Source organism: Tenrec ecaudatus, chromosome 1 (genome assembly GCF_050624435.1).
Source record: "Tenrec ecaudatus isolate mTenEca1 chromosome 1, mTenEca1.hap1, whole genome shotgun sequence".
In the NCBI taxonomy this organism is placed as follows: domain Eukaryota; kingdom Metazoa; phylum Chordata; class Mammalia; order Afrosoricida; family Tenrecidae; genus Tenrec; species Tenrec ecaudatus.
This window is the reverse complement of record NC_134530.1, coordinates 23,783,512-23,851,474: the sequence shown is the minus strand read 5'-3', so window position 1 is coordinate 23,851,474 and position 67,963 is coordinate 23,783,512. Positions and strand designations below refer to the sequence as shown.

The 67,963-nt window shown below is 54.8% G+C and overlaps 1 protein-coding gene and 1 long non-coding RNA gene across 4 annotated transcripts; one reads left to right on the top strand and one right to left on the bottom strand.

The window, feature by feature from the left end:
* Positions 1-16,358: 16,358 nt before the first annotated feature.
* On the bottom strand, positions 16,359-47,977 carry PGPEP1 (pyroglutamyl-peptidase I). Of its 3 annotated transcripts, none has more exons than XM_075549024.1 (5): positions 47,864-47,977; positions 45,937-45,989; positions 26,132-26,248; positions 23,263-23,495; positions 16,359-20,643 (listed from the first exon to the last, which is right to left on the bottom strand). In XM_075549024.1, the coding sequence occupies exons 1-5, from the start codon at positions 47,895-47,897 to the stop codon at positions 20,451-20,453; spliced, it is 630 nt and encodes a 209-aa protein (XP_075405139.1). In that variant the 5' UTR covers positions 47,898-47,977; the 3' UTR covers positions 16,359-20,450. The 3 variants fall into 3 exon arrangements, with proteins under 3 accessions (XP_075405139.1, XP_075405141.1, XP_075405140.1); XM_075549026.1 differs by having other exon boundaries at positions 16,359-20,603; XM_075549025.1 differs by lacking the exons at positions 45,937-45,989; positions 47,864-47,977 and adding an exon at positions 36,176-36,292.
* On the top strand, positions 17,433-25,104 carry LOC142447456 (uncharacterized). Its single transcript, XR_012784162.1, has 3 exons — positions 17,433-22,631; positions 24,430-24,542; positions 24,768-25,104. It is a non-coding gene; the product is annotated as an uncharacterized LOC142447456 (long non-coding RNA).
* Positions 47,978-67,963: the final 19,986 nt, after the last annotated feature.

Below are 67,963 nucleotides of genomic sequence, written 5' to 3'. Positions count from 1 at the left end.
CCCGCCTCCCACCCCCCACTTGGCTGGGCCGGTTGTGGCTCTGACTTGGCCTATATATTCTCTGGGGCTTGTTGGCTGTGGTCTTTGTGGGGGGCAGGCCTGCATGCAGAATGCACATTCGAGGAGCCCCTGTTGGGCTGGGGTGTACTGTGGGGCAGCGGTGCAAGTCCTGGAGAAGCTCTGAACCTCAGTATCCTCTTCTGGGAAGTGAGAACGTGATGGTCGTTTGGTCTCAAGAGTTCAGTGACCTAACCCTGGCCCACGGGGACACCCCTGCGTCAGAGCAGAGCTGTGGTCTCGGGGGGTCTCTTGGCTATAACCTTGTCAGAGCAGAGTGCCAGGTCTCTCTTCTGCAGTGCAGCTGAGTGGCTTTGAGGTTAGGGACTCAGTGCCCGAGTGCAAATCACGTGGCAGCCCCGAACCTCACTGCCATCGAGTCGATGCCGATTCATAGCAACCCCTGTGGGTTTCTGAGACTGTGACTCTTTTGGGGGAGTAGAAAGCCCCTTCTCTCTCCTGAGGAGCAAGTGCTGGTTTCAAACTCCTGACCTTGCAGTTAGCAGCCCAACGGGCAACCACTACACCACCAGGGAATGAGCCAGTGGAAACTGGCTACCTATCAAGTCTGTTCCAACCCAGAGCGACCTTATGCCCTGGGGGTGCAGCGGGGAATGACACCGTCACCTGTTCAAAACCACCAGCTGCTCCGAGGAGAACAAGAAGGCGTCTACTGTCTTACAGGGTCGCTGTGAGTTAGAACCAAGTTTAAGCTGAGTTGGTCACCAATAACGGAGGCCTGTGGTCAAGTGACTGGGCATTGGGCTGCTATAGGAAAGGGTTGTACACAGTAGGTGCTTTCATCTGGGCACCTAGACCTCCCATCACTGTCTAGTTTCATGGCTCTTGGGACAGCCTGGGATGGCTGCTTTGGGCTTCCTGGCCCCAGTGGAGGAGGTCCGGTGAATGAAAAATGTTGGAGTGACTCAGCTAGACAAGGGGAGCCTACCATGACTTAGGGCTGGCCCGGTGTGTGTGGGGGAGGGGTGTGTCTGAGGGGGTACTCCAGCCTCCCTCTAACATCGATAGCAAAAACTAGATGCCACCGCTAATTGGATAGCAGGCTTGGAACACCACCACATGCCGGGTGTGGGGAACTGGGTGGACTGTCTGTTACCATGGCAACCTTGCGGCTATTCACACAGGCCCATCAGATTCTGGGCCACATGCCTGGGATCCTTCAGAACTTGGGGGGGGGGAAGCCTGTGAGGACTGGTCCCCAGACCATCACTCACTCACCACCCCAGCCCCCGACTCCTGTCTCCCGTGGCCATGGGGGCTTTTTTATGTCAGTGTCTCTTGTCCCCCATCTCCCAGGAAGGTGCCTCCATGTATGGAAGCCGTTTGGTCCTGAGCCATCCCGTGGCCTGTCGCACATTCCCAATGGTGGGTGCCCACCAACACCTTCCAGCCTCCCACGAGAGACACCGCGCCCCACTGCCTGTCACTCTCCTCTTCTTCTACAACTCCTGTCCGTGAGGACCAGAGGTCCTGCAGTCCGTTCCAGCTCCTGGGGACCCTCTGTGCACTGCTCGGCCCTGCGAGCCCCGCAATCACTGCTATGTGGAGTCCATTGTGGGGGCTACTGTTGTCAGCCACATCTGACCTCCTCTGGAGACAGAAAGGAGAGGGAGAATCCAAGTCCCCCCCACCCAAAGCCAATGGCCCTAAGGCTGGGCTCAGACATGCTTCCACCACCCTCCACCCTTCTCCTTATCTGACACCAACCATCCCTCCCATGGCACCCCGGACTCACAGAAAACATGGGGTAAGCGGGGCTTTATTGGGGGAGCCAACAAGGTCACCAAATATTAAGGACACAGTTCTTTTGTCTGCAAGGCCTCACTCAGCCACCCTGGCAGGCCTGTCTCTCTCTGGTCCTCCACCTCTTGGTAACATGGCCTCGTGGTCTCTGCCTTGTTCCCTGGACCTGGGAACCCGCCGCTCTGCCCCTTAGCTCGGCTCCTCTGCTCTGTCGTGTGGTCTTTTGGCTGCTGCCACCGCCAGTGCCTCTGCTGGCTCCACCCTCAGGCTGGGGTCTCACACACACTCCCTCCGCTAGTGGCTCTTCTTTCTCCATCATGGGATCCCTCTTCCTGACTCTGGGAAGGCTTACGCTGGTGCCCAATGCAGCGGTATAACTGACGAAGCCTGGGGTACAGTCCTCTGGACTTTATTTACCTGTCTTCACGCGCTCAGTGGGAGAGAGGGCTTTCTACTCCCAGTCTCAGAAACTCAAAGGGGCCGTTCTGCCCTGTCCTAGAGGGTCGCTCTGAGTCGGCATCGACGCAATGGCAGTGAGAGTCAGGTGCTCACTGTGGCTAGAAGAGCCTCATTGAACAATTTCACGCCACACCATCTCATTGGGGGTCTTCCTCCTTTTACCGACCACCTTGCTTCACCCAGCATGATGGCTTTCTCCAGGGGCTGAGCCTTCCTGGTAACTGCCCCTTGATCCCGTACAGATTCCGCATGAGCGTAAGGTAGTGCTCTTGGATTCCCTGTCTTCTCAAGGGTAGCCACACCGTTGACTGCCTTGGTGGGGGTCAATAAAACACAAGGAGACGTCGTTCTCTGGTGTTCTCTGATTTCAGCCAAGATCCATCTGTCATCAGCCATTGATATCCCTTGTTCCCCGTCCTCATTCGAATCCACCCTGAAACTCGCCCGGCTCCCTCTCAATGTTCTGCTACAAGGATTGTAAGAACTAAGGGGAAAATTCAAGTAGTAATATTGCAAGATGCTATGGGAAAAATTTTGAACGATACAGAAACATCAAAAGAAAATGGAAGGAACACGCATAGTCACTGTGCCCAAAAGACCTAGTTGATTGTCCGGTACCAGCCCCCACATCTGAACGGGTCCAAGGGACGGTTGTGTAATTGAGGGTAAAATTAAAGAGCCATCAGGCAAGATAAGGCATGCAAGTGCTCATCTGTCTCCCAGTGGCCATGATGTCAGCAGCCAGGGCTGCGCAGAGAGAGCCTATTTCCAACCAAAGTTTATAAACACTTAGGAGGCATGCAAGTCCCCCTAATTACAGGTAAACACACACGTCACAGGAAAGATTGTGCAATTGGCATACACGTGAGAGGAAGGAGACGAACTAGGGGCAACCATGTGACAAGATGGGCAGACCCTAGATTCAAGATGGCGGCCTCACCTTGACCCTCCTTGAGTTGGCTTGACCTGGTCTCTGGGCTCTCCTTCAGGTGCATGATCCACTCTCCGGATCAGAAGAGAGTGGGCCCTACTGAGGGTGGGACAGTCTGGTGGCTCTAGGTGGCTGAGGGCCCTCAGGGAGTTAACCTTTAGGCGCTGACCTCCAAGGGTATAGACATTGACCCAGGTGTTAGTCAGTAGGGTCTTAGGTTTGGCATGTAAGATGGGGGGACAACCTGGGGAACAATCTGTCGCCCACAACAGTCGACCACGTCAAGAGGTAGAACCAGTGGTGCTGAAGGAAGAAGTCCAAGCCGCACTGAAGGCGCTAGTCAAAAAAAAAAACGAGGCTCCAGGGATTGACGGAATCCCCGTGGAAATGTTTCAACAGGCGCATGAAGCGGCGGCGGCACTCACCCGTCTCAGCCGGGACGTTTGGATCTCAGTTAAAGGCGACCCAACAGAAGGCTCGCGTTTGGGGGCAATGCCATTCATTTCGCACACACCTGTGCAGACGCGGTGGGGAGCCCATGGGGCACGTTGTGAGAATGACCAAAGCGTGGCGCAGCCCCACGGATGGCAGGGGTGGATTCGCTCGCTCCTGGGTTGCCGCAAACACTCCCCTTTGGGAAGGCGACCCCAGCACCAGCACCGGGAGCTGCAGTCAAGCAAAGCTCCGCCCTGCGAGGGGTCCCAGCAGCCCTGGGCCATCTCCGGTCTCCTCTGGCTCTACTGTAGCCCCTCTCCGTCCCAGGTCCCACCGAGCCCTAGGCACCCACCCATCTACTCTTCGTCCCTCTCGATTTGTCTGTTGATGGCGCCTGTCGGCACATCTCTCCATCCCCCTGCCACATCGATGCCGTCTTCTGCCCTGTGTGCTTGGCTCTGTCTGCTGCCTTCACCCCGCATGGTGGTTTTTGAGGCGCATCGACTTGGTAGCCTGTCCCGGCGCTTCCTTCCCCTTCCCGGCTGAATCTGAATCGTATTCCGCTGGGCCCCTCTTGGGAGAAAGAGTCTCAGCTCCCCGGGAACATAAATCACAGCTTTGGAAAGCCACGGAAGCCGCTCAGCTCAGGCGGGAATGGAATCAGCGTGGCCGAAGTGGCCTTGTTTCTGAGCTAGACCTTGCTCCGGTGACGTCATGCCTCCGTCGATGAACGCTTCGGGAGTGGTGCTGCGGGGGCATCAGTGGGCCCCTGAGATGGCGACGTGAGGGGGCGCCCCTGCGAGGCCGGCCCTCTCTGCTTTCCCCGGCACCACATTCGGGAAGGCTGGCTGCAGGCCGACCTGGCTCCACAGCCCCCAAATTGTTGTCCGGTGACCTCATGGGCAGCCAGGGGTGAGCCGGAAGGCACGGGGCCACCGGCAGCGGGCCAGCGATGAGCTCAGGGACCAGGGCCCCACGTCCTCGATGACCCTGTCACTCTAGCTTGGAGCAGAGTCAACCGAAGTGACACAGCACGGGCCTCCTCCTGCTGGCTCTAAGCCTGACCAAATGAACTCAGAGAACCCACCCCCACCCCTACCCACCTCCTGCACACCCACCTAATGGCTCGTGCCCTGGTTGGAGGCCAGCATGGACCTGGTATGAGGCGTGGGGCAGGCAAAACAATCCGGAATTTATACTCTTATGGGTCTGTGCGGGGGGCAGGGGGGCACCCCCTTTTACGATGGTCCTTTCCCTGCCTGTCATCTGCCTGGGTCCTCAGGCTGGAGCCAGCCCTGGGGATGAAGCCCAACTCAGCTGCGAGTCTTTGGGACTTCAAATCCCTGCCCATCTCTGCTTTCCAGCCAGACATGGGGGTGCTATTACCCAGCCGCTGGCTTGGCCTGTTAGGTTGCGGCTGCAGCTGACTGCCTGTCCCCTTTGTTGTCTCCGCTTCAGCCAGAGCTGGGCAAGGACTTGGAAGTGCCCCCCTGCTGAGGAGCACCTAGTCATCCCTCTTAATCCCAAACCTCCTCCTCCAGGAAGTCTTCCAGGCCTCCCGCCCTGACCCATGACCTCAGGTCGAGAGTCCTCTCCTGGGACAGGGCTGCGGAGTCTCTGTCTCTTTCACTCTGAGACCAGGGACACGAGTCACTTCTTTTATTTTTAATTTTTAAAATGTTTTAAAATCATTTTACTGGGGCCTCCTACAGCTCTGACCACAATCCGTCTGTCCATCCATGTGTCAAGCACCTTTGTCCATATGTCATCATTCTCAGAACATTTTCTCTCTACTTGGGCCCTTGGCATCTTGGTGACAACTTTCCTGCCCAGGGAGGGGCTTCAAATGCCAGCGTGCTCTCTCGCCTTTCCTGGAGGGCACAGGGCCTCGTCCAGGTGCGGGCAGGTGGCCCCCGCTCCAGACTCCGGGGAAGGAGCCTTCAGCCTCTGGTGGCTCATGTCGGCCTCACTAGCCCCTCAGTCCTCACAGGCGCCCCCGCCCCGCCATCTTACTTTCCTAGGGCTGGTGCCCCTCCCCCGGGGGTGTGGCTTAAAGAACAGATTGCCCACAATTCCCGGAGGCCTGCGCTCCACAGACAGGGCGCCTGCCTTGGGGAAAGGCTGTCTCCTGACCAGAGGGAAGCTCCTGGACTCTCAGCTTGGATTCCTCGGTGCTTGGCGATCCCTGCACGTGAATGACATCTGTCTCCCCTTCCCCCCCCCCCCCCCCGCTTGCTTCTCTCGGCTTCTCATTTCTCGCAGGTGAGTGGGTGCAAAGCCCAGCCTATCCAGTCAGCCCCCGTGGGAACAGGCAAGGCCCTGTTCTGAACAGGAGCAGAGGCGCAGGGACGGGCTTGGGTCCCGCACAGCGTTCCGGAGGACGTAGCCCAACCACAGCTCCAGAGAAGGGCGGAGAAACTCCGGCAACGATGCGCAGGTGAACTTGGGGTTTCCTGGAGCAGGGGAATTGGTCCCGAGGGGAAGTATCAGCTGTAATTGTGTCAGGCGCCTCCTAGAACATCACTTTACACTGCCGGGTGCCATGGGCCTGTGCTGCCCGTTTCACAGACCCTAAAACCGAGGCCAGGAGCGAACATGGCTGGGGCTCGGCTGTGCACAGATGCATCCAAGTTTGCTCAGTCCTCCCCAGCCCCCAGCCCCTGAACCTCTGAGAAGGAAGGCCTTGCTGGCCCCGGTGTGAGTCAGAGTGGAAACAAGGCAGGGCCCCGGGGTGGGGGGTGTCACCCCTGGGCTGTGGGAGAACCCGGGCTTGGCGAACAGACTCCCTGCGTGGAGTCGAGGCAGACTGATAGGGACCCTAGAAGGGCAGGGTGGATCTGCCCCCGTGGTGTCAGGACCGTAACGGTGTGAGAACCGAAAGCCTGGCCTTTATCCCGCGGAGCATGCAGTGGTTTTGAACTGTCAACCTTACGGACCGCGAGCCACACCTCTGCCACCAGGGCTCCTCAGCCAGGTTCGAATCCTGACCGCTGTTTCCTGCTGTGTGACTTTGGGCAGGTGGCTTGGCCTTTCTGGTCTTTGACAGATCCCGGCTGGGTGGCCCCATGAGTCTCCCTCCTCCATGCTGATGGGAAAGGCGGGACTCCCATCCCTGGCTTGCAGCGCTTGTTCGCAGAGAAAAAGTTATTTTGTTGTGGAAAAACACACACAGCAAAACATCCCAGTTCCATGATTCCTCCCTGTGCCATGCAGGGACCTGATGGCATTCTTCAACTTGGGCAATCATTCACACCCCTTTCCCTGACTGCTCGTCCCCCGTTCGGTTCGCACAGCCCCACTGTGCCCTGGGCTTCTCAGGAAAGCTTTGGAGGTGGCGTTGCCCATTGAGCTGCCTATGGAGAGTTATTTAGAAGAGCGCAGTGCTTGGCGGACAGTCCTTACTAATGAGGCCAACCTGCGGTGTGGTTAAGGGGCTAGACACTGAGTTGCTCGCCACCAGGTGGGCAGTTCAAAACCACCAGCCACTCCAGGAGCAGAAAGATGAGGCTGTCTGCTCCTTCAATGACTGACAGCCTCAGAAGACCCCCCCCCCGGGGGTCATGATGGGTTGGGGTCAGCAGAGTGGCAGTGGGTTTTGGAATTTTTGATTTACTGTTTGGTGCCAAGAAGCCTTCAGGGGCTGCGTGTGGTGTACGACTTGGAGATGAGTTCAGTATGTAAGGCAATGGTTTTCGGGACTCCTGGTAGGTACCAGAAACCAGGGGTTGTCCCGCTACCTGCCAAGCTTCCCCCCCCCCCCCCCCCCCGTTGAATGCCGGTCAAGGCTAGAGGGCAGGCGCAATTCAGACCCTTGAGTCAGGAAAGCCAGTACACCTGGGTGGGCCCCAAACTAGGCCAGGTGAGCTTAATTCAGTCAACCAATACCTTCGACCATTCCTCCCAGCCGAGGGTCCTAAAAAGCCAGAATGGGTTGCCACGTGTGGGGGTGAAGTGTCCTGAGGGTGCCGGAGAAAAACCGGAAACTTCTTCCACTCTTTATAAAAACTCACGTGGATCACAAACCAGATGCCAAACTCATTCGTTGTGAATTCTTTCTCGTGCAAAGCCAGGACCGAGGTTTTTCCCACCCGAGGAAGCTAACATTCACTCAGCCTCGAAGCCTCCTGAAATTCTGTTCTCCGTTTCTTCCCTGTGGGTCAGGATTCTTCCCTCTGACCCCTCTTAGATGCCAGGCCTTCTTTCAAGAAGGAAAGGAAGAGAAAGTTCTAGAAATGGGGATCGGGTGGAGCAAAGGGCAGGGCACAGCTGGCACAGACACCCTGAGGAGGGAGATTAAGAGACAGGTAAGCCCCGGGCCAACCAAGAGCCTGGAAGCCATGGTGGAGGCTGGGCCAGGCCGGGAGGGCTGTGTTTGGATCGGCTCCGGGAGCTGAGTGAGCCTTCCTATTCTAGGGTCTTTTCTTCTCGGCCGGCTGCCGGCCCCTGGGAGGCTGATGTGCACCCCCTCGGGGTCGGAATGGGACTGAAATGGCCTTCAGCATACCATGGTCACCCAAAAGTGCTCCGGCTGGGACCAGCGTCGGGTGCATCGTTTTAATCTTTTCTTGTCCCCCTTGGGTTGTGGAGATCTGGTAGTTCAGTGGTTCTCAACCTTCCTAATGCCACAAAAGTTCCTCATGTGGTGGCGACCCCCCAACCAGAACATTATTCGTGTTGCTACTGAAGCACTTTTTGCTACTGTTATGAATGGTCATGTCAATATCTGATAGGCAGCATGCATTTCCATTGTTACAACTGAACATCATGAAAGCATAGTGAGTCATCACAAAAACAATATGTCATTCCATATTGGGGAATATTTATTTCTAATGACAGATCAATGAAATTTCATCATGGAGCATGGTGTAGCATGCGTCACAGTCTTCACGACGGGTACTGTATGTGGGTGCATCTGCATGTGGGCGGACCCGCCTGGAGATGGAGACAGGAGCGGGTTCTCGGTTCCCGAGACCGTCGGAAATAGGTGTCTCCCGATGGTCCTAGGCGACCCCCATGCTGAGAACCGCTGTGGCAGCGCAAGGGTGGTCTCGACGTGGGTGCTCTGAGTCCACCTAGCAGCTCCAAGGGGGAAAGGCCTGGCGCTGTGCTCTAGAGAACTTTGTGGGGCAGCGGTGCTCCGACATCCATGGGGACCCCTCACTCCCCCGCCCCTGGTTTAAGTCTGCACTTTAGTACGTTCACCCACCGAGCTCTGGAGCCGCCGACTGTCACTGCTTTCCAGTCTCAGGACATGCTCTTTCCTCTCTCTTTCTTCTCTCTCTCTCTCTCTCTCTCTCTCTCTCTCTCTCTCTCTCTCTCTCTCTCTCTCTCTCTCTCTCTCTCTCTCTCTCTCTCATTGTGGTTTGGGCAGAAGTTTTCAGAGCAAACCCGCTTTCCCTTCAATGATCTCAACACATTTCATTTCGTAACCTTATTGGCACTTTCTCAAAGCAACGGCATTCCCCCGCTTCCTCCCTGGCTTCCCATAGCCAGCCCTCTCCTCCGCCTCTTCCTGCCCTCGGAGTGTCCGGTGGGCACACAGGCTGTCCTTGGATCGCTTGGGAGGGACGGTTCTGAGTTCTGTTTCTCACCAGGCTCCCGGTTCAATCTGCAGGCCTCTGTGTGGTGTGGCTGCCGCGTGACCTCCCAGGGGTGGGGGGGCTAATTTCAAAATATTATGACCCTGAAGGAAAACGTGTGCCCATTCACAGTCACTGCCCGCTCCCCGGCAATCAGCCATGAGTCCATTTCGGGTCTTTGTGTATGTGGCTGTTGAGACATTTCATCTAAACATGATGATACAGCTTTGCTTTCCTTTGGGGTGAATCTACAGCAATAAACCTTCGTGTTTCCATGTTTGCTTGAGCAGCTGTTTTCAACTCTTTTGGGTCGCCAAGAAGGAGAGGCCTCGCTGTCTCATACCATGCAGACACTTGAGCAGCCCTGGTGGCGTGGTGGATTACAAGTTGAGTGTCTCACTGCAAGGCCAGCAGTTCGAGCCCACCCCCTGCTCCGTGGGAGACAGATGTCTTCCAGCGCGACAGCCTTGGAAACGCGAAGGGCCAGGTGCCCTCTGAGTTGGATGGACCCAGCGGTCGTGGGTTTTCTTTTCGTGTGGTCACTTCACGTCCAGCCGCTTGGAGGGACAATGCTATTGAAACGGTTTCCAGCAGCAGCAGCGAGGCACGGCAGGTGCCCACAGACGTCCGTCGTGCGCCCAGCTAAACAAGGAAACGGTTACCAGAGATGGAAAACCCGTATACCCCCCGCCCCCATCAAGGGCTCTCCCCCATCCCCACGGGAACCCCTATCTCAAATGAGAATTTGACCCTGTCCACGCGTCTCTGCATATTTTGACTGTGTAGCTCTGTGGAGGCAGGGGGGCAGTTCGCAGTGCCAGGCCACTTACTGAAAGGCTGACTAGAGAGTCGAATCCATGGGGTTGGGGGGCGGGGAGAGGGGGGCCTCGGAAGAAAGACTTGGTGTCCTGCTTCTGGAAATCCAGCCAGAGAGAGCGTGGACCTCAGCTCTGTGCTCACAAACGCGGCCCCGGTGTCGGTCCACTCGAAGGCACTGGACGCCCCTAGCTGGAGGTCTTCCACGACTGTCTAGGCGCATTACCTGAGTCACATTACCTGGGCAGGGGCCATGATGGCCTTTCTCCTAGTGAGAGGCCGATTGTCAATCCGTCTGGGCAGAGGCATTGCCGCCCCCCCACAGTGGGTGTTTCTGGGGGCCATGACCTCCCTGCGGCCCGTTCTGGCCTCTGCCCGGTGCCCCCTCCCCCGGGAGTGCTCAGGGCCAGGGTGGAGGCAGCTGAGCATGAGTCAGCAAGGCTGTGGGTGTCAGAAGTGGCTGCCCTGGCCTGGGACCGGCTGTGCAGATTCCTGTAGGGGCCACCGGCACAGGAAGTGGATCAGCTGAGGCAGCAGGCGCCCTCGCCCCACGAGCTCACTGCCCGGAAAGCCTCAGCGGGGGGTGACCCTGCTCACCCCCGCTTCCCCCCTCCTTAGCGTGCTCACTGGAGCAGACGCGCCACCAGCCCAAGGACTCCTGGCAACCCCATGTGTAGCAAACCGCTCCTTCTAGAAGGGTTTCTTGGCCGTCACCTTTATAAAGCCAACGGACACGCCTCTCCTTCATGGCAAAGCTAGATGGGTCTGGGCTGCCCACCGCCAGGTTCACAGCCGAGCACACCTGCCGCGTCCTCCAGCACACGAGGGGTGCATTTGTTAAGCTCCTGCTTGACGCCCAGGAGCCCTGGTGGCGCCGTGGTCACCAGCCGGCCTGCTGTGACAGAAAGGGAGTTGTCTCCACCGAAACCCTGCGCTTAACGAAAATCAGCCGTCCAAGGCCACAACAGAGGGGTTGGCAAGAGGTCAGGCACACTCACTAGATACTTATGGGGGAGATCCAAAGCAGGGCATGCTCAGACAAGTCACAAGTCACCGGGGTCCAGGTGGAAACCAACCCAGGCACCCCCACCTTCGGCACCAGCAATGTTACATCACACAGGTGCACCTCAACTCAGCCAATAAGGTCGGCTCATGCCCGCAACCTTGGCTCCCCAGTCAGTGGACAACAGCAGGCTGCAGGCAGGCCTCCCACTCTTGTTTGCACGGTGAGACCTCCTTGGGCACGCTGCTCTTGGCCTGCTCACTCTGGGGATTTCCGGCTCGGCTCTGCACGCAGTCCTGAGCTCCTGTTCCGGTATTCCGTCTGCGTGGTTTTCCACACTTCCCTGAAATGGCTGTCTTCAGTGGAAACTTTCCCAGAGGCCCCGCTGTGTGGCCTTGTACTCTTTCCAGGGATCGGGTGTGCTTTGTGTGGTGCCTGCCATGCTTGAAACTTCCCTTTCCCTCGTGACAGTTACTTGGATTACAAAAGTGCTCCTGCCACGTGAATTCTTCCAGCATTGAGAAGCAAGAACCGAGGTCAACCTAATACAGAAACCTAACAGCTGCAAGGTCCGTAGTTCGAAACCAACAGCTACTCGGTGCGAGAAAGATAGGGTGTTCTATTCCCATAAAGGGTTACAGTCTTAGAAACTTACATGGGCAGTTCTCCCCTGTCCTGTAGGGTCGCTACAAGTCAGATCGACTTGATGGCAGTGAGTTTGGTTTTTGCTTGGCATCAAGCCCTGCCAGGTGAGTTCGACGATCAGTTTCATGCCCCCAGGGGAAACTGAGGCCCATAGCAAAGCAGTGCAGGGCCAGGATTACTCTGGACCAATGTCTTGAATCCTCCTCCTCCCCCTCATCCTCTTCTTCCTCCCCCTCCTCCTCCTCCTCCTTCCTCTCCTCCTCCTGGTCCTCCTCCCCCTCCCCCTCCTCCGCCTCCTCCCCCTCCCCCTCCTCCGCCTCCTCCCCCTCCTCCGCCTCCTCCCCCTCCTCCGCCTCCTCCCCCTCCTCCTCTCCTCCTCTTCTCCATCCAGATCCCCTGGTTTGCAGAAGGCTATGATGACGTGACAGCCTTCATTGAATTCTTTTTGATCGTTCACTGAGTTAGTTTATTGTGCCAACCTGGCCGATAAACACATGTGGGATTAATTGAAGGGTGGAGGGATAAATGGCTTGATGAGCCTTGCCTTTCGAATTCTCGGGTCTCTTGCTTTTGATGGTCTGACCAGGGTGCAGTTGTCTTAGCAGTTCCCTGCTTCAGCTGGCAAGGCTACCCTGATGCAGCCCTGGGTGCTGGAGCAGCTGTGTGGAGACCCCTGCCAGCGCTGAGATGCTGACACGTTCACTGACTCAGCTTTCCTCCTGCAGTCGGCATCATTGCGTCTGTTTTGTGAGATGGAGGAGGACTTTGTGGATTTGTGTTGGACATGTGGGTCAAATGAATTAATGTTGGACTTGTGGGCTTGGGCAGCACTGGGTTGGGATGGTTTCTTGATGTGCACTTACTCTTTATATAAAACTCTCTCTTATATGTGAGTCTCTGTGGATTTGTTTCTCTAATGACCCAGACTAACACAGTCACCAAGGATGTAGAGAACCTTGCCCTCAGGCAGAGTGTCTTGGAAGTTGGGTCACCCCCACTCCTCTCCAGGGCCTCCCTGGATGTGTGCTTGATGGGGGTCGCCACGGTGGAGACAGTATTGGGGGCTGCATAGTCCTGCTCTATCAATCTGGCCCCAATGACCTTGGATGAAAGGCCCTGGACCCATCTTGTCAGCTCTTCTGACAATGTATGTGTCCCACTAACAGTCCTGTTCCTGCTTCTGTAGTCCCACCTGTCACCATGATGCATTGATCTGCCACCAATCATGCATTTGGCAGTTCCCTTTGTTCCATGACTCATTTAACTAGTGTCCCCATTGTGGGTCCTCGGTCGCCATCATGGCTTTGTGCTAATGGCCTCCTGCATACGGATGGTGTGTCTGTGCCTTTGGGTTGTCTTTTTTTGCCTTTTACGGAGCGGGGTGGTGTACTGGTGATGCATTGGGCTGCTAACCTCAAGGTCAGTAGTTCAAAACCACCAGCCACTCCTCAGGAGAAAGACGAGGCTTTCGGCTCCTTTAAAGGGGTGCATCCGGGAAACCCACAGGGGCAGTTCTGCCCTGCCCTATAGGGTTTCTGTGAGTCAGCACTGCCGCGATGGCAGGGACTTGGGTTGGTTTGGTGCTCTTGTCCCCTAACAGGACTTCATGCATGTTCTCCTCAAACTCTATTCAAGGTGGGGTCTCTTTGGTACTGTCGAACATCTGGGCCTGGGGAATGGGCCCCTGTGCTCCCTAACACAGCTTCTACTCCTCGCCTGCACCACACAGTGGGGGAGGGGCCATGCCAAGCTGCCTGCCCCCCTTGGAATCCAGACATGTCCGGGCCTGTCTGAGAGCGCCTTTCAGAAATCACTGACGGGCAGCCGCCAAGTTGCCGAGGCAGAGAGGAGCGGGGAGGGGGACAGAGGGGGGGGCAGGTATGGGTTGGGCTTGGCATTTCAGGCTCCTGGACTTTGCCCCTCAGCCCTCCTTCCCCCCCCCCACCTCTGCCTCATGTCACAGCAGCTTCCCCCAAACCTTGGGTTCTGAGGGATGTATAGGAGTTCCTACACAATGGTGGGGCTTCCAGGTCGAGGAGATGGGACCATGAGACAAGCTGGGGCCAGAAAGGAGGAGAAAGTGTTAGATTGCTCTTGCGGGAGAGAGATGCCTCGGTCCTTGGCTTTTCGAGAGAAAGAATTCACGCTGAAGCCAGGTTTGTGATCCAAGTGAGTTATGAAAGTCAGAAGCAGTTTCAGGTTTTACAGTAAATGGAACACAAACCAGAGTCCACAGCTCCTGGACCTCAGCCCGGTGGGCGGCGCTGCACTGTGTCAGACCGCTGGGAGAGGGCACCAGAGTAAAACCTCCGGCTTTTCAGGGGCCCGTTGGGAGGCGTGGGTTGACCATACTGGTCGACCCCATTGGCTGAGTCAAATTCACCTGGCCTAGCTGGGCCAATCCAGGTGTAACTCCCACCTAGGTGTTACCACCCCTTTCTGGCTGGGAGCTCAAACTAAAAAGCAGGGCCACAAGTGCCCTCTGGGTGACACTGGACAATGGGGAACCCTGAAGGAAGTGAAAAGAGGGGAGTGATCCAGTTAGCACCCAGGAATGAGGAAGGAAGCTTCAGACTGGGGAACCAGAAGGGGTGACGTGGATCCTGGGAGATGCAAGCCAGAAGTAAGGGGGAGGGCCAGGTGAGCCTCCCAGAGCCTTCTAGCCTGCAGCAGCCCTCCTCTCTCCTAGATCAGCCTGGAAGTCACCTGTCCCTGCTGTGTCCCCAGCCCAGGGCCCAGTGTTCAGGAGGTACCTGAGACATGACCAGTGGGGTCCCAAACCTTTCACCCTGAGGCCCCGGGCCTTCCCTCACCTGCTGGTCTCAGTCATCCTGTGTTTATTATGTGCCAGGTAAGGGCCCTGCTCTGTGTTTTGGGGAGGAGGAGGGGATGGTGGGACAGGGTATGCAGACTCACCTTGAGCCCTCAGGCCCCAGTGGCTTTACCCAGAGTGCTGTGGGGGCCAGAAGAGGCACCTGGCAGCCAGGAGGGCTTCTGAGAGGAGAAGGCAGTAACAAGTACATGCATTAAGCACCTGCAACCAGCCAGGTAAGGAGCACTGGCGGTGCTGGGGGTTAATCACTGGGTCGCTAAGCAAAGGCTTGGTGGTTGAGACTCCCCAGCTCCTCAGGGAGCAAGATGAGGCTGTCTGCTCCCATAAAGATTTGCCAGCTCAGGAGCCCCAAGGAGCAGCTCTGCTCTGTCCTACCGGGGTTGCTATGGGGACCCAATTGGCTGGCGGGCAGTGAGGTTTGGCTTTGGATGAGCCAGGCTTCAATTTAAGGGCTGCAGAGGTGTATCATCTGAATTCTCATGGCAGTTTCATGAAGGATGGGTAAACTGAGGCTCAAAGAAGCACAGAGGCCCAGGTCCCTCCCGCCTCGCTGGCCTCAGATGCCTCTTCAGGGCTCAGGCCCTACAATGTCTGCTCCATTCCCTCTACACACCCCTCCCCTGAATGCCCACCCTGCACTCCTTCCTGCCAGCAGCCTCACTCTCAGCCTGCAACTTATCAGGAGCAGTTATGGGTGTGGATGCTTCTGAGTGTGTGCGTGTCTGTGTGTTTGTGTGTGTGCTTCTGTGTTGGTATGTGCGTGTGTGTGTTTCTGTGCATGTGTGCTTCTGTGCGTGCGTGCTCTCAGCGTGCACTTCTTCGTCCTGTGGTCGGCATGCCCAAGGGGCAGCATCGGGCCTGGCTGGGCTGAGGTCTGTGTAGGTGGTGAGGAAAGGCGTCCTCATCTGAGAAGGACTGGGTAGAAACAGAAAGGTGGCCTCCACCTGAGACCCTTCCCAAACTGAGACCCCTACCCTGGGACTGCCCCCCCTACCCGAGGACCGCCCCCCCAGGAATGAGACCTTGGACCCCCGCCCCTCCCCCCGCCCCAGGAATGAGACCTTGGACCCACGCCCCAGCACCAGTAGCTCAGCCAAGGGAGCCAGGACGCAGGCTCCAGATGACTCCTCCCCGCACCCAGACCCCACCCCAGACCAGCCTGTGGTTTCACAGGTTCATTCTGTGTGTTCAAGGAACCTGTCCTAACGTGTCTTCATTCCCCTCTACACCTCCTGCAACTGAGGATGCTCCCGGGTGTACCGGGTCCTGGGTTCAAATCCTGATGCCTCACTGGGATCATGTCTTCTCCCAGCTGTGTATTTGGTGAAGGTGGTGAAGTCAGGGCCACTCTCAGGGCTGTGGGGAGCTTATGGTTTCATTCACAGAACTCACCCACCTTGCTGTGTGACCTGGGGCGAGCCGCTACCCCTCTCTGTTCTGAAGTGGCAGGTTTTATCAATTCCTCATCCAGTCAGTGTAATAGATAAGGGAGCATGGCGGTTCCGGGGAGGATTCCCTCTTTCCCTGTGGGAGACCGGCGCGTGCTTCCTGGCAAGTGCACCTCCTGGGAAGCTCCCCGGCTTTTGAGGGTCCAGCAGGGCTTCCAGATGAAGGGCTGGGAAGAAAAGCCTGCAGACTAAGGTCTAAGCAGCCACCAGGGAAACCCCGATGGGTCAGTGTTTGCCCCAAACCTGGTCAGGTCGTGGGGGTGGATGTTGCTGGGAGAGCCAGGAGTCAGAATGGACCCTACTCTACCAGCCAATGTCTGCTCCAGGTGAAGGAGGGGCCCCCCACCCCTGGTCTCCTCAACCTCACCCAAGGACACACATGAAGTCAAACATTTCCACTGCTTTATTTTCTTTGGGGGGTCAAGGGTGGGGTCCTTCAGAGCCCCAAGCAAAGTCGGGCAGCCCCTCCTCTACCCCCTCGGGGTTCCAGACTACAGGCTTTCGGACAAGGCACTCGTGGGTCCTCTGTAAGGTGGGCGGGGATGCTACACCCCAGCAGAAGGGGCCAGAACCCCCTTTGGGGGACAGAGAATAGTCACTTACAGCAGGAAGGATTTTTTTTCCCTAGAGAGAAATGTGGGACAAGATAAACACCTGAGATGTTGGGGGAGCCCCTGAAACACACTGGGCGCCACTTGGGCAGATGTAAGGCAAACCCGGCTTCCCACAACCCCTGGGTGGTCCCCTGTGGCGGCCAACCCCCAGGATGCAGAGGGGCCAACTCAGAGCTAGCTCTTGGTAGGGGGTCCTGAGGCAGAGTGGAGGACATGAAAGCCGGCCCCTTCCTTCCAGTCCCATGTCATCTGTAAGGGGCAGGCACTTCTGAGGGTGACGGGGGAGGGGGGGGGAAGCGGGTTGTTGAGAGAGGGCAGATGAGCTAGAGGGGGAGGCCAGCTTGAGCTCAGAGTGCCCCCGGCCCCTGCCCTTCAGCTTGTGACAAGTGTCCCAGAGGGACAGGGGCTTCCAGGCCGGGGAGCTTGGCGTTCATCAAGGAGTGACCTTTCCAGGTGTGGACATCAGCAAACCCCGCCCTCCCCCCCCCACACACACCCAGGGGCCCACCCTGCCCAAGGGTCTCCCGGCCAGCAGCCAGGGACTTCAGAGCCATTTGTGCACCGGGAGGGAGGGATGGGGAGTCTGGAGTAGAAAGACAGCCGCTTCACAGCCCCGCCGGCTGCCTGCCTCTGCTTGCGAGCCCACGCCCACACAGGCTATGGGGCCACGGTCACAGAGTGGGAGCCACAGGGAAGAATGGGGCTTTGTCTTAAGGTCTCTTGCAGAGGGGCTTCGGAGTTCAGACACTCCTAGGGGCGGGGAGGTCAAAGGTCACCAGTCTAGACAGTGGCAGCCAAAAAAGAGGCTGGGGACAGGGGGCAGCAGGGGGTGGGAGGGTGGGGGTTTTTGAAGCTGCAGTAGCCCCCCCGCCCCCCCCAGACACACACACACACCCCACACCCCACACCCCACCCCCAGCTGAGTCCGGCTTTCTAGCAGAAACCCCTAACAAAAAGGCATCAGGAGCCTGGAAACCAGAGTGGGTCCTTCCTGTTCTGGAAACTTCCAAAGAGGGAGGGCAGAGAGGAAAGGAGGGGATTCCCTCCCTGGCAAAGCTGCTGCAGCGGGGCCTGTCCCTGTAGATCCGGTGCTGACTGGAAACTGTGAAGTCCGTCCCGCCTCCAGTCCCCTGCCACTGCCCCCTCAAATGGGCCAGAGGATGCCAAGGCCGGAACCAACCAACCAACCAACCAACCAAGCTAGCTCACTGCCATCGAGTTAACACCAACGGTAGAGACCCCGGGCCAGCATAGAACAGCCCCCGCGGGTGTCCAAGACTGCAACTCATTATGGGCGCAGACAGCCTCCTCTTTCTTCCACAAAACAGCTGGTGGTTTTAAACTGCTGACCTAGCAGTTAACAATCCAACTCCTCACCACGCCCACCTCCGTGAAGTCCTGCTTCTTCCCGTCTTTGCCTTTCTTCCTCCCCACTGCCTGTCACTGACCTCTTTTGGAGGATGGAGGACTGAGGGGATGGAGGGATTGAGAATAAAGGCATGGGAGGGGGGCTCCTGGATGATAAAGGGGCACCATCACCTGGCTGCCTGGGCGTCAAAAGCCACAGTCACGGCTCCTACATACCTGAGCCATTTCCAGGTATCCTATGGGCCTCCCCAAACATTCAATCCCCAACAAGACATCCCACCTCACTCTGACCATCCCCAACACCCTTCCACTCCCCTTCCACCATCAGAACATCCACTTCCTCTAGCGACCCCCCCCCCCATGCTCCACCTACTGCACAAACCCACCTTTCTGCCCCTGCCACCCCCACTCGGGGTTCGGCTCCCGCCCCACACAAGGCTTGGAAAACCAGAGGGAGGAGGAGTGTGCTGTAGACTCGTCTCCCAATCCTGCCCAAGGACATGAAGACCCTGACGTGATGCAGGCAGACAGACAGACAGCGCTGGGGGTGAGTGGATGGGGTTGTGAAGGAGGAGAAACAGACATGAAAAGGCTGGCAGTGAACAAGTGCCATTTTTAATGGGCGCTGGATTCAGCTGAGCTGCCTCGATGGGCAAGGGCTTGGCCCTGGCTCCGGAAGATGACACCCACACACTCTACACTGATCGGACAGCGAGGTCCAGCTCCCAGGAGCTCCGAGCAGACTGGCAGGTAGGTGAAATGAGGACAAAGACAAACACGGAGGGGTCTGGGGGCGGCAGGTTCAGGGGCCTTCCTGCTCAGCCTGGATCTGAGTCACCCCCAGTCCTCCCTTTGTGCCGGATCCTCCCCCATCCCCTTTCAGAGCTTCCTCAGGTCAGACTTCTGTGGGACCTTGAAACTGTTCCCCCCAGGCCTCAAACACCCCACATTCAAACAGCTACAACTTCCGCTCACAGGAGCTAGCCCAGCTGGTGTTTCCCGGGGGACTTGGGCCACAGAGGGGGTGTGGGGGGGCAGGGCCCTCATCCTGTCCAACTGCTGCCCTCAATCCACAATTGCTGCCACAATGAACCCGCCACCACCCACTGACACCTACCTCCTCGGCCAGAGGAAGCCCAGGGAGCCAGAAGCACTTAGAACAAAATCCCATCAACGCCAACTTCCACAGGGCTGGCCTGAGGCTGGGCTGGCTCCAACCCTGGGAGGGGTTGGGGGTGGAGGTCTTTACAAAATGAAACCAAATAAAATCCCCGTGGTTTTACCAATCACGGGGTGCTGTACCCAAAGCCATGATGGGAAACTGAGTCCGAGTTGCAGGTGGAAAACGCAGGCGAGGGCTTGCTGATGAGAGCCTGGCTGAATGGGCTTAGTGCTGCCGCCGCCTCTGCCCCTTCCCCTGCTAAAGGGGCCAAAGCCACCTGCTGGTGGACGCCACCTTGGCCCTAGCTGGGAAGTTCAAAGTCACCAGGGAGCATGAGAAGAGTTTACTCCTGAGGTCTGGACAAGGCTCTCAAACCCAGGACCCAAGAGCCTGCTCCAGCCCTACCTTGATGGCGACCCATTCTGGAAGACCCAGGGGTGGGTGTTGGCTCCAGCCCCTGCCCTCTTTAGGGCCCATGAGAACCTCATCCCCAGCACGGGCACTTCGGAAAATCCAGCTCCGGGGCAGTTATGCAGCTGCTGTGAATCTTTTACAAATTAAAAAGACAAAAGAGTCACACACGTCAGAACGACCAGGTCTGCTTGCTGACTGGCAGCTCCCTGGGGGCAGCCCCAGTGTCCATGGGGTCTGCTGTCCAGAGCTCCTTCGGGGTATCACTTAGGCCAGCTGCCCTGCCCCACAAACCAGGAGACCCAATGCCGGATCCCAAAGACGTGGAGTCCTAAGTCCCGGCTTTGAGGCGGGGAGGCGCACCCCAGTACCAAGGGGAGACACTTTGGTTGCTGGCCACCATCTGAGTTTGACCCAAAGGGAATATAAATTACGGCGTGCCCCTAGCTAGCACTGTTGTTTTTCCAAACAAGAATAAGAGGGAGGGAGAACAAACCAAAACACCCCGTCCGGTCCCAGGGTGGCCCGTGCCGGTGCTGCCCACGATGCTAGGACGTAGATCATGGGGAATGTTCCTCTGGAGGCTTTTCCCGTTGCAGGAAAACCAGGTGCAGATGGAAAGTTCTGGAATCTTTTTGCCTATGGTGGCTCCCCACCCATCCAGCCCGGGGGCTGCCAAGGAGCGATTCACTTTTTTAGGATTCCTGGTGGAACTGCCTGGCCTCCCTCGGCCACTGCAAACAAAGTCAGAAAGGGAAAAAAATAAATCCCAACTGCCTCTCCCTTCCCATCAACGGGAACGTTCCCAGGGAACAGAGGAGAGCGGGGCGCCTGAACCGTGGGCCCCGGCCTTCGGCTTAGCCTTCTGAGTCAGACCCTGGGAGGCTGGGCTCCCTGGCAGGGGGTAGGGAAGTCCCAGCGGCCCTCAGTGTTTGTGGCAGCAGTTGATTTTGCCTTCCGACTGCTCCAGGACGTCCAGCATCTCCTCGATGATGGCCCGCAGCGCTCGGCCCAGCTGGTCCGCGTTGTACGGCTTGCCCAGCGGGGGCACGTGGACGAAGGCAGACCGGCCGTGGCTCTGGTACAGAGACGTGTAGTAGGTGAAGTCACAGAGGTACCTGAGCCACGGGGGGTGGGCAGGAGAGAGGCCAGCGTGAACACATGCAAGAGCCTGACACCCCCCACAGGCAGACCCCTAATCACCCCGGGGCTCTGCGAAGCGGAACATCACAACGCTGTGCCCCACTTGCGATCGTAAGTGCCGGTGCGCCTGGGCAGAAGAGTCGGCCCCCAATCTCCCCCACAAGGGAAGGTGATTTGGCCGTGTGAGGTCACAAGTGGGCTGGTTTGTTCCCTAGTCTTTCGGGTTTTAAGGTCCTCGCTGCCATGGAGTCCATTGACTCAGAGTGGCCCTATAGGACAGAGAAGAACTGCCCCTTTGGGGTCCCAGCCCCTCAACCTCGATGGGAGGACAGAGCCTCATCTTTCTCCTGAGGAGCAGCTGGGGGGGTTCAAGCTGCTGACCTTGCGGTTGGCAGCCCAGTGCGTCACCCGCCACACCACGGTCGGCTCCATTTTGCACTCCAAAGGCTGACCCGAAGGTGGCCGGTTAGGACCCGCCTGGGGGTACAGCAGAAAAAGGGCCGGTGGGCTGGTTCCTTGAAGATCACCATCAACTTCGTGGACTCTCGGAAACCCTCAACGCCATTGCCGTGGGGAAACCTTTGAACATTTAACCTAAAACCTAAGCCGCCTCCTGAAGTCACCGTATACACTCATGTATAAGCCGAGTTTTTCCGCACATTTCTAGTGCGGTTTTTGTGGTAAAATTACGTGGCTCAGCTGATATTCGGGTCGACTTATACTCAAGTATATATGGTACTTTAAACTCCAACCATTAAAAAAAATAAGTCTTTTACCTTAATTAGCAGAGAGGGTCTGCCTTGAGCACTGAGCTTTTTCAAAGAACTGCCTACATTGGATGGGGCTGACAACTGACTCCAAAGGGTGGCTGGGAAGCTTAGTGGGCAGGGAGTTTATCCTAATGGCAAGGGGACGCTCTGGAGAAGTATAACCTGACGAACATCATCAATGTATCGAAGAGCACCTGGAGGAACCACGGAGATGGCGGATGTTTTGCTGTGTATATTTGCACCACAATTACATGTATACACACACACACACGGGGCTGCCCTATAGGTCAGAGTAGAACTGCCCAGTGAAGGAGTAGAAAGCCTGGTCTTCCTCCGGCTGGTGGTTTCAAACGGCCGACCTTGCGGTTAGCCGCCCCGTGAGGAACCACTATGCTACCAAGAAAACCATATGGAGTGGTTCTGTCCTGGGGCACACAGGCTCTCTGTGAGTCAGAATGCGGTCAACGGCAAGCAGCAGCAGCGGCATCTCCAGTTTCCACCAAGAGCTCACCCAGGGGCACAGGGAAGCCGCACAGAGACGCTCCGCCCAGCGCCACGTCCGAACAGAGGAGGCACTGGGAGACACCCGGGTCCCCCCGTGGTGGAATGAATGGAGCCGGAGGGTGGACCTCTAGGAGTGGGAGCACTTCATACATGACACCATGGGCTCCGGCACAGGAATGACCGCGAGGCTGGCACAGGACCGGGCAGTGTTGCATCTGTTGTGCACGGGGTCACTCCGGGTCAGGAATGACTCCATGGCGACTCACAACAATAGCAACTACCCCCTTGGTAGGACACTACCTGGCCATTTGTCTCCATCCATGGGAGGATACCACCCAATCACCTGTCTCCATCTATGGGAGGACACTAACCAGCCATCTTCCTCCATCGATGGTAGGACACTACCCAGCCACCTGTCTCCATCCATGGGAGGACACGACCCAGCCACCTGTCTCCATCCATGGGAGGACACTACCCAGCCACCTGTCTCCATCCATGGGAGGACACGACCCAGCCACCTGTCTCCATCCAATGGAGCCAGATCCAACCCCACAGGGAGCCCTGACAGTGCAAGCAGGGTAAGGGGGTGCACCCGGGACAACGCAGACCACATGACCTGGCATGGAAAAGCAAAGCAACAGACAGTGACTATTCGACACCAGCGGTCCGAGTGTTCTGCGCAAACGGGGGTGAGCACGTGTTAAGTCTCTGAGTTCCTAGTGAGGCTGTTCTGGGGCGGGAGAGAGAGGAGAATGTTTTACGATGGGTAATATGAGAATGTATTTGAGAATTATCTGTGGTATTGAAAAGTGCTTCAGAAAGAAAGACCAAGAGAGAGATGAATGGTGAACTCAGTCCGTCCATTGTCAGTCTGTCCATTGGTTTCACTACCCACTGCCTGGTGTATCGGGAAGTTGCAATTCCTGGTGTTGGGCGAGTGGAGAACACAGAGACAGAATGTGCTCTGGGAGGGTGAGGGAGCACCCCCAAGGATGGGATGGATGTTGTCCGAGGAAGGTGAGCTCCAGGCAGGGGGAAAAGCATGTGCAAAGGTCCTGGGGCAAGCATGTCCGTGGTGTGCTTTTCGAACAGGAGGGAGACTGGTTTGGGAGATTCCAATGAGGTGGGTGAGGGAGGCTGATGAGCGTGGAGGAGTGGGCAGGGGCTGGAATGGACAGGGCTCTGTGGCCCCCGGGAGAGAGACCAAACCAGTTGCCAGTCGGTGGATCCTGACTCCTGGTGGCTGGTTGGATGCCAGGCGTGGGTGGCGAAGAAGGACAACAAATGCCCATGCCTGCCCCACAGGGCCCCGGGCCCTACCTGCCAGCATCCTGTGAGATGGTCACGGAGACATCCAGGCCCAGAGTGGCGACTCTCTTGCACACGGCGTCCATGTCGATGATGGAGTCGATGCTTTCCGGCCCGTCCTCCACACAGCACTGGGAGCCAGGGCAGAAGCGGCAGTTGTCCAGCCCCTTGTAGCCCTTGTTGTGCCCGCACTTCTCCAGCGTGACCGTGGTGGCCATGCCCGACACCCCTACGTGCACCACCAGCTGTAGGCAGAGGGGCAGGATTAGCACAGGGGGGCACGCCCGTCTCCGGAGGCGGCAGTGGCGGCGGCGTCCTCAGTGGGCTCTGCTGGAACCGACCCTGCAGTCCCTCCTACACAACAGTGGGCCCAGCGAGACACAAGAACGGGGAACGCTGGAGCTCCCTATTCTAACCCAACACGAGAAGCCGTCTGAGTGGTCGCCCTTAAGAGGTCAGTTAAATAGGAGGTCCTGCACAGCTGTTAAAGTGCTCAGGCCGTTCGTGCGGAACGATCTTCACAGCTAATTGTCCAACGCAGAAGGCAAGGTGTACCTTCCAGGAAACCTAGCGTTGTCTAGGGTCTGTGTAATCAGATGTAGAAAGATGGCCGCTTCTGTGCTCCTTAGGAAGCGGAGAAAAAACACAGAAACCACTCACATGCCCAGTCGGCAGGGGAAGGCTGAGTCAAATATGACAAATTACACAGTAGTTAAAATAATGCATAGGGAGACTTTTTAATGACCTAGGGAAATGTACATAATGAAATACTTATAAAAAGCAACACATCACTTTGAAGATGCTTGAATCTGTCCATTAGGATCTAGCTGAATCCAGCTGAAAAATGATCAATGGCGTGTAGGTGTAGGTGTGCTGACACAGAGGAGGAGCGGGATGAGAGAATGTCAACATGGGAACGATGTGCAGAGCAGCAGGCTCCCAAACGGCAGCCACTGACCACACGTGGCTGCTCGAAGCGTGGCCAGCCCATAGAGTGGTGTGGCCAGTTTAAAGCACACCAGATTTCAAGGACGAACGACCAACTCATCATTTTTTTCACTTTGATTTCAGGTTGAAATAGTCAGACTTTAGATGGCCTAGAATAAATCGAACATATTATTAAAATTAATTTCACCTGTTTCTTCCCACATGCGTGGGGCTTTCTGTTTTGTTTCAAAGGTAATGTTACTGCTCGGATTGCATCCACCTCAAGTGGATGTTGCTGTCCAGAGAACTCGGCCTTGATTGGAAACGCGGCCTTTGAAAATTGTGGTCAGCTGCATCAGCAGGAGGTAAGAGCATGGGAGTCCGGGGGTCCTGATCCTGTGTGAGTGGTGCCCTCTGCCAGACAAGAGATGCAGAGACACGGAGGGGCTGGGAGCCACCAGCTGCCAGGCGAGAGGCATGGAACAGACTCTCCCTCTGAGACTCAGAAGGGATCAATCCAGCGGACGCCCTGCTCTTGGACCCCCCAAGCCCCCGACCTATGAGGTGACCGCTTTGTGGTTTGTTATCAGAGCCACCGAGGCCGTAACGAAGACACGTGGCTACCAGAGAAGGCAACGCTTCATGAGGCTCGCACGGGGTGCTTGCCGCACAGAGCTGCCCCTCCGAGCGGAGAGCTGCCCTGTTTCAATTCAGTGCTGGGCCTGAGCAGCTGGCCCCGTGCCTGGCACATAGTGGGGGTCCCACAAATTAAATCCTGGGAGATGTTGAAACAAATCCGTAGTGGGACTCTCTCTCTCGCTCTCTGCCACGGAGTCCGTTTCGACGCCTAGCGCGGACAGGGTCGGACTGCTCCTGTGGTTTTCTATGGGAGTGGAAAGCCTGGTCTTTCTCCCAGGGAGCGGCTGGTGGTTTCGAACTGCTGGTCTTATGGTTAGCAGTCCCATGTGTAGCGACTGTGCCACCAGGATTCCTAGTGGCATACACCCGGGGGCAGGCTTGACAGATGATTTCTGTCCATGAGGATTTATTCATCTTTGCAGCAAATACAGCTGTCAGTGGGGTGGGGCAGACAAGGGGCGACGTTCTGGAAACTTCTTAGCCGTAGCCAAACTCCTTGAGGGGGTGAGTCGCTAGGCCAGGGGGTTCAGGATCCTAGTCTCAGGGGGAACCAAGGCCAACAGGCAGGTTTATTTCCTACTATAATCCAGTACTAGAAGCCCCTGCGTTGGTGGGTGTAGACCCGAGATCTCAAAGCTCACGTGTGATGTTGGAAGGTGAAAGGACTCGTCTCTCCCCACCGTGAGGAAAGAAGAGTGAAGAAAATAGCAATGCAGGGAAACAACGAGTCCAGCGGGCTGCTGGACAGCAAGAACCTCAGGCCCCAGAACCCTGAGACCAGAAGGCCAGATGGTGCCCGGCCACCCCTACCTCCCACCCCCCAGTCCGGACAGAGATCCAATGAGAACGTCCTGGAGAGAGTAGAAGCGAAACCCAGAGCGAAACTCAAACTCATTTGAGTCTTCTTGTTTGGAAAGAAAAGAGAAGAGAGAAAACACTGAGGAGGTTGGATGAGAACCTGGATCGAGCCGCACCTGAAGCTGACCTTGTGAACCTGGATCGAGCCGCACCTGAAGCTGACCTTGTGAACCTGGATCGAGCCGCACCTGAAGCTGACTTTGTGCCCATGCTGGGTGGACGAGTGTTTCTACCATCACTGAGAACCAAGCAAGTGCTGACTGACAAGAAACACTCCAGAGGGGCAGAGCCAGGCTCTGTGAGGTCCCAGGCATTTGCCGTGCTCAACAATCACACAGGCTCTTTGGGAGACAAGGCTGTGGCACGGGCCATGTGGTGGGAGCAGGAACAAAAACCACGCGTACTCCCTGTGTGGGCGCTGCCCACGAGTTCTGAGGAGGAAAGGCCGGGCACTCACCTGTGGACTGTGCTTCTCCCAGAGGGCTGGGATGAGCCTCTGGACTGTCTTGTATTCGACGGGGATCTCGTATACGTGCAGGTCCACACCGTCGCCCAAGCCCAGCTTCTCCAGCTCCTGGAAGTGAGGGCAGACGGGCGCTGCAGTGCAGGGTGGGGTCAGAGGGGTGGGATCACACACCCACTGAAGACAAACCAGCCAGTCCTCAGGACTGGGGGGACTCCCAATTCTTCCTGCAGAGCCAGGGGGACCCGCTTGCCTCTAATTCTGCCAAGACTGGGCCTCCCAGGCTTAACCCCGGCTCTGCTGACTGGCATTGCGTTTGGAGCTGGGTGTTGGCGAGGACACTGCAAGCACCTCGGACTGCCGGAAGGAGGGGCTGACCTGCCTGCCTTGGAAGAAAGCTCCTTAGAGCGGAGGCTGGCAGCAATAGTCTACCCAGCAGAATTCTCATTCAGAAATGAGGGTGAGATTAGGATTTTCCCAGATATGCAGGAATTGGGGGAATATGTAAGCACCAGACCCAGCCCTGAAAGAATCACAGGAAGTTCTCTAGCAAGAAAACATGACACCGGCCTAGTGAACCCAAGTGTTGACTAGGAGCAACCAAGCCCCTGGATACATGCAGAGACAAACTCACAACTGTGGGATTATAAGGAGACTTTCCCCAGCTTTGTCTCCCCAAAAACATGCCAAACATGAGGGGCTTTTGCCAGCATATGGGGGACAGTCAGATGCTTATAGACATCCTCCCTGGAGGCAGTCAGCTGCCAGACTACCTGGCCACCACAGGTAGGCCCTGCTCCCTACTGTTAAGGACAATGGGCTACTTCTCCCTGAAGGCTTCCAACCAGTAGCTTGGTTCCTGTAGGTGGGGTTTACACCCTACTGATCATGGTTTCTATGGAGAACAGAACAAACCGGCTCAGTGACATCCAAAGTTAGGCTGCCATCCTGAATCTAGGATCCGCCCATCTTGTCACATGTGTACCCCTGTTACTTCCCCTTCCTAGGGTACCCCTAGGCCACCCCCATCCCATTACTGTATAACCTATGGCATAACCCTTTCCTGTGACGTATGTCTTCACCTGTAATTAGGGGGCTTGCATGCCCCCAAAGGTATATATGCCTGGGTTAGCAATAACGAGCTCTCTTGGGCTCCCCTCTTGGCCTCTCGTCATTGGTCCCCCCTCTCCTCTCCCGTCCTTGCTCCCCTGTTCCCTTTCCCCTTGTCCTCCCTCCCCTCCCGCTCTCTCCACGTGGACCTCCGAGCGGGGCTGAGGTGAGCATGCTACCATGAAATGTGTCTGTCTCCACTACTTCAATCTCACTTCTATCTCTCATGCTCTCTAGGACTTCACTATGATCTTGACTTACTATCGCTGTACCATTGCGCCTGCCGGACCCATGATGGTGTGTTAGGGGCCGGCCCCCCTGAGACACACACGAGATTCTAGGGAACCTGGGCTCGACGACAGGAACGTAAAACGACAGGAACGTAAAAACAGAACGAGGGGTGTCGGTGCAGATGAGAGACCTTTCACATGCCAAAGGGGGAATTTAAGTGATTTGGTGGAAAAGAGTCTCAAAAAAAATAATAATAAGGGAAAACTCTATTCCTAAAAACCCCTCAACTTTGATGAGAGAGGACAAAAACCCGTCAGTCTCATGGGGGGGGAGCTGGGGGATGTTTAACAAAATGTTTGAAGTGACTTTTCCTCTATGGGTACTTCACTGCAATGCATCTAAATGGATCCCACATTCCCATCAAGGACAACAGAGGGAGGTGGGTGAGACCCTGTCTCCCACACTGGACAGGTTGTCAGGAGAGACCGTCCTTGGGGAAGGACCTCCCGCTGGTAGAGTGGAAGGGCCACGGGGAGGAGGAAGACTCTCAAGGAGAGGGGGGGACGCCGTGCCACCGTGGCTGCCACCGTGGGCTTCACGAGGAGAATAACGGTGAGGCTGGCTGGGGACCGGGCAGGGCTGCAGGCTGGGGCCCGGAGGGTGACCGTGGGTCGGAACAGACCAATGGCCCCCTCAGAACACCGCTGTTTCGGGGGCTGTGTGACCGTGACCTGGGAGGAGTCTCACTTCCATGGCCTCATCTACAAATGGGGAGAGAAAAATACTCGCCTCACAGGGGTGCTATAAGAATGAAATGAGCCAGATAGAGAACTCTTAATGGGTGTGGGGGGGACCCCAAACTGACCGCCATGCAGTCAATGCTGACTCCTACTTGCCTCCAAAGGGCTGGGCAGAACCGCCCCGTGGGCTTCCGGAACCGTAACTCTTTACCAGAGCAGAGAGCCTCATCTTTCTCCCACAGAGTGGCTGGTGGTCTCGAACTGCTGGGCTTGTGATGAACAGCCCGACACATCACCCACTCTGCCACCCTGGATGAGGGGGAAGCCATATACGCTGGGGGGGGGGAGCTAGAATTAAAGGAGCTAATTCACACCACTCTCCAGTCCATTCAAACAGCACTGTCCCTCTCCCACTTTCTTTGCGCCCCTGTTAACCACGAATCTTCTCTGGTTTCTAAACATCAGGGGTCTTCAAAAAGTGTGTGGAGACATTCCACTATCATCGAATTCAATGTTTCCACCCATTTTTGGAAGCTCTCTGGGATCTGCTTAAGGAGCCTCGGTGTTGTAGTGGGTTCTCCGTTGACACCTGCTAACCGCCAAGTCAGGAGCTCAGAACCACCAGCTGCTCCTGTGAAGACTGACAGCCCTGGGAACCCGTTCCAGCCTGTCTTGCAGGGCCACCGAGAGCTGGAATCAACTCAATGACAGAGTTTGAGTTTCACGTTGGCTTAGTGCATGGACGTGTGATCATCCGGGGCTTGTTCTTTGGCGACTGACTGGGCTCGGCACGTCCCCCCAGCATGTGGCATGTGTCAGTGTGTTGTGCCCGGACCCCAGAGAAACAGAATGAAACACCGGCCAGCCTTGCCCCTCCTCCCGATTGTTCCTCTGTGTGAGCCCACTGTCCGAGCCACGGGGTCAATCCAGCTTTGTCCAGGCCCTTCCTTTCTCGCTTCCCCTCTCCATTCCCGGGATGACGTCCTTCTCCACAGGCTGCTCTCTCCTGGGAGACCGCGTCTCACCAGCCTTGCCTCCAGCAGCACTCTGGCTGAGCTTCTAAGAGAGACTGTCCTTGTAGCAGACCGTGGTACTTTCACTGGTCTTCACCGTGATTCAGATGCATCGATCCTTCTTCGGTCTTCCTTATTCAAAATCCAACGCTCACACCCACAGGGAGGGGCCTTCGTCAGCAGGCTGGGGGCATACCCACCACACATTTTTTTTGAAAAGGGAACGATCAAGAAATGCACAGGTTTCGCAAACAAAACCAGAAGCGTACGAAAGAAACACTCAGCATTGGACATACGTACATAATCAGCTCTCTCTCCTTTGAATCTGCCATTCAAGCCATTTGCTCAGTGACACGAACTGCAACCATCCCTGTTACCCATTTCCATTTCTCGACTTCACCCTCCTTTGAAGAAAAAGATCCATGACCCCTAGCAGTGACTTGCCCTTCCCCCTCCCTCCTGCCCTAGAACCACGATTAAACTCCACACAGTATGCAGTTGTTTGTACTGAATATTTCACACGAGAGGATCGTACGACACAGAGCCTCTCCTTCAGCATGTCTTCAACGCCCAGCCATGTTGCGACAGGAACTGGCACCGCGGAGCACTTGCTGGGGCTTCTCCTCAGCATCGCTAGTCTGCAATTCCTTCCAAATGACTGGTGGTTGATGGTGGCAGTGGGTGCCTTTGAGCTGACTCTACGGCACAGGAAGCACTGCCTGGCCCTGCACCCTCCTCACCACAGTTATGCCCATTGAGTGAATGGGTTCGCAAACCCTAACCCACTGTCACCGAGTCGATTTCAACTCCTATCAACCCGCTAGAGGGTCCCGAGACTGTAAATCTTCATAGGAGCAATTTGCCTCATCTTGTTCCAGGAGAGCAGTTGGTGGGTTTGAACCGCTGACCTTCAGGTTAGCACTCCAATGCTTACCTGTCAGTGCCAGGTAGAGCGAGGCAAATGTGAGGTGTTTGAGGCCCACCCATCCAGGGACTGGATAGCTCGTTAATAAGGTGAATAAGGTACTTGACACTTTGGGGTGGGAACATGCAAACAAGGTATAAGGAACTGGAATGAGGGGACTGGTTCATCTGGTTAACGAGCCATCTCACTACCACGGCAACAGAAGCGCCAGGAGAGAAGCTTGTCCTGTGGGCCCGCAAACCCCTGCAGCAGAATCAGGAGCAAAAGACAGAGCAGTGGTCTTCCTGGCCCACAGAGCAGGAAGCCCTGTGCTTTGGGGCGGAAGGCTTACTTGCAGAGTGGGCTTCCCGCGGGCACTTAATTGGGGAGATGGGAAGCTCTGTGCCGAGGCTTCCTGGGTGCTGAGTGCCTTTCTGAGCGTCTATTAACAGAGCAGAAAGAGCACTGTGGCATGGCCTGCGCAGGCCAGGAGAGGCCAAGGCGCCACATGCTTGAGAAGCTGGGGACTGGGGAGAAGCCCTTGCCTACAGGCATGGCTGGGACAAGGTTGTCCTGACCGAAGAACTGTATCCTCAACATTTCTGATCCTGAACTGTAACCTGCTAACTTCCCTGATAGACGCCCTGTGGTCACACAACGAGGTATAGGATGCGGCAGAGAACAGGGACTGCTGAGGGAGTTGGTGAAAAGGTCAGGGGCAAGGGGCATGTCCAACTCCTCCTCACAGGTGGTCTAACACTGGTGCTCATGGTGAGTTTTCTCCCTCCCGCCCCCACCCGGTGAAGTGAGAGGTCAGAGGTCACTCCCATGCCATTTCAGGGAGTGCTTCATTCTCTCGCGTGGTCAAACAATATTCTCAGGTGAGGACGGGCCACGCTGTGCTTGTCTACTCACCTGCTGAGGGACACCTGGGTTGTTTCCATGGTTACAAGAAAACAGGCAAAGGCTATTTCGCGACAGGTGAAAATTACATGAAGTTTCCCTTTTGGCATCCAGAAAGCCAAGTCTTCCTGGCCCCCGCCACACCCACTGGGTTATGCACAGCTCTGAGGCCCCAGGGGCACAAAAGGTTTGTGCCCAACTGCTGACCTCCCGAAAGGTCGCCCAGTGGAACTCCTCCAGGGGTTCTGAGGAAAACAGGCCTGACCTTCCGCTTCCCTGAAGATTACAGCCAAGAAAGAACGAAGCAGGACCCCCACCTCACACCACGCACAACAATGAATTCCCGATGGATTAAAGACCTAAACAAAAACCCGAGAACCAACCATAATGACCACCGAAGAAAAAATCAGGACAAACGTAAGGGCACTAATATAAGGTATAAATGCCATATCGGATATAAGGGAAAACGTGCTATAGAAAATAGAGGAACAGAGTCTTCTAAAAATATGACACTTGTGCTCATCAGAAGAGTGAAAGAGCACACGAAAGGGAGACAGGGACCAGACCTCAACCTGGGACACCAAGCCCCGGGGCAACACACCAGCACGAAGCAGGGACTTACAGAAGGGTTTGCAGGGCCGGCCCCCCTCCCCAGAATGCCCTGAAGATACATCCCAGAGAGAGTGGCGGTCAGACGGGAGCAAACCAAGAGAAAAACAGAAAGAGAGAGAGACAATCTCGCCCACCAAGCCTGGAGGAGGACGTTCCTGCTCAGAGCAGCCAGTGCACAGAGCGGACCGTAGGGCCGGCCCCACCATGAGACACGATGCCCCCTCACTGACCCACAGCACTACGGGGGACAGCAATGGAGACAGTGTGGGAACTGTGCCTGAGCTGACACCTGCCTCCCCCCGCCCCCTGGAGCTAAACACAAAGGCTGCTCAACCAAGCAGCAAGGAGAACAAAGCAATGAAGTCCCCAAGGAATCTCAAAAGTAGACATTGGAATTGGTGGGCAGGGCTTGGCACTTCACCAGACCCGACTGGACAACATTCAGAAGGGTCAGCAGACAGACCTGGAACTATTTATAGGCTTTTCTTTTTCTCATGTCCATCCATATAAGACAGGCAAGATAAACAATCCTCAGGAAGAAATAACGGGGCCCACGGCTCTGGGAGGTGGAGGTGGGAGAAAGGGAAGGGAGAGCCAACAAATTCAGGGACAAGGGAACAACCAGAGACCTAAACTCGGCCAGGAGGGCATAGAGTGCCTGCTGGGGCTCGATCAAGTGCAGTGTAGCCGAGGGAGAGTACAGAGAGCCGAATGAAGGTCGAGCATGATGGTGGGACAGGAGGGAAGTAAAAAGAAGCAGAGGAAAGAACTAGGAGGCAAAAGACATTTATTGAGGTATAAATACAGATAAGTGCATATGTAAATAAAGCAATATATACTGATAGGGATATAGGTCTATGTACATGTATTTAAAAGTAACTATCAAGGTAACAGACGGGCACTGGGTCTCTACTTAAGCCCTCCCTCAATGCAAGAACACTTTGTTCTAATAACCTGGCATTCTGTGATGCTCACCCTCCTGACACGATCACTGAAGACAATGGGTGCATAAGCAAACGTGGTGAAGAAAGCTGATGGTGCCCGGCTATCAAAAGATATTTCATCTGGGGTCTTAAGGACTTGAAGTTAAACAAGTAGCCATCTAGCTCAGAAGCAACAAAGTCCACATGGAAGAAGCACACCAGCCTGTGAGATCACAAGGTATTGACGGGATCAGGTATCAGGAGACCCCAAACAAACAATGGGGGTTGGAGTGAAGACCCAAAGCCCACCTGTGGACAATTGGACACCCCTCACAGAAGGGTCACAAGAAATGGACAAGCCGCAGGGTTCAAGGACAGCACTGATAGAACAGACAACTTCCCTCCAGTTCTTTCATGCTTCCTCCCCCACTATCATGGCCCCAGTTCTACCTTACAAATCCAGCTGGACCGGAGCACGTACACTGGTACAGCGATGAGCTCTCGACACACAGGACACACGAACCCAAGAGGGTAGAGGGAGCAAACAACAGAAACATGGGTGAAGGGACATAGTGGACGGTATAAGATATAAAGATAATAATAATTTATAATTTATCAGGACTCATATGGTGGGAGGTTGGGAGAAGGAGGGGGAAAAGAGGAGCTGATACCAGGGGCTCAAGCAGAAAGAAAATGTTTTGAAAATGATGCCAACCTCCTGTACAAATGTGTCTGACACAACTGATGGAAGGATTGTTGTAAGAGCCCCCAATAACAATGATTTATTAAAAACAAAAAGAAGCGTGAAAAAGAACTCACAGATAGGAAAAAAATTTAACAATGAAATATCCGATAAAGGGCTAATTCCAAACATCTATGGAAAACTATGATCTTTAATACGAAGAGTACAAATAACCCAATCAAAAATGGGTACAAGATACAAATAGACAATTTACTAAAGACAACATCCAGGTGGCAAACAATCATGTGAAGGATGAAGGGTCATTTATGTTCACTGGAGAAACACAAAAAAACCGTGAGACACCACCTCACACAACACTCAGCAAAACTCAAGAAAACAAAACAATCAATGCTGGAGAGGATGCGGAGAGATCGGAACGCTTTTACGCTGCTGGTGGGGCTGCAGAGTTGTACAGCCACTGTAGAAATCAGCGTGGCAATGCCTTAACCAAACGCAGACACGAATAACTCGTGATCTGAAATCTCGCCACTTGGTATAGACCCTAAACACACACACACACACACACAACCACGAACTGACACCGGCACGGCTGTGTTTCCTATGATAGCAAAAAAGATGGGGACGAGAGAAAACCCAAGAAGATGGGGTAAATCAGGGGAGTCAGGGAACAAGGAGCTAATACCACTGAGCACAAACATGAAGAAAAGGGTTTAAAACGCGTTGTGGTGATGACTGTACGGCTGTTGAAGGGACTGAACTACTGGGTTGGTTGGTATGTGAATTATATGCCAATGAACTGTTGGGACAAACAAACAAACAGATGTAAGCAAACTCTGGTACATGATACAGCCGTTAAAAACCACGGCGGGTCTGTCAAACACCGCTAAGACACGGACAAAGTCAGAGAACGTTCTGCTCAGCAGAGCTAGTCAGTCTCACAGGAGACGTTATCGTCCGACCCCGTTATCATAAAGGAAACGAAAGAGAGAAACACGGTCTTTACTCCAAGGAGAAGACGTTCAGATCGCCCAGGAGGCGCGGCGGGGGGAGAACAAACACGAACCACATTTGGGCGGGTGTCAGAGGGACACTGCTACGGGTTGGACAAGATGGCCTCTGCGATCACATGGAGCGTGTCTTTCTTGACGGGCCACCAACCAAAGAACAGATAGGAGCAAAATAGATCATTAACGTCGGAACTTTAAAACAGAAAGAGAAGGGCCAGCCCTCCAGACCCCTTACCCTTCGATCTGGACATCCCCTTACAGAAGGGTCGTGGGGAGGAGACGAGCCAGTCAGGGTGCAATGTAGCATCGATGAAACATACAACTTTCCTCTAGTTCCTAAATGCTTCCTCTCTCACCCCACTATCATGATCCCAATTCTACCTCACAATCCAGCTAGACCAGAGGATGGATGTACACTGGTACAGATAGGAATTAGAAACACAGGGAATCCAGGACGGACGATCCCTTCAGGACCAGTGGTGAGAGTGGCGATACCAGGAGGGTAGAAGGAAGGTGGGGTAAAAAGGGGGAACCGATCACAAGGATCTACATGTAACCTCCTCCCTGGGGGACGGACAACAGAAAAGTGGGTAAAGAGAGATGTCAGATAGTGTAAGACATGACAAAATAATAATAATTTATAAATTATCAAGGGTTCATGAGAGAGGGGGCAGCGGGGAGGGAGGGGGGAAATGAGGAGCTGATACCAAGGGCTCAAGCAGAAAGCAAATGTTTTGAGAATGATGATGGCAACAAATGTACAAATGTGCTTGACACAATGGATGTAGGTATGAATTGTGATAAGAGTTGTAGGAGCCCCCAATAAAATTATTTTTAAAAAACAAAAGGAGAAGTGAGACTGAAACAGACTTGGATTCGTTTGTGACGCACAAGGTGGTTTGGAACACAAAAGTGACAGCCAGGGAAAACCTCACAGGGCAGTTCAATACCTTCAAACTCAGGACTGGGACGGTCGCAGCTGCTCCGGAGAGCAGCAACTGTGCCGGCCGTTTGAGTTTCACGTCCACGCAGATGCTCTTTCAGGACAGCCAGCCACTGCAAACTCCCGGAGCCCCGTCCTCCTCTGACCCCATGAGGTCACCAAGAGCCAGGGCCAACCTGCCATGGCGACGCGGTACAGCGCTTTGGCACGACAGCGGCAGAGCAGAGTCACGGAGACGGCGGCCATGTGGCCCCCAAAGATTTCCTATCTGATCCTTTGCAGGGCCTCTGCTCTGGACCCGGCTCCCAGTTTGAAGGGAAACCAGGGACCAATGAACTTCTCCGTAGCACCCGGATTGGCACGCAGCTGCCGCTTTTCGGCTGATGCCCTAAATGGATACAAGATGCTGCCTGGGGACCAAGAACTGCAGATGGAGGCTTGTACTAACCATCTTCTCTTGGAGGGGCTCCCAGAGCACATGCACTGCAGAGATCCGTCCCTGGGCAGGACAGAGCCTCCGGAGCCTGCGGCTTAAGCATGCTACCCCCACACTCCAAAGTGTTGCCTCTACCCACGCTCCACCCTGTTCCCTGTGACCCCTGCTGTCCCCCACTGTCTCCTCAAGTCCCAAGATGTTCCCTGGGCCCATGCTGTTCTCTGTCCCCTATGCTGGTCCCTGTAACCTCTTCTGCTCTCTGACCCTTATCCTGTTCCCTCGGCTCTTCCATGCACCCCCTGGTGTCTCCCCACATTCCAGCTTCGGCCCTTGGAGATCCAGAGTTTACCTCTTGCCAACCCCCTTTTGTTTGTTAAAAACTGGGACACTGTCCAGATTCCTATTTTAAATCCTTCCAAACTTTCTGGCACGCCTTTCCCTGTGTTTTTATCCCAATCCCACTGGGAAGCTGAAAACGTACAGAGTGAACGCCCACTTCAAGGTCTCACTCACCATCTGCCACCCCCAGAGGCGATGTCAGGCCCAGCCCGGAATTTCACACTGGAAACAGGCCAGCCAGGAGGCAGCGCTTGACGGCTGTTCCCTCAGCTTTCTTAAGTAACGAATCCGGTTCCTTCCTTGGAAATGGGTGTGGACAATGTGAGTTTGCAGGAAAGCACCAGCCGGAGGCCCAGGGACAGCTCCGCCCCGGCCCGAGCAGGACAAGACGCTCTGGAGCGGGGTCCCCAGCAGCACTCTCTCAACCCGGACATTTCGTGTCAACCCGCTCACCTGTGTCTGCTTCGCTCACTTCCGTAAAGGTGGCTTCGACCCCTGACACCTGGGCTCCATCTGCTAGCGGTGTGTTTTTTCTCTAAAGCACATTATTAAATGTAGCACCGCGTGAACGGTGCCAGGCTGGTGAAGCAGGGCGATCCAGGAGGGAGGCCCGGGCTCCGCTTTCAGCCGAGGCCCCTCAGGTGCAGCCACCACCTGCCTGACCGTGAAGGTCTCTGTGTTGCTAGCAAGCTGAGCAGGCCGTGGTGGGGTTTCTGACCTAGAGGGCCTCGGAAGAAAAGCCCGGCAACTCACTTCTGAAAACCAGCCCGTGAGAACCCAGGGATCCTCACCGGCCCGGGCACAGCGCACCTGGGGCCGGGCAGGGTCTCGCAGCCAGTCACCGGACAGTGGCTGGCAGACAGCAGCAGCTCACCCTCGTTTACAACAGATGGCCCCGGCCAGCCTGGCACCAAGGGGCTTCAAAAAGCTGGCAGAAAACTGGAATAAAAGGTGGAATTTCCCCACCAGCTTTCTTTTCTTTCCTTTAATATTTTTTTTAATTGGGGGCTCTTACAGCTCTTATCACAATCCATAGATACCCATTTTGTCAAACACATCTTTATAGCTGTTGTCATCATCTTTTCCAAAACATTTCCTTTCTGCTTGAGCCCCTGGCATCAGCTCATTTCCTCGCCCCCCTCCCTCCCCCATCCCCCATCAATCATTTATTTATTTTTTCATGTCTTAAACCGACTGCTGCCTCATTTCACCCATTTTTCTGCTGTCCGTCCCCCCTGGGATGGGGGTTATATGTCATTGTGATTGGTTCTCCCTTACCACCCCCTTCCCCTGCCCCTCCTAGTATCACTGTTCCCCTTATTGGTCCAGGGGGTGGGGGTGGTTATCTGTTCTGGATTCCTTGTGTTTTGAGCTCTTATCTGTATCAGTGTACATGTTCTGGTCTAGCCAGATTTGTAAGATAAGATTGGGGTCATGGTAATGGGTGGGGAGGAAGCATTAAAGAGCTAGAGGAAGGTTGTGTGTTTTTCATCGGTGCTACCCTGCACCCTGACTGACTCGTCTCTTCCTGGTGGCCATTCTGACAGGGGGTGTCCAATTGACTACTGAGGGGCTTTGGGTCTCCACTCTCCCCTTCCCCTTACTGCCACTGACATGCTTTTTGTGTTTTGTTTTGGGTCTTTGATCACACAGGCTGGTGTGCTTCTTCCATGTGGACTTTGTTGTTTCTGATCTAGATAGCCGCTTGTTTACCTTCAAATCTTTAAGACCCCAGACGCTATATCTTTTGCTAGCCGGGCACCATCAGCTTTCTTCACCACATTTGCTTATGCACGTGCTTTGTCTTCAGTGGCGGTGCCAGGGAAGGTGGGCATCACAGTGCCGTGTTAGCAGAACTGCTGCACTGAGAAAGCACTTGAGCGGAGGCCCAATGTCCATCTGCTACCGTAATACTTTATAAATAAATGTATGTACATAGCTCTATTCCCGTTATTGTAGATCAATGTATTTGCATATATACATGCCTGTATTTAGACTTCTGTAACTGTCCTTTGCCTCCCAGTTCATTCCTCGATTTCCTTTTACTTTCCTCCCGTCCCACTCTCATGTTTGGCCTTCCTTTGGGTTTTGGTAATTCCTCTTGGCTACATTGCCCTTGATCGAGCCCCACCCTCCAGCACCCCATGCCCTCCTCCCCATCGACTTTAGATCGCTTATTCTTCCCTTGTCCCTCGGTTTGTTGGCACCCCCCTCCTTGTATGTGTGTGATCTCTTCATGTATGAAATAATGAAGACTAATCTCATAGCACATCCCTCACCTCTACACTGGTTTTAAAGTTACTCCTTGTAAACGAGTGAAAGGAATTGCTGAGCATGGTATTTGGACTGTTTTCTCACAGACACACACACACACACACACACACACACACACACACACAGACGCTCCAGTTAGCTGAGTTCCTCCTCCACAGAGGCATGTTAGTGTCCGGAAGGGACGTTCTGCTTATTCCTGAGTCAAGAACTAAATCCGGGGGCACACAGAGGAGCCAGGTGTCACAGGGTCAAACGAACCCCTTGCTACTGAGTGCACCCCAAATCCCAGCAACTTTGCGCACCTCAGTAGACTATTGTGCTCCACCGGGTTTTCAGTGGCTGATTTTCTGAAAGTGATTCACCAGCCCTTTCTTCTGCGGTTCCTCTGGGTGGATTCAAACTTCTGCTAGCAGCTCCGTGTGCCCACTGTGTGTGTCACCCAGGGATTCAAGGGTCCATGCAGGGGCCTCCTCCATGGTCCAAGGAGGCACAGATCCAGAAATGGAAAAGATGAGGACGAACCTTGTGGGTTGGACTGGAACTGACGGGCGTGGTGTGAACTCAAGATGGGATATGGACACAGCGGGAGGTACGGGCGTGAGGTGATGTCCTGCAGCGTTGTGGCGGTGTGGTGTGGCACAGGTGTGCTGTTGCTGCCGGCACGGGGTGTGAGGTGAGTGTACCGCCGCTGCCGGTGGCTGTCACTCCGTGCACAATGGGCCAACACGCTGCCCGGCCCTGGGCCTTCTCCCGGGTCCATTTCGGATCCGATGGTGGTAAAAATAAACCTACAGGGTTTTCACTGGAGGGCTTTGGGAAGCCGATCGCCAGGCCTTTCTGCCGCGTGCCTCATCATTTGCCAACACCCTGAAACCTGCTTAGTGTCATGGCAACACACGAGCCCCACGAACATGAAGTTCACTGGCTGGGTCTCCTGCGTGGGAGGCAAGCATTTCGCCACTGAAGATGTACACGTACAATCCCCAGCTCACCCTGCCAGCCGGACAGGGCTGAGCACACGCCCAGTGCCCGGGGCTTGGCTTTTAACCACGCTCTCTACTAAGGGAACCAAGGCTTTCTGAGGGAAAGAAAGACTGCTCTCAAGGCAGAGGCAGGAAGAGGCCAAGACGAACCTGGAGTTACCGTCTGGCCCAGCAAATCCACTCCCAGGTCTCTCCCCACGAACTGAGGGCGTGTGTCCGCACGGAAACTGCCCGCACACCTGGCTCACTCCGGTGCTAGTCATGGCGGCCGGGAGACGCCGCCAACAGACTGATGAGCAAACAGGACACAGATGGCCCACGTCCACGGTGAGGAGTCACACCGGGGCCCCGCCCCACCCCCGTGCCAGCTCACACCATTGTGATCTGGGGGATTTCCAGAAGCTGATTGCCAGGCCTTTCTTGCTAGTCCATCTTAGTCTGGAAGCTGCACTGAAACCTGCTTGTCTCCCAGCAACACTGAAGAGGCGTCCACCTTGTATGATTCCAAACCAGGACGTGCCGGGAAAAGCAAAAATAAAAACCCTACGAGTTGTTAGTGGCTGTCAAACCCGTTCCAACTCCTGGGGATCCCGTGAGCGCAGAGTGGAACTGCCCCAGGGGTGTGCCAGGCTCTGGCTTTGGGGAAGCAGCAGCAGCTCTGTGTTTCGAGGTCCCCCAAAGCCCTCCACACTCACTGCCCCGAGTGGATGCCGACGCCTAGTGAACCTACATGACAGGGTAGAATGGTCCCTGAGAGTTTCCCGGCCCGCGACGCTTGACGGGAATCGCAACGTGTCAACGCCACTGGGGTTCCCCGTCAGTCACTCGTCCAGGGGGTCAGTGTTTGCAACCATCCAGGGACGGGGCAGAGGGGGGCGGCAGTGAGCCGACCTATGGTTGCCAGGGGCTGGGGGGGGGGCAGGGTAGATGGCTAGGTGGAGCCAAGGGCATTTCTGAGACCTGCAAAATGAGACTGTAGGGCACAGGCATGGTAGACACATGTCATCACACAATGTCAAAACCCACGGGACTGGATCTCGCTGGGGACGAACCCCAGTGAGAACTACGGACTTCAGCTGGGTATCGATCGATCGATCCTGGTTCATCCATGTTCTCAACTCTAATTGCGGGAAAACACGGGGCCAATAAGGAGTCGCGGGGTGCTGAGGGAAATTCCCTGGGGGGAGCTAACAGCCGCACTCGACGACACATCTACAGTCTGGGGTATCGGACCGGTTTTCAAGAGACGTGGAAGAAAGGTCTGGCGATCTCCTGCTGTAGCGCTTGGAGCCCAGACAGCGCTCTGGAGTGGTTCTGCTCGGGTACACCCGACGCCACCACGTGAGTCAGAATCCACTCAACATCCAGGACGCCGGAGGGGGTGGGGGGCTGTCTATGAGAACTCTGTACCTTCTGCACGCACTGTTGTTAAACCTTTAACTTCTCAAAAATAAAGTCTATTAAACACACACACCATTCAGCAGCCCCCTCTGGGGCAAGGAAAGTTGCAGACTGAGCAGCGGGGCTGGGAGAACATTCTGGAAGGATGGAAGTCTTCCATGGGGTGGCTGAGGTTTGGGGCACTTCTGGGAGGCATATCTGTCCAAAGTGATTAGCAGCCACACGTAAGATGGGTACCCAGTGCTAGGTGTTAATCATCCCTCCATACAAGTGTTTTGAAAAGAGCAAGCCTCGAAACCATCGTGTCCAGTGAGCAAAGCCAACTTCCAAGGGCAAACGGTAGCTGTTCCCAGTGAAAGGGAGGTCCAGAAGAGGCAACTCCAAAGAGACAGGAAGTGGATTCAGGGTCCGCCAGGGCTCAGGGGCAGTGGAAATGGGTAGTGCCTATTAACCGGGACAAGGTCTCCTTCGGGGTGAAGAGAATGTTCTAGAAGTGATAGTGGTGTGGTTGGTGCAACAATATTGTGTCAATAACAAAAATCATGGGACCTGAGTTTTATCTCACTAAAATAGCTACCAGGTCAGCAGTTCCAAACCCCCAGCCCCTGCTCCGGGCTCGGCTCTCTACTCCCTCCAAGAGTTACCGTCTCGGACACTGACCCTGTCCTGTAGGGTCACCTGGAGTCGGCATCGACTCCACAGCAGTGAGCGAGAAAGGGGTTGCTGGGGCTGGTCCCTGGGTGGCCCAAGCAGTGAGGTGCTCAAAGACCTGCAGTGGAGGTGTAGGGTCAAGGCCACCAGCAGGCACCCTGGAAGTCAGCTCTGGTGATCTGCCCCTGGGGAGCCCCTGGCCCAGTCCTCCTCCACACACAGGACCCCACGATGGGCGTGGGCTTGGTAGGGCGCACAGCAAAGACAGCGATTCGAGAAACAGCAGCAGCAGCAGCAGCAACAGGGAGGCTGAGTCACGAGAGGCAAACACAAGAGGTCGCGTGGCGTGTGATTCGCTGACACGTCCTGTCCGAAACAGGCAAGTCCCCAGAGACGGAAAGTGGATCAGTGGTTGCCACGGGCTGTAGGGGTCGGGGTGAAGTGATGGGGGCAGGGGGGCAATGAGAACGTTCTGCACCGAGCAAGATGTAGTGGTTGCATAACATCATGACTTCCACTCGACGGCTCCCTTAAAAATCACCCCGCTTCCCGGAAATGATGACACTGGGCAAGTGTGCAAAGCTCCACGTCGGTTAGTGGCTGTCACGGCGGGCGGGCAGGCAGGGAACCGAATACACAACCTTTGGGGGCACTGAGTGGAGGTGTTTGGTGGGGGACAGGAATTTGGGGACAGTTTATGGTAAAAGTTGAATTAATACCACTGGACTCTGCATGCCTCACTGAAAAACTCACTTCCAGGGTGTGTGCCTATGTGGGGTCTCAGGGTGGGGGTGCTGTCCCCACTTCCCTCCCACCATCTAAAAGCCATTGGTCTGTGGAGACAGAGAGCACACGGAGTGAATTGTTTCACTAGAATACAGGCTGCCCGCATCCCCGGAACGTCAGATAAATTTTAAACTGACGCCTCCCCATTCCTTATTTTTCCTTAAACTCAATTTTTTACCGGCAAGTTCACTGCCACTGAGTCCACACTGACTCTCAGCGGCCCTATAGAACTATGCCTGTGGGTTCCCGACACTGCAACCCTCCTTACGGAAGCAACCTTCTCCTTCTCCCCGGGAGCAGTCGGTGGTGTCAAACTGCCGACCCTGCTGGGAGCAACCCAATGCGGAACTCCGACACCGCTCCACCCCCACCCGGCTCCTGCACCTGCAGAAATGGCAAGTGTGGGGGACCTCTGTTTTTTTTTTCAACCACAATTTCAGAAATCAGTTCAAGTGGCAAATTTTATGTTGCGTTTTAGCGCAGTTGGGGGGCAGATCAGGCTTTCTACTCCGGTAGAGTTACAGCCGTCTCAGGAATGCACCAGGGCAGGGCTACCCGGTCCTGTAGAATCGCTGAGTCAGTATTGAAGAGTCAATGGCAGTGAACTTGGCAGCAAAAAAAAAGAGTTTAAGAGTTTAAGGAAAAATAAACAATGGGGAGGAGCCAGTTTAAAATTTATATGAAGTTCTGAGGATGCGGGCAGCCTGTATTCTAGTGAAATACTTCACTCCGTGTGCTCTCTGTCCCCATAGACCAATGGCTTTTAGATGGTGGGAGGGACGGAGGGACAGCATCTCACACGCCGAGACCCCACTATAGACACACCCTGGGATGTGGAGCAAGGCCTGGCGTCCCAGCAACCACACTGTCCCCAGACTACCTGACAAGCCAGTGCCAGCGAGGCTGACCGATTCCCTGACCCCGGGACAAAGGCCCTCTTTGTTCTCTGGTAATATCCTTAGCAGGTCTGTCTAGACGCCTCACTACAGCAACAACTGTCCCCTGATGTCCACACGCCTTCCGCCGGCCCCTCTGTGCTGGCTCTGGCGGGGACGCTGCAGGCCGCTGCCCAGCCCAGGGGCTCGACTCCCACCTAAGTCACCGGGGAAGAGAAAGACACTGCCAGCCTGCCAGGGCCCGTAGGCGGGATCCAGGAGCACACCGATGCCCTCCCCCCAGCAGAGACACCCTCTGAGGGGGCTCAACTTCACTGGGGAGAGAGACCGAGACACAAACAACACAGAGATGAAGAGACAGAGGAGAGAGACAGGGATACAAAGACAGAGAGAGAGACAGACACAAAGTTCCCAGAGAAAGAAGACACACACACACACACACACAGTCACAGGGAGGTTTGGAGAGAGGAAAGCTATAAATGACGACCTCAGGGGCTGGGGAAGGGGACAGGTATCCCCTGCGCCAGCACTTCCCCAAAGACCCTCAGCGCCCAGGCTTCCTGGGCGGCCCCCTGCGCCCACCCCACAGACACACACACACAGGCACATTGACTTAGGCTTCTGAAAACCCATGCAGCTGCTCCTTACGACCTGGGTAGACCCCCACCAGCCCTCATGATCCACACAAACCTGGGAAGAAACCCGAGGGAGCTTCTGCCCCGCGAGAATGTTCTAGAATGTGGTCTGGTGGCAGGTGGCACAGAGTCAAATACGTGAAATCGCCCGGTGTGACCAGCCTCCAGGCTCTGCGGGGTGAATGTGCTATTGGCGGTGGTCAAGTTGATTCTCACCCTGGCCGCCCGCCCGTGTGTGCAGAGGGTTTTCATGGCAGGCAACAGAACGCCAGGCCTTTCTTCTGCGGCACCTCTGGGTAGCTTGGACCCCTCGACCTTTTCGGCTAGCACTTTGCCGTCTTCCGTTTTTGTGTTTTCTTTCTTCCCATGGTCAACGTCTACCTCGGCTATGGAATGTCCCCCAATTCTTGTTTCATGAGTATCTGGAGCAATCTGGGAAGGCCCCCCACAGAAGTCTGGAAGGTTGGGGTGCCCCTCAAAGAGCCCTCACCCCTTGGGCCTCGGGATTAAAAGGCTGCCATCCCACCACCCCAAGCCTGGAGCTGGAGAGATTCCCAAAGATGGTTCCATTGATTTTCCCTCTGCTTAAGATGCAGCTCACAGTGTCTGGGGCCAGGAATTCAGACACCCGCCTTTGTGTCCACTCAGGCCCGTGAAGCCCGTTGTCTGAAACCGCCACAAAGCCAGATGCACGCGCCTTCAGAAACACGCTGTTCTTTTTTGTCTGGGCCCTGGGGAGCGGGCACAGTGGGCAGGGCCGTGGGCTCCTCCCTCGTCCCGCCCGAGGGGAAAAAAAAAAAGGAGGCAGCCTGAGCTTTGGGGTCCCGAGCAGGGCTGATGCAAAAGGTGAGGGCTCCTGAGAGTGGGGGTGACACACTGTGATTTCAAGTTGGCTTTGAATTGGGGGGGTCAACGCTGGGTGCCTTAAATCAGGGATCTAATAGGCTAAGATTAACTTGGGGGCTGGCCCTGGTCCCTGCTGGTCTGAATTACACGAGGGGATGACATCTCCCTCTTTCCCTCACCCATTGTCCCCCAGTCTGTCCCTCCAAAGGAAAGAAAACAAAAAAACCAGAACCTTCTCAGATAGCCCCCAGCTTGAGACAGCAGGTAAGACCACCTCGTCCTCAGCCTATCTCCCACCAGTGGTGGCAGAGAGACAACCATGGCCACTGTACCCCCTGACACATTCTAGAGGCCCCTTGTCTGTCTGGTCCCCATCCCCCTCCCACCAAGACACACCAGGGTGTTCTCAGGTTTGCCATTTGGGGACCTGTCACCACATAAGTAACAGGAAAGGTTGTGCAAAAAAGGAGAAAGATCCCATCTCTGGGGGCTCCTAGGGGAGTGAGCGTGAACCCCACTTTTCACACACCAGTCGTATTTACTCACAGCAGGCCACAGGCACTGGGGGGGGGGCATGGGGCACTCTTGAGTCAGTCACATGCCCATTTCTGGACTTAGTGCCCTCAGACGACCCCTGCACCTCCCCGGACTCAGTCTCTCATCCATCAAGTGGGCACCCGACTAACCACATTGACCCCCGCCTGCTGTGGGGCAGCACAGTTAGGCACTTAACTACTAGCTGGAAGGTTGGGGGTTCACACCTAACCAGCTGCACCTCGGAAGACAGGCCTGGCTTCTGAAATCTGCTTCTGAAAGGTCCCGGCCTTGAAACGACACGTCCCCCTCCCTCCCCGCCCAACAGTGTACCCCGCACACAAGGGACCCGCCAGGAGTACGGCTCAACCTGACGGCAATCACTCCCACCTCCCCATGCGAAGGTGGCAGTGTGGCTCCGTGGTAAAGCACTTGCTTTCCATGCGGGAGACACGGGTTCAATTCCCAGCAGTGTGCCTGCCACGAAGCCACTACCCATCAGTCAGCCAGTGGAGGCTCGTGGGTCACTATGATCCTGAACAGGATCTGGACTAGGAAGAAAGGCCTGGCTGTCGGCCTTTGTGACTCGGCCAGGGAAAATGGTATGATGACAGCAAACCAATCCGCAGCCAGTCGTGGGGAAGATGAAGGACTGGGGGCGGGGTGTCTCTTGTGCTGTGCTCAGGGGCTCCAAGAGTCAGGGCCTCACTCCCCGGCAGCTGCCACCACCACCACCAGCCCGTGGGGTTGGCAGGTGGACTCAGAGTCTGAGCTACATTCCCTGGCTGGTGAGGGGCCACGCACAAATTCCAGCGTTGATCCTGAACCCATCAGATGCTGTGTGGACTGGGCTTACGTAGCCTATAACACACAGCCTCCGAGTGACCTCTTTGGGGTGTCTGTCCTTCTACCCCGCGGCCTCGAGTTACCTGGACTGCGATCCAGCTGGCGTTCACAGTGTGCTCCCCAAAAGGGCCGAACCCTGGAAAAGTAGCCAAAAAAAAAAGCAGGTCACCAAGGATGGTCCTGGTGGGAGTCCCGGTCTCCAGCAGTTACCGGAGCAGTTGTGCTGAGAGCTTCGGGGGCCTGCTCCCAAGTCCTGGGGACAACAGCGTGGCCTGAGCACCTTTCCTTTCCCTGCCCTCACGGCCACCTGGCCCCCAGACCCATGGATGCCCAGTGACCTTTCTCCTCTCTCTCGTCCCGGGCCATGCTTCCAAGTGGAGGGGCAGTGAGAGAGTGCCTTACTACGTGGTATCCCCAGCACCCAGCTGGACCGAGGTGTCTGGGAAACACAGTCGATGAGGACCGGACCTTAGGGACGTGGGTGGGTCTCCCCGGGCATGTCATTCATGTCACCCCATCCATCCACTCCCCCCAAGCCCCAGGCCCGCTTTCCAGGTGCACAGTCACCATGGGAGCAGCGGGACTCCCAAATAACGTGCTGAGCACTCCGTGTGGCCTTTGGGGCTCCCTCCAGGGCCTCCTGGAGTTAAGCACTGGATTGCTAATGTCAAAGTCGGTGGTTGAAGCCCACCAGCCACTCCCTGGGAGCAAACTACGGCTAGCTGCTCCCCCAAAGATGCACAACCCCAGACTCACACCACGGGTCACTCTGAGCCGCAATCGGCTTGATGGTGATGGATATGGAGGGGCACTGATGAGCCCGTTTTACAGGAGGGGACCCAAAGGCACTGCCCAGGGAAGCGGACTGCCCCGAAGAGAGAAGGGCCTGGGTTCCAACGGGGACCCGAGGCGCCTGCCACCCCTCTCCTAACCACTTGCTCACACTTAAAGCAGCTGAAAGCTAACTGTCACCATGGGAGGGTGCCCCAGACTCAGGGGGGTCATCCTTGTCCATCAGCACCTAGAGGGGGTACAGTTCCTTTGACAGACCGAAGGAGGGGGTGGGAATTACAGACTTCAGATCCCTTTCGCCTGTAGCACCCAAGTGAAAGGCCTTTCTGAGACTCGGTTTCCCTCTGCGAAACCGAGATGGCGCTGATTTCCCAGGTTCACACGAGGTGCTCACTCCTGCCAGGCCTGGAGTGGAGTAAACCTCATTGCTGTTCTAGCCTCTGACGATACACACACCTGTTGAACAGGTGAGCGGTTTCTTCATCTGTCTGAAAGGGAGTCCCTGGGCCAGACTGACCTCCCGGGCCTTCCTGGACCACAATACACCTGCGTTAATCCTGGCCGGGAGTCCCCAGCCGCCCCCACCGCCCCACGGCGGATTAAAGTGACCCCACCCACCCACTCAGAGGGGCGGAAGTGGCGGTGCCTTGTGGCCCCAGGCAGGCAGTCTCCAGGAGGAGGAACAGCTGGTTTCGGGGAGCGGTCCCAACACTGCTCGGGCAGCCAGGAGACCCTGCGCCCGGAGTCCCGGACCAGAGCCTGAGGTCTCCCGCGTCTCTTCTGCCCCCGCCGCGGCGGACAGCCCCCCATGAGCGCAGGGCGCGGGGTGCAGTGACTGCGCAGAGCTTCATTTGTCACCCGGGGTACTTCCTGCCCGCAACTCAGCCTTTGTCCCCAGGGGCCGGGGGTGGGAACAGGCCGACCTTGGGAGGGGCAGGAGGGAGGAGCCCAGCATAGTGGACAGCCAGGGCCGAGCAGGTGTCCCCAGGGTCACCGTCTCCACCCGGGGCTGGAGGAGCCTGTCTGCGTGGAGACCCTGCCCGGCCCCCCGCTGTCCCGGGCGCTGGCCCCCACTCTCTCGGTGGCCGGGACCAGCGGGGCTTCCCGGACGATGACACCTCCGCAGCCGGGCACCACTTCCAGCAAGTCCTGCCCAGACCTCCTGCAGCCCGGCCCCCCGCCCGCCGCGCGCGCCCCCGGCCCCGGCCGCTCGCGTACCCGTCACCACCACCGCCTTCTTGGGCTGTTCCATGGCCGGTTGGCCGCCGCCTCCGACCCGCGCCCGGCCCGACTGTAGCGCCCGCCGCCGCCGCCGCCGCTACGGCAGCCCCGCCCGCCGCCGGGCCCCGCCCCGCCCCCGCCGGGCCCCGCCCCGCCCCCGCCGGGCCCCGCCCCGCCCCGGCCCCGCCCCGCCCCGCCCCGCCCCGCCCCGCCCCGCCCCGCCGGGCCCCGCCCCGCCCCGCCGGGCCCCGCCCCGCCCGCTGGCCGGCGTGCGCGCCCCCGTAAGGACGCAGCGTGCGCGCCCCCGGCGCTGCCCGGCTCCAGCCTCGCTCTGCCCACCTGTGGGCTGGGCCCTGCGCCGCTCAGTCATCTATTTCCCGACGCCTTCGAAACCGAACGCCGGACGGGAAGCCAGCTTTTCCTTTGCAGCTTTGAGGAAAATGGTGCTCCGCCGCTGGGCACGTCCAGTGTCCCTTTCCAGCACAGACAGGACACGGCAATGGCCCCCCCAAAGAAACCCCCCCCAAAAAAAGCGGTTGCCGCAGGGCTGACCCCTGCCTCACGGTGCACCTGTGTGTCACAGTAGAACCGCCCTGCACAGGGTCTTCCGTGGCTTTCCCCCGCCCACCCCGCCCCCCACGAAGGAGATTGCCCCGCCTTTCTTCCGAGGTGACTGGGTTGGATTTGAACTTCCAGCTCTCAGTTGGCAGCCAAGCTGGTTCACTGCTGCCCACGGCCATAGAGTCAAAAACGATGTGATCAACAGTTCTATCACCCTACTGCCCATCAGTGATGTGGAGGACCCAAGCTCCCCATTTCACAGATGAGGGAATTGAGGGGTCACACTGGGGGTGGGAGGGGGGAAGAGGCAAGAGAATAAGAAAGTGAAAGCCTCACACCCCATCCCACGCACTCCAAGCTCCTAATGCTCCGGCCGCCTGGAGTATTCCAAAGCCACCTGAAAGCCGGGCCCTTCTCCCCCTTCAGTCTTCAGCCCTCCATTACACACACACACACACACTTCACACTTTACCCCTGGCTGAAGCTGCCCTCCACCAGCCTTCAGCCCTCCATTGCACACACACACACACACACACACACACACACACACACACACACACACCACCCCACCCTGGCTGAAGCTGCCCTCCACCAGCCTCAGCCCTCCATTACACACACACACACACACACACACCAACCACCCACCCACCCCACCCCACCCTGGCTGAAGCTGCCCTCCACCAGCCTCCCAGTGGCTTCATCTTATTCCCTTTTTCAGCTTTACTAACCTTAAGGTCTGCAGTTCAAACCCCCTCTCCTCGGGAAAAAGCCTGTCCGCGCCTCTAAGTGGCAGCCCCAGAAACCCTACGGAGCAGTTCTACTCTGTCCTCCAGGGTTCCTAAGCATCTGAGTCGATGCGATGACAGTGAGCTGGAGCTTAGTATTTGTTTATCTCATGTGCATGAGACCAGACTCTGTTGGTTCTTTTGTGATGGACTTACGTGGGGCAGCCTGTTTTCAAAACGCACCCACGTTGTAGTGTGTGTGTGTGTCAGTGGGTTGTTAGGTGCTGGCTCATAGCAACCCAATGCCCAACACGATGCCCAACACTGCCCTGTCTTGTACCAGCTGCACAGTTGTTCTTATGTTTGAGCCTGCTGTGAAAGCCACGGTGTCAATCTCACTGAAGGACCTCCCTTCCTTCGCTGCCCCTCCACTTTGCCAAGCATGATGTCCTTCTCCAGGGACTGGCCTCTCCTGAAGCATGTTCAAAGTATGGGAGACCAAGTCTCACCCTCCGTGCCTCCAAGAAGCGTACTGGCTGTCGTCTTCCGAGTCCGATGCGTTGGTTCCATTGGCAGCCGTGGCACTTTCCCTATTCTTTGCCAGAATCTTAATTCAAATTCATCGAGTATTCTTTGATCTGCGTTAGTCGAAGTCCCCCTTTCACATGCATCTGAGGCCAGGTGCACCTTGGTCCTCAACGTAACCTCCCTGCTTTTCAGCACTACACAGTTCTTTCGAAGCAGATTCATCCAATGCAATGTGTCATTTGGTCTCTTTTTAAATCATTTTATTAGGGCTCATACAACTCCTATCACAATCCATGCACACATCAATTGTGTACAGCACATTTGTACATTCATCGCCCTCATCATTCTCAAAACATTTGCTCTCTACCCAAGCCCCTGGCATCAGCTCCTCGTTTTTTCCCTTCCCTCCCCCCACCCCCTCCCTCATGAATCCTTGATAATTCATAAATTATTAGTTTGTCATATCTTGCTCTGTCCCACGTCTCCCTTCCCCCACTTTTCTGTTGTATGTCCCCCAGGGAGGAGGTCACATGTAGATCCTTGAAATAGGTTCCCCCTTTCCAACCCACCCTTCCTATGCCCTCCCAGTATCACCACTCACACCACTGGTCCTGGAGGGGATCATCTGCCCTGGATTCCCTGTGTTTCCAGTTCCCATCTGTACCAGTGTACAGACTTGCAAGGTAGGATTTGGATCATGACAGTGGGAGGGGCTGGGGAGGAAGCATTTAGGAACTAGAGGAAAGTTGTATTTGTCATCGTTGCTACATCGCACCCTGACTGGCTCATCTCCTCCACAAGACCCTTCTGTAAGGGGATGTCCAGTGGCCTACAAATGGGCTTTGGGTCTCCACTCCGCACTCCCACCCTCATTCACTATGGTAAGATTTTTTGTTCTGATGATGCCTGATACCTGATCCCTTGACATCTTGTGATCACACAGGCTGATGTGCTTCTTCCACGTGGGCTTTGTTGCTTCTGAACTAGATGGCCACTTGTTTACCTTCAAGCCTTTAAGACCCCAGACACTATATCTTTTAATAGCTGGGCACCATCAGCTTTCTTCGCCACATTTGTTTATATACCCATTTGTCTTCAGCGGTCATATCAGGGAGGTGAGCACACACTGATATGATTTTTTTTGTTCTTTGATGTCTGATAACTGATCCCTTCAGCACCTCGTGGTCACACAGGCTGGCGTGCTTCTTCCATGTGGGCTTTATTGCTTCTCAGCCAGATGGCTGCTTATTTACCTTCAAGCCTTTAAGACCCCAGACGCTATATCTTTTGATAGCTTTCTTCACCACATTTGCTTATTCACCTGCTTTGTCTTCAGTGGTTGGGTCGGGAAGGTGAGCATCATAGAATGTCAATTTAATAGAAGAAAGTATTCTTACAGTAAGGGAGTACTTGAGTGGAGACCCAATGTCCTTCCGCCACCTTAATATTAAACCTATAGATATAGGCACATAGATCTATTTCCCCATCCTCACGTATAAATATGTTTGCATATGTAAATGTCTTTTTCTAGACCTCTATAAATGCCCTCTGCCTCCCAGCTCTTTCCTCTGTTTCCTTTGACTTCCCTCCTGTCCCACTATCATGCTCAGTCCCCACCAGGGTTTCAGCAATTCCTCTTGGTTACATTACCCTTGATCTTGCCCAACCAGGCCTCCCACACCCACCTCACCACCAATTTGGATTGCTTGTTGTTCCCTTTTCCCTGGGTTTATTGACACCACTACCTTTCCCCCCACCTCCCCATCTCCCATGTCCCCACGGAACTACTGGTCCTGTTGTTTTCTCCTCCAATTGTTCATCCAGCCTATCTTCTTTAGACAGACCTGCAGAGATAATAACATGCACAAAAAAGACAGAACACAACCAAGCAACAATACACAACAAACCAATGACAAAAACAAAGCAAAACAAAACACAATAAGAAAGAAAAGCTTGTAGTTAGTTCAAGGATCATTTGTTGGCCTTTAGGAGTGTTTTCCAGTCCAGTCTGTTGGGGCACCACGTCCTGGCCCCAAAGTACACCTTCAGCATTCCTGGGGACCTCACCGCTCCATTCCCTTGCTGTTCTGTTGCACCCCCTTAATGTTTTGCCTCGGTGTGGCGGGATTTGATCGGTGCAATTCCCTCACTGTGTCTCCGGTGTTGTCCCCTGTAGGGTTATGGGTCAGTGAGGGACGTCATGTCTTATAGTGGGGCCGGCCATGTGGTCCTCTCTGTTGACTGGCTGCTCTAATTGGGAACATCAACCGCCTGGCCTGGTGGGCCATCATGTGCTCCACTGTCTCCTCCTGCCCCTTCCACTGCTCCCGTGTGCTCTGATCACATATGTCCTTCTCCTGGAGCTGTAGATTCAGTGCCATCCTTTGAAATAAATTCTTCTGAGGGCAGGGGCAGGTGTCCACTTAGTAGTTGGTGTTGGGGCCGGCCTCCCCAGACCTCTCCACTGGTTCCCTACTCCACGCCGGCATGTTGCAGTCACATCTTGGAACATCGGGTTGAAGTCTGGTCCCTCTCTCCCCGTGGAGACACAAACAATACCCTCCCCTTGGGCATGTTGGTGCCCTGTGCCCCCACTACCCTTTTTTTTTCCTTTCTCCACCTCCTTTTTAGTTGTCTACCATGTGTATCCCTGTATTTGGTCTGGTCCCGGCCATATTACCTGGTCCTCACCCCAGGAATGTTTGTATATTGTAGCTTTTCCCCTATGCCCCTTTTGTCAATTTTTTTTAAAGCTTACCTCAGCAGACTTTCAAGTCTTTCTATAGTTACGTCAATTCTATCTTGAGGTCTGTTTTCTCTTTTTTGCCCTCTGGGTGAGGTTGTTCTATGTGGTGGTCTCTTATTTATGCTTTGTGACTGTTGTTCTTCTGCCCATACTGGATCAGCAAGGATCTTTTATAGGGCTGTGTTTCTTCTAATGTATTCTTTGAGTTTTTCTCTTACTTCTCCATCTATCTTGATTGATAATTTGGCTGGGTAGAGTATTCTTGGATTTGCATTGTTTTCCATCAATTTTTGGAATATGTTACTCCACTCTCTCCTCTTCTTCATAGTTTCTGCTGATAGGTGTGAGCATATTCTTATTTGGGAACCTTTATATGTGATTGCTTGTTTTTCCCTAGCTGCTCTCATGATTTTCTCCTTTTCCTCAAAGTTGGATGACTTAACTATTATGTGCCTTGGTGACTGGTTCTTGGGAACCAGTCTTGCTGGGCTTCTTTCAGCCTCCTGAATGATTGCCTGCTTTTCATTCACTAAGCTGGGGAAGCTTTCCTCCAAGAATTTTCTCACTATTGTTGCAGATGACTTCTTTGTTGTGTCTTCCTTCGATAAGCCAATAATTCTAATATTGTTCCGCTTAATAGCATCAGACATAGCTCTTAAGTTTTCTTCAGCTTCTCTGATGATCTTATTAGATTTTTGTTCACGTTTGTTAAAGTCTGCTTGGCTGTCCTCCAAGTCACTGATGCGTTTCTCTGATTCCTCCAGTCGCCTCTGGAGGTCCGTGAGTCTGCTACTGGTTTTTGTTATCTCCTCCCTAAGCTCCTGTATTTCTCTTTGATTTATGCCTTTTACCTCTTCTATTATTTCATCCTTTTTCTGTATTGTTTCCCTCATATCCTGTATGACTCCAAGTAGCATTCTGAAAATTTCTTTCTGTGGCAGCTCAATGTCTGCTTCCTCTATGCATGTCATTATGTTCAGGACATCTTCTACCATTGCCTTTTGTTTCTCCTGTTTTTTTGTTAAGGTCGTTGGGACTGATGGCTGTTTGCATTACGTTTTAGAGGAGCCAGGTACCATTTTCCAGGGAGTCAAAGGGCACTGGCTCTCTCTGGGAGACTTGTAGGAGTGCTTCTTCGAACTGCCTACAGCTTATTTCACTATGGAATTAACCTACCACTTTATCCTCTGACTTTCCTCTCAGGGGAGTGACCCAGAATGGTTGCCTGCTTTGGTGTTGCAGAGGTTGGGCAGAGGTTCCTGCAGCAGTTTAGAGCATTGAGGAGTGTTGGCCAAGCTGCCTTATGCCCCCAGGCACACAGGCAGGAATTCCCCTGTAAAATGTTGAGCAGAATATCCCTGGTGGACGTCAACGGGGATTTCCCCAACCTCAGGCTAGCTACACAGGGTGCAGCTCACCTGTCTGGGTGTGGCACAGGCATAAATGCCCTAGGCTAAGGAGAGTGGTCTGGAGGTTAGCAGTAGAGTGTGAGAGACCAAGAAAGATACAAAGGGGAGAAAAAAAGGTTGAAAAGCAAGCCTGCTGAACCTGTGGGGGACAGGGAGGGGGATATATAGTGAAGAGATGGAAACAAAGCAACAATGTAACTGAGTAGAGATCCCTGCCTGTGGAGCTGCAAGGGTTTAGTCCCTGCCCCGAGGTGGGTGGTGGCAAACTGTGGGTGTGTTGAGACCAAGTGCCCTACAGGCTCCAAATGGTCCTGGCTCTGGCCGAGACAGTGGCGGGGTGGGGCCAAGGTCAAGCCCCAGCTGGCCTCCACTGAGGTAAGCCAAAAGCCCCCAGCCCCTCAAAACCCATGGGTCTGTGCCAACCTATCTGTATGATGCTCCTCCTGCATTCCAGCAGTGTTGAATTTCCCTCTGAGCAACTCTCCTGGGCTGAAATCTGCTGAGTTCCTCTGGTATGTGTCACTCTGTCACCATCTTGCTGGAAGTTCACGTTTGGTCTCTTGACTGCTGCTTCTTCGAGCATCAGTTATGGATCCAAGCAAGACGAAACCCTTAACAGCTTCTACCTCTTCTCCATGTATCATGCCGTGACTACCCTGGGAGCCATTCTGCTTTGTCACCATACGCCTCGGCCACAGAGTCAGTGCTGTTCCTGTTAAGGCCACCGTTTTGCTGACTTGGGTCAAGCCCAGGGCACCATCCATGACCCCTGTGCCCAACACCCACTCGGCACATAGGAGACCACGTAGGTCCCCCCGCATTTGTTCATCAGAATTCCTCCAGGAACTAGGCTGATCCCTCCCCTCCACCCCCAAGACTTGAAGGCAGAGGCTCGAACAGAGCCGTGGGCCGCAGAGTTCACTGCCGCACTGTTGATAGTACCAACGGCGGAAGCAGCCCCACCAACGTGCCCATCAACAAAATGTGCTCCATGCACGTAACGAACTCAGTCGGTTAAAGAAATACCATGTGGGTGCCGGCCACGGTCCGTACGGAGCTTGAAGCCATTATCCCGTGCTCTTGAGAAGAGCCTGACACAGGACGAAGACAGAGCGGGGTTTCCGAGACTGCAGTCTTTCCTGTGGGGCAGGCAGCTCGTCTTCCCCGTTAGGAGCAAACGGCTGGGTTGGGACATCTCTGACCTTATGGTGAGCAGCCCCTGTGTCACCAGGGATCCTTGGAAGATGGTCTGCTGAAGAGGACATGCTTTGTGTGCCCTCAGTTTTATGAACAAAGGGAGATCAAAGTTTACTAGTGGCTGGGGGTGGGGTGGGGCGTTGGAGGGGTGTGGCACTGGGCAAGTCTGCTTGCTGAGAAAGACTGAACACGTTGAAGAGCAAGGCTGTCACTTGGAGGACAGAGGAGCATCTCACCCAAGACATTCTTTTCCCCCAGCCACCTCGTGTGCCTCCGAAAGCGAAACAAAGACCAAAGAGGAAGGGACACTGCTGAGCCCGGGCAGTTGTCCCAGCGGGCAGAGCATGGCTGGAGGGCCAGACGAACAAACAGACCTGTCTTGGAGAGAGTCCAATCGGAGTGGGGCTTCAAAATGAAAATGGCAAGACCTCCTCTCACCTACTGGAGACATGTTATCAGTCGGCCCCAGGCCCTGAAGGAAGACATCGGGCTTGGTAAGCGAGGGGGTCATGGAAAAAGAAGACAAGATGGATTGGCACAGCGGCTGGCACCGTGGACTGCAACACAGCAGCAGGTGTGAGCCCCGCGCAGGCCTGGGCAGTGCGTCCTTCTGTGGGGCATGTGGCTCACTTGATGGCGCCCAACAGGAGGAAGAGGAGGAGGAAAGGGGTGGGGGGAATCATGAGGAAATCCCATTGGTGAGGGGGTCTGCCCAGCGGACGACGATTGTCACTGCTCCCACTGAGTTGTGCCCCTGTCATCAGTTTCATTGGCGGAAGTTGCGTGGTAGATACAGTCACCACCACACCACACGGCCCTAGTACGTGCTGAGGCTGCTTGTGCAGGAGCATCACCAAATACCTCATGGGATTTGGCCTCTAGGTCTGGGGGGTGGCGTGGGTCATGGTTTCAGGGGACAGCCCTGAGAGCTGGCCTCACAATACAGTGGATACCTGTGCTCTACCTCCCAGTTGGTGGCAAGTGCCTGGGGTCTTGGGAGGTTGCAAGCTGTCCTCCAAAGCCACCACAAGCGGTCTTTCCTCACCTGGAGCAAAAGGGGGAACGAGTCAGGATTGGTGGGAAAATGTGGCATTGGGGGTTGGGGGTGCTAATTGCTTCCAGGAAGACCTGCTTCCTCTGCCCTGAGACCAAAAGGAGTGGACAGGACTCCGCTACCATGACGGAATATTTTGATCAAAGATGCCGTGGAAGAATCCTGATCAACCTGCAGAACAGAATTTCATGTTTTCATGGCTACCACACTCTCTGGAGCCACAGAGGCTGGACAACTCTGGAAAAAGACTGCCCTCAGATCGTCTTGAAAAGTGAAACCAAAACTATCCCTTGAAGTCATCTTTGGTTTTGTTGAGCTTTTATGAGCTTCAAAGGACTTTTTTATTAGCTTTTTATTTTAAGTGTAGTTTACTTTCGAGCCCCAAGTTTTTGCTTCTTCGGTTTCTTCGGGGAGATCTGTCTCTTCAGTGCGACCTCCTCGTCTAGATTAGGAACAATTCCTTCCTTTTCAGTAAGGACCCTCACTGGGGTGGGGGTGGGGTGACTCATGGGTGGGTTGATCCATGTGACATGTTTGGGGGGCTTTGTTCACCTGGATGTGCTCAAGGACCGGAGAATCCACACCTCAACCCTTCCGCTCAGCGTGACGCTCTGCATATCTACGCATGTGCAGCACTCTTTTTGGGCCACCGACCCTGGGTCCAACCCCACTCTTTGGCCTGGGCACACCGTTCCACCACGGTAATATCGGAAGGGCACACGCTGCTTCTGCGAAGTGACATCTTTCAAATACTGTCTGGATATGCCCAGCTGGATGCCTGGGCACTTAAGATGGATCCGAAGATTCAGCCCTCTTGATTTGTGGGGTTTTGTGGGTCAAGAGAGTCGCGAACCTTTTTGGCAGGTCACCTCAGGCTGCTACGGGTAAAGAGAAGTCTTAAAGCCAGTCACTGTTGTTAGGTGCTGTCAGGTCGCACAGCAGATTGAAACCCCTCCCGTCCCTGCACCATTGTCGGTACGTCTGAGCCCATTGTGATGGACACTGCGTCCTCCCATCTTGTGGACGCTCGTCCTCTCCTCTACCAGCACGGTGTTCTTTTCCAAGAACACGGTCTCTCCCGAGACATGTCCAAAGGGCAGGAGACAAAGTCTCAGCCCCTCCCTTCTGACTGGCTAGACTCCCTGCAAGGGAGACGTGTCCTTCTGGCAGCCCGTGGACGTTCAGTACTCTTCACAAGCACCGGGCTTCAAATGCACCAATTCCTCCCTTGTCCGTACTCAGTGTCCAGCTTTCAGATATGCACGAGGCCACTGAAAATACCACCAAGGCTTGGGTCAGGATGGCCTCAGAGTGACACCCTGGTCCTGGGAGATGATAAGGAGGCCTTAAGCGGCCAGTTTGCTCAATGCATCGATCAATCGATCGATCAATCGATCGTTGGCTCTCTTGACTGCTAAATGCTGCTTCCACGAGCACTGATTGTGGATCCAAGCAAGCCCCCGTCCTGCACAGCTTCCATCTTTTCTCTGTTTATCCAGACGTTGTCCCTTGACGTCCCTCGTTGTCTCCAGAGCAGGCACAGACTCCAGGCTTGCCTGGCTGTCCCTCTGCCTGTCCTCCCGGGCTCCAGGCCTGCCTGGCTGTTCCTCTGTCTGTCCTCCCGGCATGCACTTCTGCATGTGATCGGCTGGCTTCAGTTGTTTTGTTTTGTTTTTCAAGAAACAAAAGGCTTCAGGATTTCTTCTCTTGGATCAAGAAAGCTGTCTTCCTATTCCCTGGAAACCACGCAGGTTTCATCACTGAGGATCCTGGTCTGTGCCCCTCCCCGCTGCCAGTCAAGCCGCTGCCACGAGCGCCATGCTCCATAGTCCAGTGCAGCGTCCCCTCACAGCCAGCTTCAGAGGGTGTTCTAAGCATAGGTGGTTTGCTGTTTGCAGTTTTTAAAAATCCATTTTATTGAGGGCTCTTACGTCTCTTATCACCATCCATCCATCCATCCATTGTGTCAAGCACATTTGTACATTTGTTGCCTTCATCATTTTCAGGACATTTTCTTTCTACTTGAGCCCTTGGTATCAGCTCATTCCCTCCCCCTCCCCCTCCCTCGCACACAAACCCTTGGTAATTTAGAGATTATTACTTTTCTCATGTCTTACACCGACCACTGTCTCCCTTCACCCACTTTTCTGTTGTCTGTCCCCCTGGAGGGGGTTATAGTCGATCGTTGTGATTGGGTCCCCCTTTCTCTTTTTTCCCTGTTGTTGTTAGGTGCCGTCGTGTTGGCTTCTACCATCTCGGCGACCCTGTGCACCCCAGAACGGAAGAAACACTCCAGGCCCGCGCCATCCTCACACCGGTTCCCACGCCTGAGCCCACCGCTGCCCCAGCCACGGTGCCCATCCATCTGGTCAAGGGCCTTCCTCCCTGTCACCGCCCCTCCACTTCACCAAACGTGATCTCCTTCCCCAGGGGCTGGTCTCTCCTGACAACATGTCCAGAGTATGGAAGATAAAGTCTGGCCATCCCTGCCTCTAAGGAGCACTCTGGCCCTACTTCTTTTCCGACACAGATCGGGTTAAATTTTCGGCTTTCTTTTTAGACAGCTGGAAAAGTTCAGCTGAGTTTTAGTTCCACAAGCCATGCTGCTGCTGGCTGACCCTTGGACTTGATTCTGACACCCCCCATGCCCCCCCCCACACTCCAGTGGCCTGCCCCTGCCCTCCCGGCCCCATCTCCTGAGGTCTAAGCCAGCGCTCTCTGGGCAGCTGGGTGGGAGCTGTTTGTTGCTCCTTGACAAGGTCCAACCAGAAGCCTTGTGCTCAGTAGCTATTTTCGTCCCTGGCAGCTGCAGGTAGAATTCTGAGCCTCTGGAAGCTGGCCGGCCGTGGGAGCCAGCCCCAAGCCAAGTAGGAGACATGACCAGACCAAGCCCCACCCCACCCCTAGCCCCGGCTCAGGCTGTGAATCCCAGACATGCCTGCAGGTGCCTGGGAGACGCCCACACTGAATATGAGTGTGAGTGGGTCAAGTGGCCTGGCGACCTGTCCCTGAGATAAAATCAACCCTGGGAGATGTTACGAAGCAGTTCTTCTCGGACGCGCAGGAGGTTGCGGGAAGCGAAGTGTACCAATTGGCGGGTGGTTTGGCTTTTCTAGAACCTGCAAAGAGCACACGCAGTGTTCGCAGTCTAGGATGTGGGGAGTATCTCTCAGCAGGCTCTCCTTGTCCCGACTGCCCTGGCAGAAAAGGGGGAGGATCGGAGACGCCGCTGCCCCCTTGCAGAGTCTAAAATAGGAGTCTGGCGTCAGCGGGCTTGTCGGGCAGAAGAGCATTCCAGGGTAACTTCTGTTTTCGTGGAAGGAGCCTGTGCACTTGGGGATGGAAAGGAGAGTGTCATCACGCACCCTGCCGAGCGGCCAGGCGAGGGCACCTCCTCTCGGTGTCACACTAATGCCATATCCATTTCTGGTCACCGCATAACTGGGTCTTTTCCTGTCAGTCTGGAGATAGGTAAAAGTGTAGGAGTGGAGTCTAGCCTGTCAATCTGGTCACAGCCTGATGGTGACTCCTTGTGGGCTTGGCTTTCTCATAAGGAGGGTCTGGGAACCTGCTCCCTCTCTCTCTCTGCTGTCACCCACCTCCCTGCTGGCAGACCCTGGAGACGTGCCCACCGCCCTCGGATCCACAAGACTCTGCCCCCAGCGGCCTGTGATCGTCCTGCATTCTGCTTCATTGCACGTGGCTGTGTGAGTCTGAAGAGGGACTTAATACTTGATACAGCGTGACGTCTTCATATAAAGCTCGCTCTCACACATATGTGAGTGTCACTAGATTGTTCCTCTAAACCCAGCGGAACTCACCGGGCCCTGCCTCTCTCACTGGACTGGGATTCCCCTGGCGAGGGGACGGGGCTTGCCGACAACCTCTAACACTGTCAGGAGCAGTGGTGGTCGGTGGCAATGGCTAGGTTCCCCCCAATCACCTGTAAGTCAGAGTACTGTGATCCATGGTGGGGGGGTGCGGGGGGTGGCAAGAGGAGGGTCTGTGTCTCGGCCAATGGGAGAGGAAGGACCTACAGAAACCAGAAGCCCTATTGTGCTGAAGAGGGTTCACTGGCCAGTGGGAGCTGGCCTTGGTGGCATCACGAGTCACCACACGGGTGACGTCCCAGGTCTTGGTGAGTGCTCGACTGGGCACCCTGCATACACTGGTTTCTACAGGCCATTGAGTCGGCCCACGGGCAACAGAGAGAAACCCTGCGGGCCCAGCGCCATCCTCACACCGTTTGTTAGGGCGGGTGGAGCCTGTCATGGCTGCCCCTGGAGCAGCCCCTCTCCGTGAGGGTCTTCCTCTTTGTCGCCGACCAAACGTGATGGCCCTCTCCCGAGACCATGTCCGGAACATGCTAGAGGGACACTTGCACCCTCGCTGCGAAGGAGCCTTCGGTCGTTCTTCTTCCAAGGTGCATGCGTCCTGCCAACGGCCTGCGGTCCTTCCTCAGCTCCTCACCAGCCCTGCACTCCAGGGGTGTCCAGCAGACAGCAAGTGCTCGGGAGATGGACTTGGAAAAGGAGCCAAGTATCCCGGGACCCTGAGGGTCTTTGGCAGCCTTCAGGAACTCAGGGGTCTCAAAGACTGCTAAGGATTGAATTGCATCCTCTGAAAACCAGGGTCGGAAAAAAAAAACCCCAAAAAACCAGGGTCGGAATCCCCACCCCAGTGCCCGTGGCCTGGGTCCCACTTGGGAAACGGCGTTGTGCTGTGTTAAGGAGCCCACAGCAGCCTAGGCACCTTGTACACTCGTCCCTTCTGGGATGGGAAAGGACCAGATGTTCCCGGAGGCACAGACTCCAGGAAACACTAAGGAAAGGGGAGGGGAGGGGAGTTAGTTTATTGTGCCAACCTGGCGGCTAAAAACAAGTGGGGTTAATTGAAGGACGGAGGGATAAATGGCTCAGGGAGCCTCGCCTTTCTAGTTCTCCGGTCTCTTGCTTTCTGATGGTCAGACCAGGGTGCAGCTGCCTTAGCCAGTTCCCTGCTTCAGCTGGCAAGACTCACTTCCTGCAGGACATCCCTGAGGAGAAGCCACATGGACCTACCCCGATGCAGCCCTGGGTGCTGGAGCACCCCTGTGGAGACCCCTGCCAGTGCTGAGATGCTCACACATTCACTGACTCGGCTTTCCTCCTGCAGTCGGCATCATTGCGCCTGTTTTGTGAGATGGAGGAGGACTTTGTGGATTGGTGTTGGACATATGGGTTAATGTTGGACTTGTGGGCTTGGGCAGCACTGGGTTGGGATGCTTTCTTGATGTGCACTCACCCTTTATATAAAACTCCCTCTTACACATGAGTGTCTGCGGATTTGTTTCTCCAAAACTAACACAGGAGGGGAGGGGGAGCTGCTGCAGGGGGAAGGCCAAGGAGCTGAGAACAGAGGGCCTTCACACAGCCGGGTCAGACAGACAGACAGTCTTCTCCTGCATGACCCCCCCACCCCGCCTCCCACGGGAACTTCCGGTCTCTGGAACTGTGAGAGCATACTTCCTGTCGGTTCCGTGACCCGCCCACTCGGGCCATGACTGCTACAGCCGCTGGAGGGAAAGTCTTGGATATTTGGTTTTTTCCTATGACCTGTGTGTGTCTGAGACGAGGCAGCTCAGGTGACAAGCTGAGGCCATCGGCTCACTGTGCCCACGCCTCCTCTCCCCTAGTCCCTCCAGCCCCTCCCCTGGTCTGCTCTCCCCAAATCCCTCCTGGCCCTGGGTGTGAGAACTCTTGAGGCTGGGTCTTGCTCTCCCGGAGCTCAGTCCAAGCACAAGGGGCAGGAGCCAGTGGGGCTGAGGCCAAGCCAGGCAGGCCGTATGTGCTACCTGAGGAACTTGGACCCCGGGGCACAGGTCAGTCTAGGAAGAACTTTCTGGAACTCCTCCTGGAAGAGACCTCCCAGGAGGGACAGAGTCCATGCCCCCATTGTGGGCCACGTGGTGCCCCCCACAAAAGTCGGGTACAGTCCTAACCTGCGTTAGCTGTGTGGGTGACCTTGCTGCTGTTGCTGCTGGCAGCCCCCAGGGTCACGCAGGCTGAGGTGACACGTACCTTCTCTGCAGGAGACCCGGATTAAATCCCTGACCCAGGCACCAGTGGCAGCCACCACTCATCTGTCAGTGGGGACTTCCAGACGAGGCAGAACAATGCTTCATCCCCCAGCGCTCACGGAGCTGGGGCAGCACTGGGGGGCTGTGCACGGGCTTGCCTAGACTCTGGCTGCCTCGAGGCAGTGCTGGCTCCGGGGTCTGCGCAGGACGGGGGCTCCTGGCATCAGGTACCATGGGATCCAGCGTTGTTCACTAGCTCTGAAGTGAGCACATGACCACCTCTGGACCCACCCTCACCCCCTCTGGCTCTGCAACCTCAGCATTGTCCGTCCCCGGGAGATCTCTGCAGAGCCTGGGTGCCTAGGCCAGGGTGAGAGGGAAGCAGAGGGCTGGACAGCTCCCGTCTGGTGGCCTCTGCAAGCGCTCTTGTCTTTGCTCCTGTGAGTCCGCGTCAGGAGGGCTTCCCCTTGACCGGACAGCGTGGCACACACCAGAAACCCGGTGTGGGTGGTTACATAATCTGGTGTCAATTTGAGGATTAAGAGTGTAGGGATGGAGCCTGGCTGTCAATCAGGATATAGCCCATGAGGCCTCTGTGTGGACATGACCTTCCCCTAAGGATCCTGGGAATTCCGGGATTTCCTACTTGGAGGCTGGAGACAGACTCTCTCTCTCTCTCTCTCTCTCTCTCTCTCTCTCTCTCTCTCTCTCTCTCTCTCTCTCTCTCTCGGCTCACTCCCTGAGATGACGCTCTACTGACAAGACACATGACGCTGCGCCCTGGGAGCTGGAGAAGCCACATGGACCTACCCTGATGCAACCAGACCTCTGGAGCCGGAGAAGCCACGTGGAGAAGCCTGCCAGCGCTGAGATGCTTACAGTGCCACTGGATCCACAAGACTTCCCACCCACTGGCCTGTGATCTTCCTGCGTTTGGCGTCATTGCCTGTGAGTCTGAAGAGGACTTTATAGATTGGTATCAGACATATGGGCTAATATTGGACTTATGGACTTGATCTGGACCTGGGATGTTTCTCAATATTCAATTGCTCTGGTATATAAACCTCTTTCTTTCTTTTTTTGCTTTTAGAATGCTTTTTTATTTATAATTTTATTGGGGGCTCATACAACTTTTATCACAATCCATACATACATCAACTGTGTACAGCACATATGTACATTCATTACCCTCATCATTCTCAAAACATTTGCTCTCCACTTAAGCCCCTGGCATCAGCTCCTCATTTCCCCCCTCCCTCCCTAAACCTTTCTTATGCACATCTGAGTGTCTAGAATTTGTTTCTAGTTTGCTTATTGAAGGGCAGGCAGTGCGAGGTTCATAGAGCAGGTAGGCATTTGTACAGGTTCTTCCAGCTCCAGGTGGGTTGAACAACAAAGAGAACTCACTCGGGCATCCATACACAGAAAGGCAAGACGGTGGCTGCAGGTATACTAAACCCACGTGCTCAAACTACAGCTCTCTGTCCTCGAAGATGCTCCACAGTCTGTGTGTGCCGGATTTCTTCCGCAGAAAGTGTCCTCCAGAAGAGAGATTCTGATGGGGCTGGGCTTTCCCTGTGGGGTTTTAACCACCCAGTCAAAAGGGGTGCGTTGCTCTCTTGCTCCCAGGGACTCATCCCAGAGGAGATTTCGATTGCCCTTAGTAAGCCACCTGCTCCTCCTTCAAGCAATCCCTACGGGCAGTGGGTGGAGGACTCTGATTAGCCACCCTCCTTTAAGGCACCAGTCCCTGGAGAAGGACCTCGTACTTAGTACGGCAGAGGGGTCAGCAGAAACGAGGCAGATCCTGAATGAAACGAGCGGACAAAGTGGCTGGAACAACGGGCTCAACCATAGCAACCGTCGTGAGGATGGGGCAGGAGGGGTGGTACTTCCTCCTGCTGGACCTGGGGTCGCTGGGAGTCAAACTACTCAAGACACTTTCACAACCATGTTGAAAGGGTAGTCAAACTGCAGTGCACATGGTCGACCCCACGGGGTCCCCCAGGCAGAGTTTTTAAGGATGAATAAGAGTTTGCCAATAACTCAAAGAGAAAGGGGGGGAAAGAGAGAGGGGAACCCTGCCCATAACAAAGTCAGAGAAACAACCTGCTTTTTAAAGTAGACCAAGGATTTGATCAGACATTCCTCTACGGAAAACCAATAAGCCCAAGGAAAGATGCTCAAGGTCGTGGCTCCATGCCCTCTTCACTTGGTTCCATCTCATGGCAACCGTGTATCCAAGCACCAGCTTGCGTGTGTCTGCTCTTGAGGACACGGTGTGCTTCTGGTGCTTTCCACTCTGGGGAGTTGGCATCGACCTAATGGCAGTGAGTTTGGTTTGGGTTTGGTCTAACCTGGGGCAGTGTGTGTGTGTGGGGGGGGGGGCAGGACTCATCTTCCAATACTCTGTCAGATACCATATGATTTTGACAGAGAGCTGCCAGAAGTTCAGGCCAGATTCCGAAGAGCACATGGAACGAGGGATTATCATTGTTGACGTCAGACAGATCTTGGCTCAAAGCAGAGATGTTTACTTTGTGTTTTCTTGACTAGGCTAAGGTATTCAACTGTGTGGATCATAATAAACTCTGGACAACTTTGAGAAGAATGGGAATTTCAGAACCCTTCACTGTGCTCATGTGGAACTTGGACATGGATCCAGAGGCAGTTGTGCGAACAGAACAAGGGAATCCTGCCTGGGTTAAAATCAAGAAAGGTGTGTCACAGGGTTGTAGTCTCTCACCACACTTATTCAATCTTTGTGCTGAGCAAATAATCAGAACAGCTGGATTCTATGAAGAAGAATGGCATCAGGATGGGAGGAAGGCTTATGAACCACCTGCAGTATGCGATGACACAACCCTGCTTGCTGGCAGTGAGGAGAACTTGAAGCACTTACTGATAACGATCAAGGATGGCAGCCTTCAGTAGTGATCACAACTCAATGCCAAGAAGACCCAAACCCCCACGACAGGACCAATAGGTAACATCATGATTAATGGAGAAAAGCTTGAAGTTGTCAAGGATTTTGTCTTGCTTGGACCCACAATCAATGCACGTGGGAGCAGCAGCCAAGAGATCAAAAGGTGCTTTGCATTAGGTAAGTCTGCTGCACAAGACCTCTTTAAAGTGTAGAAAAGAAAAAGCAAGGATGTCACTTTGAGGACTCAGGTGCACGTGAACCAAGCCGTGATATTTCCATTGCCTCCTGTGCACGTGAAAGTTGGACATTGAATAAGGAAAACGGAAGAAGAATGGATGCGTTTGAACGGCAGTGCTGGCGAAGAAGACTGAGAGTACCATGGACTGCTAGAAGGACAAGCAAGTCTGTCCTGGAAAAAGGACAGCCAGAGTGCTTCTTAGAGTCAAGGACGGCCAGACTTCATCTTGCAGACTTTAGACATGCTGTCAGGAGAGACGAGTCCCGGGAGAAGGACATCATGTTCGCTAACATCAAGGGGTAGCAGTAAAGAGGAAGGCCTTCAAGGAGATGGATGGACACAGTGGCTGCGACCGTGGCTCAGGCACGGGGACAATTGGGAGGATGGCACAGGACTGGCATGGAAGGTCTGTTGTTGTGTGTGCGTAAGGTCTCGAGTGGTTACATATTCGTAAGGTCGCTATGGGCTGGGACCAACTCGGTGCCTACTAACACCATAAGGTTTTCATAGGCTAATTCCCTAGTGGCGTAGCAGTTGGGCTGCTAACCGTAAGATAAGCAGTTTGAAACCACCAGCCACCTTTCAGAAGAAAGATGAGGCTCTGTACTCCCGTGAAGAGTTTCATTCTTAAAAACCCACAGAAGCAGCTCTTCCCTGTCCTACTGGGTCACTATGAGTCAGAATTGACTCATTGGGAGTGAGTAAATTTTTGGAAGTCAATCTTTGGGCCTTTTTTCCTAGTCTGTCTTAGTCCAGAAGCTTTATTTAAACATCCACCGTGGGCGACCCTGCTGGGATTTGAAATCTTAGTGGCCTACCTTCAGAATCATCATTGTTGCTGCTTGGTGCAATCAAGTTCACCTTGACGCACGGAGATGCCACACACACAGAGCAAACCAGTGCCCGGTTCTGTGCCAGCCTCACAATAACCACCAAAGGTCCCCAAGCACGGGAGTTGGCCAATGTTCTGTTGTGACCTATAGTATTTTTCACTAGCTGATTTTCTTTTTTTTAAAATTTATTTATTTTAACAATTTATTGGGGCTGATACAATTCTTTTCACAGTTCATACATATACATACATCAGTTGTATAAAGCACATCTGTACAGTCTTTGCCCTAATCATTTTTTTCTCTTTTCTTCTTTTACATTTTATTAGGGACTCAAACAACTCTTACCACAATCCATACATATACATACATCAATTGTATAAAGCACATCCATGCATTCCCTGCCCCAATCATTCTCAAGGCATTTGCTCTCCACTTAAGCCCCTTGCATCAGGTCCTCTTTTTTTCCCCCCTCCCTCCCCTTTCCCCCCTCCCTCATGTACCCTTGGTAATTTATACATCGTTATTTTGTCATATCTTGCCCTATCCGGAGGCTCCCTTCCCCCCTTCTCTGCTGTCCCTCTCCCAGGGAAGAGGTCACATGTGGATCCTTGTAATCAGTTCCCCCTTTCCAACCCACTCACCCTCCACTCTCCCAGCATCGTCCCTCACACCCTTGGTCCTGAAGGTATCATCCACCCTGGATTCCCTGTGCCTCCAGCCCCCATATGTACCAGTGTACAACCTCTGCCCTATCCAGCCCTGCAAGGTAGAATTCGGATCATGGTAGTTGGGGGGAGGAAGCATCCAGGATCTGGGGGAAGGCTGTGTTCTTCATCGATACCACTAGCTGATTTTCTAAAACGGATCACCAGGTAATTCTTCCTAGTTTGTCTTAGCCTGGAAACTCTGCTGGAACCTGTACACTACGGGTGACCCTGCTGGTATTCCAAATACGACGGGCATCGCTGTTAAAATCATCCCAGCACACAAACCACTACAGTGTAATGCACTGACAGACCAAACTAAACCAAACCAAACCAAACTCTGCCATCAAGTGAAAGCCAACTCACAGCGACCCCCAGCGAGTTTCTGAGACTGTAACTCTTGAAAGGAGCAGAAAGCCCAGTTTTCTCCCTTGAAGCTGCTGGTGGTTTCGAACTGCGCACCATGCAGAATGCAGTGCAACAGTTTACCACTATACCACCAGGGTTCCACATGGATAGATAGGTGGAAGGAATTCAGTGACAAGTGTCCTCAGAAGAGGGGGAAGAGAGAGCCTTCGGAAGGAACCAGCCTTGCTGACGCCTCAATTTCAGACCTTTGAGAGACTAGCAGCGAATGTTGCTGCTTTACAGTTTACCCAGTTGGTGGGTGTTTGTTACGGCCGCCTCCGGAAAGGAGAGCCAGGGCTGGCAAGACTTTATCTTCCATACTTTGGATATATCATCCCAAGGGAGACTAGTCCCTGGAGAAGGAGATCACGTTTGGTAAAGTGGAAGGACGGCAAAAAACAAAAAAGAAGGAAGGCCCTTGAGGATGATGCTATGGCTGCATCGATGGGCTCAGGCAGAGGAACCATTGTGAGGATGGCCCAGGGCTGGGCAGTGTTTCTTCTTTCATTTTTTCCCTCCTCCCTCCCCACTCCCCCTCCCCCCTGAACCCTTGATAATTTATAAATTATTATTATTATGTCATATCTTACACCATCCGACGTCTCCCCTCACCCACTTCTCCGCTGTCCATCTCCCAGGGAGGAGGTTATGAGTAGGCCTTGCCATCTGTTCCCCCTTTCTCCCTCACCTTCCCTCTATCCTCCTCCTAT

What these genes read in the sequence shown, in the direction of transcription:
- PGPEP1 (XM_075549026.1), bottom strand. Translation starts at nt 47,897, where the DNA reads ATGGAACAGCCCAAGAAGGCGGTGGTGGTGACGG. An exon ending in GAAGGCGGTGGTGGTGACGG is followed by an intron (nt 45,990 to 47,863) that starts GTACGCGAGCGG and finishes CTACTTTTCCAG; the next exon opens with GGTTCGGCCCTTTTGGGGAG. An exon ending in GGGAGAAGCACAGTCCACAG is followed by an intron (nt 23,496 to 26,131) that starts GTGAGTGCCCGG and finishes CTCTGCCTACAG; the next exon opens with CTGGTGGTGCACGTAGGGGT.